Source organism: Bidens hawaiensis, unplaced genomic scaffold (assembly GCF_021521415.1).
Source record: "Bidens hawaiensis isolate Kalapana, Puna unplaced genomic scaffold, B.hawaiensis_p1.1 tig00020675_1, whole genome shotgun sequence".
NCBI lineage: Eukaryota > Viridiplantae > Streptophyta > Magnoliopsida > Asterales > Asteraceae > Bidens > Bidens hawaiensis.
The window spans coordinates 31,718-103,806 of NW_027493174.1; the positions used below are offsets into that span (position 1 = coordinate 31,718).

The window sequence follows — 72,089 nt, forward strand, 5'->3', positions numbered from 1 at the left end:
AAGATAGAATTTTGTTGTTAAAGAAAAATAAACATATCTTAATTGTTTACATGACTTAGTTTAAAAATGCCACAAAATGAAAGTTCAAGTCATATATCTATTTAAATTGTGAACACTTCTTACGTCTTAGATTAGTAATTTGAGAGAAATAAGTCATAAATAATATGAAAAGTATTTGGAAATAGTAGCCAATTTTATCTAATAAGAACAAAATACAAGCAATGCATTTAACTCGTGTTGAAACTTGGAAGTGACAAGACTTTTACCATGTAGACATTTAAGGTTGCGTGTCACGCAAAGAAACATGTGCGTAGTTTAGAAGGAAACTTACGGTAGGTATTTTGTAATAAAAATTACTAAATTCAAATGTCACGATACGAAAATTCAATGAGTTTATTATCACCTTGTGTAAAATCCCTTCAACTTTCATTTTTTTCGGTTTTAGACCTTCTCGGTATTTATAAAACAGTTTTATTATGTAACAAAAAGAAGAAGGTTTTCTAATGTAGTATGACAACTTGTTAATGCATTTGGAAGGCGAGAAACAACTTTCTTTATGAAGGAAAGAGGTTATTGTTGGTAAGGTGATTGAAGATGTTAACTCTTTGAAGTTTCTTCGAATAAAAAAATGTGTTTCCTTTAAATCTTTATAAGTTGGAAAGATTTGTGTATTTATTTTCTTTTTGATGTGTTTCCTTGTTTTGTTGGTGTGGCTTCTTGTTAATTTACCGTCTTTAATGAAAGTTGTCATTATAAAAAATAAAAATTGAAAGTTTTGTTAGAAATTGTAACACTAATAATTAGTATTGATATTATTTATTAATTTGTCCAAATGGAGTAAATATGAATGCGACATCGATTCTCTAATGTGTGTGTATGAGACTATGAAAATGGGTGTATAAGTAGGAGGGTTCACAATAATGTATATTTGAATGACAAGACACATTCAGTGGCAACTGCAAAAAGGTGTGGAGCACTCGACGCACCAAGGACCGGGTGAGGAGCGATGTGCATAATGTGGCGTTTTGAACTTATGATGACACACTTTGCACTCATTAGTATATTTTTTAGTCTTGGTTCACTCGTGTCAGTGACTTTTCTACTTCCATCAGTTGCAAAAGTTCATTGACTTATTCAAGAATTAATTAACTCAAGACCTTTGGTTGAGGTACGACTCTTCCATATAGGGGTGTTCTTCGGGTTCGTTTTTCGGGTTTCAGGTTTTTCGGGTCAGGTTCTTCAGGTTTTAAAGTTTTAAATCTTGACCCGAAACCCAACCCAAATCTCTCACGGGTTTTTCGGGTTCGGGTAATTCGGGTTCGGGTTTTTTCGGGTTGGGTTAATCGGGTTTCGGGTATCCTAGAAAAAAAACACAAAATCACAAAATTTTTAATAACTACAATGCTAAAATTAAACCATCATATTCTTCTTTGCTTATAACATAAATAATCAAATAATAAACTAATCTAACTTGATAGAACAATTCAAAAAAAGAGTAAAACTAACTCGAACCATAATCGTATTCAATCGGGCGTGTTTGGTTGTTCGATAAACGGAAAATATAAATTAATAATAAGCAATCGATCCATAATCGTTAGAATGACAACAACCAGTTATTGATAATTTTAGTGACCAAGACTTAACCTATTATACATAAAAATATATATAATTTTAAAACAAAAAAGTTTATTCGGGTTTTTCGGGTTGACCCAAACTTATAAATCAAACCCGAGAACCAACCCGAATTACTTCGGTTCCGGTTCGGGTTAGTCTTTTCTCGGGTTCGGGTGCTTCGAGTCGGGTTAGTTCGGGTTCGTGTACAAGTTTTTTCGGGTTGGGTTTCGGGTAAAAGTGACAGCCCTACTTCCATATATACTAGCACATGTTCTTGGAGAATAAACAATGAAATTCGTTCTTGCAAACAAACACACAACCAGAATAATTTTCAGGCTTTAGGATTTTACACGCTCTTGTTGCATGTATAGTTTGGGTGCTAGGCTAATCCCGGTAGTATTTTCTGTTGCGACTGTTGTACCGTGGGAGACAAACGAGTTCACCTTGATGGCCCGAAATCTGCTTTAAGGGACCTATGTTAAACAGAAATCCCCAACCATCTTCTTGCTTATGTTATGTTTTTGTTATTTGTTTACTATGTTTTGTAATGTAATTTCATTTTGTAAAGATTATGTTTTTATGTTAGACTAGCCGTTGTGGGTTATATAGGGGCTTTAAAAGGGGCGTTATAAGCAAGGAATGCCACCGCGGGGCTGTATATGGGACGGTAAGGGGGTGGGGTTGTATCTAGACGAAAAGATGGTATGTGGGAGGTGTGGTGGGGCCATGTGATGATTCTCTCTCTCTCTCTCTCTCATACACACACATATAATGTATGTATAAATAATGGGGTGGTAAGGAGGCTTGAAACCACAACGGAGATTTATGAATGAGAGGTTCAAAGCCTCGGTTGCTATGTGGTGATGACGTGGAGGGGCGGTTAAGGCCCTTCGCAACATATATTCTTACAAATGATGCATATATGAATGGGGTCACTAAATTCTAATCGTTTATAAGGATTTTAATTTTACCTTACGACCATCCAAGTTAGCGGCGTTGTTTGGTAGTCTTCAAATGATTCAATTAACATGCTATATGTGAATCGGTCATAAATAAAGTGTGTTTGGTTCATTAAAAAGACAACTCTTAACGGTTCATGAAGTCTCTTAATTGATAAGTTTTAAAAACATGTTGAATGATTTAGATGTTATTTTTTAATTGGTGATATCTCTTAATGACTCAGTACAAGGTTGGTCAAACTCCCCCGACATCTTTTTCAAATGGCTTTTGGAGATTTTGTAATTGAACTAAACAAGAATAACATCGATTTTATTATAGTTTGATAAAAAAAAAATAATAAAAGGCATTATTCTATAATTTTTCTTTGTATTAATTTTCTTAATGGTGTTTACTTCATATAAGTATACAACGACATTGTATTTTACTATGTGAAGTCATCGGATCCGAAAAGGACATCAACTTGATAAACAACCAGCATCGTAAAAACCAAAAAATGTCTTGTATATAAATACAATTCACGTTTTATACTATTCATAATCTTCTATTGCAATAAAGCATACAAAGAATTATTACATCACATGATATTAGATGAAAAAGCACTAAAGAACTTCTGAATATCATATGACGACTATTTAAGTTGTTTTCAAGACTTATTTTGTGTTTAAATAACCATACTTCATACTAAACTAATAAGTATTAAAAATCACTGTCATACCATTATTTTTGAAAACACGACCACTTTAAGCACATCACGCACATAAATTAACCGCTTAGATAATAAATTCCTTGACTATGTAGGATGCGACAGTAGGGTGGCTGATGTAATAATAGTGGGTTATCGGAGATTCTAATTTTTTTAGTTTAATTTCTTCATAATTTGAAAGGAATGTTGAATTTCTTAACATAAAAGAATTTAAGTAGATTAATCTCAATTTGTTTAGCGACTATATATGTAGATTGTATTAAAATTTGGATTTCAATTCTTCTTAACCTAACGCGCCATTTGTTTTTAGATTTATAAATCAACATGAGTTGCACATTGAAACTTATTCCTCAACTATTCTAGAGATATTATAATAAACTTGAGCCCACTTTGCCAACCTTTTGTTTCTTCACATGGACACTATTTAAATATACCATGTGGTTTTTCTAGCCCTGATTTTTCTTTTCTCTGTTTCTGTGTGCGAGAAAAAAAGTTCATTATATTATATGCACATATCATATACAAATATGTAATACAAGTTTGATCATCCCACGTTAAATTGATTTATTTAAGTTTTTGTTTTTAATCGTTTTGTTATTTGATGATGATTTGTTTTATTTTTTAACGTATTTTTTAATTTAATACATATATATTAATTTGTTATTAAACTTTTTAGCGTTTTGAGTTTTTCAATTGAGATGTGTAGGTTTTTTCGATTTTAACGAACAAACATAAACGATCATGAGCATGTTGATTTTTTTAATGAACAAATATGAACACAAATATATGTCTAATAAAAAAGGGGGCGTTGACGTAGTTGACGATGGTGGGTAGTATCCGAAGTTAACCGAAGATGAAGATGATAGACCAACAACAGAGAACATGTAAAGGAAATAAATTAAATTAGGATTTGATGATGAAAGTGTTTACCGATAAATGAAATCTTATAACCTATTTAAGAGCTATTAGGGTTTGGTAAGATCCATAACCCGTGGAAATTAGGAAATTAGTCTTTGATGATTAAGGAGTTGTTTCACAAAAAATGAGATGTTATAACCCGTTTAAGGGTTATGCAGGTTTGGTGAGACCCATGGCACGCGAATTCGGGTCAAATGTATGAGAAGCCTCAATTATGAAATCAAGCAATCTGGTGGCTCTAGAGAATGGGGGAACAACCTGCAGAGAGCGACACGTAGGATTTTATGATAGACAATTATTTAGATAGTTAGATATAAGCAACTTTTGAACTTAGAACTAAGTATTTTGTTGCAACTGTAAAAACAAATTTGAACTATTTGATTTTTATAAATTTAAAAGCATATCAGACAAACTATTATTAATATTTTGTTTTCTTTAAAACATATAATTTAGAATGATGCTTCTTTATTCAATTATATGCTTTTAAAATGCAGTATTTATACCGATATAGAAAGCAAGCGGACAACAAGATCTGTCGCCAATCCTTTGTAAAAATGCATGGAGCATTATGATGGACAACCGGTTATAAAATTTGGGATATTCAATTCATAGATTGAAAACAGGGACCTCTTGAGCATTGAAAAAACGAGAATACACTTCAAATTGATGTTTCAACTGTTTTCTTAAACATCATAATACCAAGTACAAATATATATATATATATATATATATATATATATATATATATTCTTTTAAAAAAAATAATAACATATGGAAATTATTTCCCTTACAGACGAATCTAATACCTTTTGTCATGTGAGATTCTTAAGCAACCTAATAGTACCATACTCACTATACGTGGTTCTTATTTATTTTAATAAACTAAATACGTCCTTAAAATATGTAACACGAAAATGTAATTACTATCACTAAATTTCATCTAAACAAGTTGTGAAGTTAACAATGGTACATTTTCTTATTCCTATACGTGTTAAAGTTATTTTATTATAAGTAAACCCTAATATAAGGTTGTTTAACTAACTTATGTTCGATAATTCTATTGCGACATTGCTACCTTTTACAGTGTCATAACTTTATATTGTTCTTACTATTTAAGGCTGACTTGTATAAAAACAAACAAGAAAAATTATGGAATAGTGAGATAGCTTATATATTAAGCCATGAGCTAACTTAATTTGAATACGAGTCACGTTTGAGCTCATTTTTCAGCTCCAACCCGAGTTAATGTTGGTTTAGCTCAATTTAACTATATTGTTGAAGGATACCAAAGAGTTGTATCCTTTGGTCATGCACACAAATCTTCCTGTAACTTACGTAATACGAATTTCTTTTGATAATTACACTCAACATATTTTACTAGAAACTAGCGTATATAAACATACATGTCATTGTCAACAAGAAGTAATCAAACAATGAAGTACGTTTATACTTTAGTGTCATGGATAATTTTTTTCCTCGAAACAACATATTATGTGACCACAACAATTATTAAAGTATGAACACTTAATTTATGTGTTTTTTGATGCAGTTTTAGCCACGTGCACTTGAAAGTACAACAACGTGAGAACATAGTGGCGGCGTTAATGTGTTAGGCTGAGGGGTGTGGAGCGTGAGAGGGGGCGCGTGAGCCCATCCGCTCGCGCCCCGGGGCGCGAGCACCACACCACCAAGGCGCGAGAGAGGCGCGAGAGGGGCGCGAGCACGCAGACCAAGGCAGGCGCAAGAGGGCTAGCTGGTGAAAGTGGGCGTAAAGTTGGCCTGGGAATGCGTGAAGAGCCGTTGGGGCTTGAAATAGAGCCGTTGGCCCTTTATAAAAAAAAAAATTTTTTTACTATAAAACCAATATCACATACCAATATCACATACCACACCCAAAACCCAAAATCACCCCATCTTCCAAACCTTTTTTTAAAAACATGGCTGGAAATTGGTACCCAAACCTAGATTCAGATTAAAAAAACCTTTACAAAATCCTATATAATACCCCTAAATCAACCCATTCAGATTAAAAATAATGTCGTCGTACTCGTCTGATTCCGACTCCTCCGAAGAGGATGATTTGCTTCTTCATGTAGGGGGAGTTTTGACCGCAACCGTGGTCAATCTCTTGCAAAATCAAGCCCATCAACCCCGACTCCCGAGGGTTAGAGCACCACCTCGTGATCGTGATCGATCGGGTGCTAACGATACTTTGATGAGGCATTATTTTAGCCTTCAACCGGTATACGCGGAGTCGGATTTTCGAACTCGTTTTCGAATGAGCAGGCAATTGTTCACGCGTATAGCGAGTGATTTAGAGGCACGATATCCCTTTTTTCAACAAAGGGAGGATGCTAGGGGTCTTCCCGGTTTTACCCCTCTTCAAAAATGCACGGCTGCTATCCGTCAATTAGCGTACGGCATCTCGTCGGACGCTTTGGATGAGTATTTACAGATGTCGAAAAGGGTTGCACGTGAATCCCTTCATTTTTTCTGCCAAAGTAAAAAACATTATTTTTACTTTTTATTAAATATTTATTACATTTTGTAATATATATTGTACGTAGGAGTCATATCGACTTACGCTCGGAGATATCTGCGTAAACCTACAACGTATGACATCCAACGCATATATGAGGTGCACGCAGAAAAACATGGTTTTCCTGGGATGCTAGGTATCATCGATTGTACGCATGTTGGATGGGCTATGTGTCCAACGGCCTGGCGAGGTCAGTTCCACCGTGGTGATCATGAAGGGCCGATCCTCATACTTGAGGCGGCGGTGTCACAGGATCTTTGGTTTTGGCATGCTTTTTTTGGTGTTGCTGGGTCAAATAACGACCTTAATGTTATCGATCAGTCACATTTGATCAACGACCTTATCGACGGGGTTGAACCACCTCAATCTTTTGTTGCAAATGGAGAACTCTTCAAGTACGGGTACTATCTGGTCGATGGTATTTACAACGAATGGGCTGTGTTAGTTCAAGCTTTTACAGATCCAATCGCCGACAAACGGAAGTATTTTACGAAGAAACAAGAGTCTGCTAGAAAAGATATTGAAAGAGCTTTTGGAGCTATAAAAAAACAATATTATGTTCTGGCGAACCCGATACGTTATTGGACTCGGGAGAGGATAATGGACGTCGTCTACACGTGTCTTATCCTACACAACATGACGTTAGAAGACGAGGGCAAAGCTATATGCCAAAACTACCAAGGTGACATTCCGCCACAACCGTCCACAATCAGTGATCAACAAAAACTTCATAACATAGCAAATATCAAGAGCCGTGAGATACACGGTGATCTTCGACATGAGTTGGTTGAACATTTGTGGGCGAGGCGACCAGATGATCTTGTATTAGATTAGTTTTATTATTAAATATTATTGTTTGTTTAATTTTTAGTATGTTTTTTTTTATTATGAATTTTCAAAAAAATGTGTGTTTTTTTAAATAATTTCTTGATTTTTTAATAATACGTTTTTTTAATACATTTATAAAAAAATAAAAAAATAAACCGCTCGCGCCCCCTCTCGCGCCCCTCCACACCAGGGCCCGGGGCGCGAGCACCACAACCAACACCCATCTTATCAAGTTTCTCTCTCTGCCACACGTCACAATATTATTGGCTGGAGCCCCCACTCGCGCCCCCTCTCGCGCCCCCCACACCCCTCAGCCTTAGTAGCAACTAGCAACCTAAATCATTTTAAACGTGTTTTGCTGTTTGTGAGTGTTGTTTTCCACTTTCTATTTTTGCATGTGTTTCGTATTAAATTATTATTTATAATATATATATCGTCTTATCCTTTGCTTCATATCCGATATATTGTTACGAAAATTACAATACACATCTCTCTTTCTCTCACACACACATACATACATCTTCTTTCTCTCTCTAAATATGAGAAGAAACTGTCATTTGGAACTCCGCCTTGTGCCGCCGCAGTCGCCGTTCATTTTTTCCGATCACCACCACCATCACCGTCAAGAGGAATCCAGGTAAAGATGTTTGCCGCCTTGTGCCGCCGCAGTCGCCGTTCATCTTTTTAAATATGAGTTTAGGAGTGTGTATAAAACCGAAAAAAAATAATTGAAAAACCGAAATAATTGAAACACCAAAAATAAGGTTGAATCGAAATAAAAACTGATGGTTTGGTTTTTTGAAGAGGTAGGTCCCAGCAGAGCCCAGTTGGACCCGCAAGACTCACCTTGAACAGGGACGTCTGCGCAGTTGGACCCGCAAGACTCACCTTAAACAGGGACGTCTACGCGGTTGAACCCGCAAGACTCCTCGAAGAGAGACGTCTGCGCAGTTGAACTCGCAAGACTCACCTTAGAGGGACGTCTGCGCAAAGACCAACTGGATCCGCAGGACCAACCATGCTCAGAGACGCGACGTCCTTACGCGCAGTACGCAAGCTGTTCCCGCAGGAAAAGCCTCCCAATGGTGACGTACTCCGCATATTCCCGCAGCTACGGATACTAGCCATCAGGGAAGGCTACCCGCACAGCAAGGCTACACGCACAAGGCACTAACTCTCAAATAATTCAGTAATGTCACCTGAAGAGGGAATGAGCAAGCCGGGAACACTCCCGCCCAAAGCCGGGAACACTCCCGCCCAAAGCCGGGAACACTCCCGCCCAAATGAGCCAGTCCGTACGATACTGGAGGATCTTTTGTACTGTACCTGCCAAGGTATGGACAAAAGATCTGACCAAAGCTGCGACAGCTCACTGACAACAGTACGACGGGCAGCACGCTCTAGTACTTAAAGTCACTATTAGCCGCTGCCTACTCACCAACCCCTGTCGGGGCACGTCCATAGCCTGCAGTTGGTGGAAAAGGAATAGTACACAGTCGGCCTGGTCACTATCAGTCGCTGCCTACCCACCACCCATCAGCATGGCACGTGCGTAGCCCACAGTTGGTAGAACAGGAATACTATTCAGCCGGCTGTACCTGCTTGGAAACCTACCTTCGGCTATAAATACTCTAACACCTTGGAACGGTATCATTATCTTATATCTGATCTTATGATCTTATATCTTCATATATTATCTGATATCTGCTCTAGTCATTTCTCTTAATATACACTTATATTCAAGAGCAATCTAGTCTGATTCTCACGCCGGAGGGTGGTCACAAGGAGGTACCCCCCCCCCCTTCTCAGTGACGAGCTCACGGTGTCTGTTTTGCAGGTCATCAGAAGAACAACCATCTTTGCCGAAACTAACCATCGTGGGAAACATCTATTTAACCCCCAGATTATCCGTAATCTGCCCGGGGTCGATTAGTGTTTCTTCATTGGCGCCATCCGTGCATAAAGGCTAGAACTAATTCTTTTTCAGTTTTTTCAAACTTCTGGAAAGATGGTTAAGGTTACTCCGTTGCCAAGGCCAACGAGTGACCAAGAAACTCCGGTAACCACAACCCCAGCTACTGGGGGGAACACCAGCGAGCACACAAATTTTACGAACACTAACCCGGTTACCCAAGCCAGGGCAAGTGCAGTAAATTTTACGAACACTACCCCGGTTACCCAAGTCGGGGCAAGTGCAGTAAACAATCATCCCCTGGGATTCATTAATACCCAGGCGGAAAGGCAACAGACGAGGCTCCCCCGCCAAACACTTGAACAAGTTAAAGCGTGGGCGGAAGCACGTCAGAAGAAATTCCAAGCTGAGTTGGCTGAACGCTTACGTTCCATCCAACAGGCTGACGAATTTGGAAGCACTCGACAACAGCTCGACATGAGCAGTGAGTGCGAGTACTCGGACGATGATCGGGAGGAATCCGACACCGACGCAAACCCTCGCCATAGGGCGAAAGGGAAGCGTAAGGAAACGGACTTCCAACTGAGAAGGAACTTCGAAGAAACCTTCAAACCAAGGAACGCGGGGGGAAACCCACGTGCCTTCTCCAAAACCTTTAGACCAACTGCTGCAAATGCGGGAACGTTCAAGTTTGCAAGGGACATTGCGGAAGCAATCGCCCCGAGAAGTGCCAAACAAATGTCCAACATCGGCACTTATGAAGGTATATCCGACCCAGACGATCATTTGAACAGATTCATAGCGGGGGCAACCGTCAGCAACTGGACGGAACCCACGTGGTGTTATATGTTCCAGATGACGCTGGTTGGAGCAGCCAGAGCGTGGTTTGACCGTCTACCGGTCCACCACATCTACGATTGGGCAGACTTCCAACAGAAGTTCAGCCAACACTTCAGTCAACAAAGAAAGTACACTGAAGAGCAATGGACGATCCTCAACTGCATCCGAGAGGAAGATGAATCTTTGGTAGACTTCATCACTCGCTTCAACTCAAAGAAGCTGAGTCTGGGCGCTATTAGCGAAGATCTTGTTCGCGCTGCTTTCATTCAGGGCGCGAAAGATCCAGAGCTCATCTGCACCTTAACGGGTAAAGACGGCATGCCATCCACATGGGATGTCATCATGACAGCAGCTAAACGCTTCGCGGAAACAGAAAAGCAACTGAGTAGAGATCTTCCCCAAAGCACAAACCTCTACACCCAGAAAACAAGAGAAAACAACGTCCTTACCGCCCGACTAAACAAAAAGAGGAAGCTAGGTATTTGGTAGTCAAGGGTAAACTTTGACACCTCATCCGGCTCGCACCCTCGGTTAGGCGGAAAGGACAACATGCAGTCGTCGAACCGGAACTCCAGATGGACGCCACTCACCAAAAGCGTCACCGATATATTCGTCACTGAGAGGCTCCCATGGCCAGAGGCTCCAATTATCCGACAGCGTCCAAACGCTGATCAAAGCAAATTCTGTGACTTCCACAGGACAAGAGGCCACACCACCGAGGAATGCTTAGACTTGAAGGACATCGTTGAAGCATTTGTCAGAGATGGGACGCTCACGCACCTCGTGGCGTAATGAACGCTGAGCAGGCTAATGCGTGTTGAACCCCGTTTGGGAAAAACACGAATGAAGCTGCAGCTTCAATGTTGGAGACTACATACTGCGTAAACCACGAGATTCCGAACCAAGTGCATATCGGCTCGAAAGGCTCGATGACACTCCCATCCCAAGAACATGGAAGGGTGCTCAATTACACAGGCTGCATGTAGATCAATTCCAAACTTGAAAAGAAAAGGCCCAGAGCCACTTCTAATGGAAATGATTCTCCTTATCACATCGACGCTGATGGTCTTACATTTATACTTATGAACTTTCCACACTGATATGCCGGTATTCACCGCATAAATAAGTGTGAAAGGAAGTCGTTGCGTGTGGACGGCGGCAAAACCCGCATAAGCACAAAAAACGATAAAAATTTAACAGATAGGGACAACCTTCACGCATGTCAGTTATAGGTGAAGTTCGGTCATCCCACTAAATGAAAGTGCCGGTCCTACCCGCACAATCATGATAGAGGAAACTGAACATTAACCTATTGACAACCGCGCGTCGAAAGGTTTAACTTATTCAAACACTGATATGCCGGTATTCACCGCATAAATAAGTGGAGACGTCGTTGCGTGTGGACGGCGGCAAAACCCGCATAAACACAAAAAATGGCAAACCTTCACGCAGGTCAGTTATAGGTGAAGACTGGTCACCCCACTAAATGAAAGTGACGGTCCTACCCGCACAATCATGATAGAGGAAACTGAACACTAACCTATTGACAACCGCGCGTCGAACGGTTAACTTATTCAAAACACTTGGAAAATTGCTGTTAAACTAAAGTATGCACAAGCGAATCATATATTGTTTATGCGGCAAAACAAGTGCCAAATTAAGCTATAATATGCATGAGCAAGTCATATAACGTTTATGAAGCAAGTCATCCGGTGAAATTGGCGGTCCTACCCGCACAAACATTTATATTTCATAAAAAATTCAAACATTACAAGAATGGCCGGGTATCTACCCGCCTACAGAAATATAAATCTATCCTAACGGTGGGAAGGGATCTCAAGGTTCAAACTTCAGGACCACTCCCTCCAAACCCACTTGTACCCGCACCATCAGTTGGCTGTGGCGGTTCAAGGAAAGTCTTGAGAATGGTTAGCCCATCATCAGCAGCAGCAATTTCGTTCACCTTCTCCACCACCGGATGCGGGAAGGCAGCATACTGGTTCACTGCTTGGTCATAGGCAGCTTCGGTGTCCACATCATAAAGAGGGAAGTTGGAAGGCGGGATGCCCTTGTCAACAAACCCCAGACCAAGCAGAAAACCAGCCTTTTCCCCATCCTCATGGGAAGCGTTGAGGGCTGCGCTCATGGCATCGTCATAAGATGTGTTCGTGAAGATCCGATGCACAACCTACAACAAGAAAAAATACAAAGTATCAAAACCTTTTCTAAGCACAAAGAAAAGCGTAAAGATATTATGAAGCTACGCATACCTGCGACAACGCTTCTCGTAGAAGCCATTCCTTGGTAATCAGAGCTTCTTGGAGGGCAGCCTGAGCTAGGTCACGGGCGCGTTCGGCTTCATTCTTGTTAAGGTTGGCAAGCAACACTTCCTTAGCAGCAGCCTCTTCAACGCCCTTCAGCTTACGCTCAGTATGGTCAAGCATACCCCTCTGATCCAAGATCTCTTGAAGCTTCTTGGCGTCTTCCATAGCCAAAGCATCATGAGCCTGCTGAAGCCTCTCTAGTTTGGCTTTAAGCTCCTCATTTTCGGCGCGCAGAGGTTCAGCAACGACTTCAGCCTTGGTGGCCCTCTCGGTCGCGTTCCGCGCAGTTTCCTTAGCCAACCGAAGCTGTTCGTTAACAGCTTGGGTAGCCTTGGAACGGGCCTCGAGCCGGGCCTGCACTTCAACCTCGAGGGCCTTGAAGGCCTTTTCCTTCTCCGCAGCAATTGCGGAAAGTCTCCTGTTCTCCTGCTCGCGCCTGAGCCACTTCTTGGATACGCGCAGCCTTTAACTTGTCGTTTTCACGACAAAGCAACTCGACGCGCGGCTGCATCCGGGCAAGGAGAATCCGAAGCTCATTTGTCAGCCTACCCTCCTGGTAGCTAGACATGGCTTCCCCCAACGCGCCACTTGGGGCCGCGTGACGCGCCCACTCGACGCAGTCCACAGCCGTCCGAAGGGTTGTTCCCCGGCGGATGTTCCACCGTGGAACATACACCTCATTCGAATCCGACACTGCAAAAACAAAAGGCAGTTAGGAAAAGATGATAAAAATATAAAAAGGACAAAATAACCCTACGCACCTGTAGGGTCGACAACAGGCCGGTAGCCGCCAAACCCATCACCCGAACCTAACGGATAACCATCCAAGAGGTCAGGCAGATGGGAAGGAGGCAGAGATTGGCTAGAAACCCCAAACATACCTGCTGAACCGGCCGGAGACGAGGTAGTCACCGGTGCCGGAGGCACGGTTGAAGCCGCCCCGGTAGAGACCATCGGAGGTGAACTCACAACCGTGGCCGCCGCTGCGGAGGAGCCCGCGGAAACAATCACCGCCGGCTCAGTGAAGGATTCCGTGAAGATCGCACTGACAGCCGGCGGGGATGATGTTACAGTTGGAACAGTTGCCTCAACAGAATGAGCAACTGAACCAACACTTGAAACAGGCGCGGCCGCCTGGGTCATCGCCTTGGGTATGTTGACCAAACCTACCGTCATGGGTCGAGAGACGCTCCTCCCCGCTCCACTCTGGAATGCGGTAGCATCCACGCCTGCATGAAGACGAGATATTAAAAACAATGGCGGAAAGAATTGCGGGTAAGATTAATTTACACTTACGAGTTTTTTTGAGCTTGAAGGTTCTGACAGGCGGGGACGAACCCGATGGAGCCGGCCTCTTCACGCCTGTCACCGTCGTCGCACTGGGCTGCCCCGGAGGTGATAGCTGTCTCAACCTCCGGAACAGTGGTCTTACCACCACCAGGGTTCCCCGCCGCCTCCTCACTCTCGGTCTCCGAGTCAGACCGGTTGCCCTGATCGGCGGAGGCAACCTTCGCCTTGCCTTTCCCGCCAGCAGCCTTCTTCTTCCTCGCGAAGAAAGGACTATCTGCGGATTCCTCATCAGAAGATGACAAAATTAGAGGAATTTCAGCAGAGGTTTGAGCATTGAGTGGGCGAGGGTTAAATAATACCTTACCTGGCCGCGTGGCGCTTAGAATCTCGTGGCCTGGCGGGTAGACCTCCACGAACCTATCCGCCGTTTGCTCAAGGATGGGCAACTCATTCTCTTCAAGAGCACGAGTACCCAACCGAGCGGGACCACCGCTCTCACGCGGTTGCAGAAGCGACTGCAAATTGTTCCCCTCTGAAAATAAACAGAAAAGCAATTAGAAGAAAAACCCTAAATCAGCAAAAAGATATGAAGCATACCGTAGGGGATAGAGTTCAAACCGTATTCGAGGACGATGGGAATCTGTGGCGCCTCTGCCCCAGCATCCTTCCATACCCGGCTCATCCCAAGCATCACCTTCCCAGACTCCGCAAAGCGGTAAACCGGAGTCTGGATCTGGGAGATCTTGGCGAACCATTCCGCCTCTTGGTAATTGGAGGCGTGAAGGCTAGAGAGCGCCCTCCCCGTTCTTAAACGTCATCGCAATGGGGACGACGCGAGCGGAGACATAGAAAAACTCCCGCTTCCAAGAACGAAGACTGCGCTCGGTAGCGCAGATCTTCAAACCCTTGATCCAATTGACCAAGGTATACCAGCCATGGATGCACCTCCAGGAGTAGAAGGTCATCAGGCGGTCGACGCGGGGCTCAACGCCCAGAATATGGCACACCTATTCAAAATGGCGAACCTTTGCGATCGCCATCGGGTGCACCTCCGTTAGGTGTACACCGTGTCTCTCTAAAACACGGTACACAAACTTCGTCAATGGGAACCTCAGATTCCCATAGACGAAGAATGCAGCATATACCCCTATCTTGCCCTTGGGGGCATCATACACCGTTTGGTGAGACTCGGGAAACTCAGGCTCGGAAGGCTCGAGCATGAACTTCCTGACGATGTACTGGTACAGGTCGACGGAAAAAGCACACTGACACTCGCTAGCAGTACTCTTATCATCCTTATCAGACGCGGACATTGGATTCTCGGTGTATACTTCAGACTCCTCGGCAATAGTCTCAGGATCACGAATGGAAGACATGTTTTGGAAGATGGAAAGAACGATTTCAGGAGAATGCTCGACAAAAGTAGAGTATTCGCCGGAAATCGCTTAGAAGAAGAAGTGAAACTGTGAGTTGAGATGCATCCTCTCCTCCCTTTATATACTCATCGCAATGAATGCGATGAATTTAATGCGGGAGAGACGGAAAAGCGCAGGTGCAATGAAACTATGACACGTGGAATATGCAAGCTGGCAACAACTGTCGACAGGACGCGCGCCGTAAACTTCGCGGCCACGCGCCCGAAAACTCGCGCCCACGCGCCTGAAAAAGCGTCTGTAATGACCATATACTGTCACGTCGCCATAACTTCATGCACGTCCTGAAACTGTCAGAAGAAACCGTCAGAACACGCTGACGTCCCTTCAACAGTTGGACTGTTCTTATCCTTTCACCAACTCTTCGAATTTCAAAAAGATTCAAAAGTAAGCGGGACTTTACCCCCTTACCTTGGCAACCAAGTAACTATAAGACAGGTGCGGGTACAGTGTCAAGGCAAAACCCTTCACATACCTAGCACCTGCAGGGAATTGAAGCCAAGAATACCTCGGCAACCAAGTAACTATAAGACGGGTGCGGGTACAGTGTCAAGGCAAAACCCTTCACATACTTAGCACCTGCAGGGAATTGACGCCAGGAATACCTTGGAAGTAAAGTAACTATAAGACGAGTGCGGGTACAGTGTCAAGGCAAAACCCTTCACATACTTAGCACTCCGCAGGGTATTGAAACCAAGAAGGATCTTCTGGGCAATGCTTGCGGAAACGGAAATAACATCCCCGCATAGCGGGAACGTTGAGAACTAGATTAAAGCTCCAAGATAGAATCGGTTGTTTAACATAATTGATCACTATGTTTAAAACTACCAAAACCTCATGGAGAATCTACACAAGTGGAACTCATCGCTCCTGACTTGCGAGGAGGCTACAGACCTACCCGCATCATACCCAAAGATCAAGCAGAAAAGTCGGGAATTTCTGCACGTGACATTAGGACTTCCGCGGGAAGAATCCCCATGGAAAACCTTAAAACTAAACCATTTTCAAAACCCCTTGCTTAAGTCCAAAAGTTCACCTCACTTATTAACAATTCATGAGAAGAACATTGGACTGGGGGGACTTGAAGAGGTAGGTCCCAGCAGAGCCCAGTTGGACCCGTAAGACTCACCTTCAACAGGGACGTCTGCGCGGTTGGACCCGCAAGACTCACTTTAAACAGGGACGTCTGCGCGGTTGGACCCGCAAGACTCCTCGAAGAGAGACGTCTGCGCAGTTGAACTCGCAAGACTCACCTTAGAGGGACGTCTGCGCAAAGACCAACTGGATCCGCAGGACCAACCATGCTCAGAGACGCGACGTCCTTACGCGCAGTACGCAAGCTGTTCCCGCAGGAAAAGCCTCCCAATGGTGACGTACTCCGCATATTCCCGCAGCTACGGATACTAGCCATCAGGGAAGGCTACCCGCACAGCAAGGCTACACGCACAAGGCACTAACTCTCAAATAATTCAGTAATGTCACCTGAAGAGGGAATGAGCAAGCCGGGAACACTCCCGCCCAAAGCCGGGAATACTCCCGCCCAAATGAGCCAGTCCGTACGATACTGGAGGATCTTTTGTACTGTACCTGTCAAGGTATGGACAAAAGATCTGACCAAAGCTGCGACAGCTCACTGACAACAGTACGATGGGCAGCACGCTCTAGTACTTAAAGTCACTATTAGCCGCTGCCTACTCACCATATCCTGTCGGGGCACGTCCATAGCCTGCAGTTGGTGGAAAAGGAATAGTACACAGCCGGCCTGGTCACTATCAGCCGCTGCCTACCCACCAACCATCAGCATGGCACGTGCGTAGCCCACAGTTGGTAGAACAGGAATACTATTCAGCCGGCTGTACCTGCTTGGAAACCTACCTTCGGCTATAAATACTCCAACACCTTGGAACGGTATCATTATCTTATATCTGATCTTATGATCTTATATATTCATATATTATCTGATATCTGTTCTAGTCATTTCTCTTAATATACACTTATATTCAAGAGCAATCTAGTCTGATTCTCACGCCGGAAGGTGGTCACAAGGAGGTACCCCCCTTCTCAGTGACGAGCTCACGGTGTCTGTTTTGCAGGTCATCAGAAGAACAACCATCTTTGCCGGAACTAACCCTCGTGGGAAACATCTATTTAACCCCCAGATTATCCGTAATCTGCCCGGGGTCGATTAGTGTTTCTTCATTTTTGTTTTTGTAAAAACCAGACTTATGGTTCGGTTTTGGTTTTGTATGTAATAAGAACGGAAAAAACACATAATCGAATTTATTGATTTTTATTTTTTTAATTTTAAGTATTTTATATTATTAGAGTTTTATAAATATGTAACTCAACTATTTTAGTCCTTGCCATCTCCTCTTTGGTGAGGTGGCGGTGTTCGAGTTCGAGTCTCGAGGCGAAAATTAGTTCTTTTGAGCATTTTTCTTTTTGGTCTAAAATTTTGAAGTTTAAATGGCAAAACCAAAATAACCAAACCGAACCAAAGCCGAAAAAACTGAAACCGAAAAGTTTTTAAAATTTCAAAAACCAAATATTCGGTTTTGGTACGGTTTTAGCCCCAAACCGAACCGTACGCACTCATACCTTAGTTTGGTTTAAAAACCAGTTTGTGAAACTTAATTTTATAAGGTGAGTAATATTAATAATAACAAGCTAAAAATAAATTAGATATAAGTGTGAATATTCGAATAACATGTTATTTTGTGACTTATTAGTATTAATGAAGTGTCATATTTTAACCTAACTATTGAGTTACTGATTTTTTTAGTTTTTTGTTTATTTTTAGTGAGGAAGTAAATAAGGAGGGTGGAGATCTAAAGAAGCAAAACCAGCAGATGACTATAATTTATGACGGAAAAGTTAGCATATGCGATGTTACGGAGCTTCAGGTAATTTTAATAGAACTTGTGGATTTGAGTTAATACAATATGTATTAAAATGTACTAAGTTTGGTGTAGATATGACAATATTAAACTTTAAACTAAATATATTTTGATGACGTTTTACATTTATTTTTTATTAATAAAAAGTTAATTATGTAGATTGTGTTTTAGTAAAAAATAATTTTCAAATAAATACATTAAATAACTGTTTATAAACTGTAACAGGCTATAATTTTGTATATTCACAAAGGCCACTAACAAAAGATTAGTCACCAAAATTACCTAGATATATATTTACATGTTTAAAATGTCAGTTAAATCATTTAACCCAATCTACCCGATCTAATGGTACTTGATCTAGCGATCACCCATAAAAAGTTAGAATCTTTATTTCCTCCACGATTTTATTTGAGCTTGTATTAAATTAATGATTCCGTTGTGAAATTAGTATTTTTTTTATATAAATTTTAATAATATTAATACAAACCAAGCTACATCTAGATATATAATGGGTAAGCGAGCAACAAGCTGCGCCGCTATCTCTTTTGCATCGCAAAGTCTACTCTACTAAATATCAACCATTGGTTCCTCGGGCTCTGCGAACTGTGGACCACCTTCTGCACCCGCTTCAAAAAACGAACCGCCTCGAGAGCTAGGGATCCAACAATTTTAATAATATCCAAGTATCCAACTTAGTATTGTTTCTTATAGTTGTTAATATACACACAACAATTGATAAAATATTGTAAATTTGTATATTAGATTTTAAGATCTTTAAGTTAAACATAATTTTATTGGGACACACAATAATATATCATCATTAAGCAATATGTGTATTTTGTTGCAGGCCATGAGAATAATAAAGGTAGCAAGTGAAGAGATAGGTGATAATTGTGGAAGAACATCACCATGTTCACCATTAACATCGCCTTTAATAGGTAGCCAAGGTGGGCTTTGTATGAAGAGATCTTTACAAATGTTCCTTCAAAAGAGAGCATAGAATTCAATCGACATCTCCTTACTAGCTTTGTACGTGCTACTCCAATGAATGATTTTCGTGCCCATGTGTTAGCTCATGAGTCATGTGACATATATATCATGTATTAGTTGGTTTGGTTTTATTACTATGTGATAAATAAAATGTGTTTAATTAGATTTAGAAAAAGAAGAGGCGTAATTATTTACGATGAAGGAGTGCAAATGATTAAACACATGGTAGATCGACTAAATTTGATTGAAACTATAAATTCACATAAAATAAATAAGTTGTAAAAAAACCTGAGTCGTATTTGACATTTTTTAAAATTTAAAAGATTTTGTATTTTGTTTCTGAAGGTACAATGGTCAAAACAATTGGACTACCGGATTCTGACAAAACACATACACAAATTAAAAGTTTATAGAAAAAGACTTGTGTTTTCACGGTCGTTTGGAGTTGGACATATGTCGATACGAAAACTTTGTTTATGACATAGTTAACCCATAAAGGACACAAAAGCCTCAACAAAATCTAAATGATTGTGTCACGCTTTAGAAAAAGCGGTGGTTACCTTTTCAAGTTTCAACATTCTCCTTTGAAATATGCTTAGTATTCTAGTTGTCATTGGACCTAGCGTCTTTGAATATGACAACGATACACTTCAAACAAAACTCCCATTTACAAACCCAAATCGCCGGCCATGAACATAATCATGGTCCTACGTTTCATTATCTTAGATGGAGAAAATAGAATGAGCAAATGAAATTCCAGACGAGGAAAAAGTTTGGAATTTGAGGGGAAGAGAAGAGCGAGAAAGGAGAAAATAGAAGGGAGGAAAATGGTGGCTTGACATTGGTTAGGCATCTAAATGATGTCAACCACTGTGTCTGATCTTATTCCCTTTTAAATGACACAAATTTTGTTTCAATCAAGTAGACCTTTGGAAAAAATATTAAAAGTTGTAACTAGGGGTGTTTGTCGGGTCAACCCGATGGGGTTTTAGGTTAATCGGGTCAGGTTAGTCAGGTTTTTCTTAAAAAATATCTAACTCGAAACCCGACCCTATCAAGGTTTAGGTTAGTCGGGTTTCGGGTTAGTCAGGTTAATCGGGTTGACCATGTTACTTCATAATGTTGAGTTGTTTTTTATGTTTATAACTTGTGGGCTGCAAAATTTCGCATTCCACTCAATTTTCAATTTCTTTCATAAGTAATTATCTTATAACTACATATATGCTTCTAAACGAACATGATCACGAACACTTAATCAAACAAATATTTGTGTTCATGTTCGTTATTTAAAAAATGAACATGTCCATGTTCATTTATGTTCGTTTATTTAAAATCTAAACGAACAGTTCACGAACATAAAATGAGCATAACTAAACAAAGATAAACGAACATGAGGGAACATATATGTACATGCATTTGTGAATACAGACATACATAAACAAACATAAATGAACACAAACAAACAAATATAAAACATATTAAGGTATTATAATTTCTAAATGCAAATAATATTTAATAATTTCCGTTAATATGTAAACGAACATGAACGAACCTAAACAAACTTAAATGAATGATGTTCACGAACACAACATAAATGAACTTTCCGTCAAACGGTTCATGAACAAGCAGAACAATAAAACTTTCAGTATTTATTTCTTAGTGCTTATTTCACATTTTCATTATTGTATATGAAGTAAAGTATAACCACTTATCAGGTTATTCGGGTTAACCCGAAACCTGATTTTTATTTGCAAAAGTTAACCCGAAACCCGACCCTATTAACAATTCGGATTATTCGGGTTAACCCAAATAACTTGATTAATACCTTTTGACCATATTTAACCCGGCCCTATTAGCTTGTTCAGGTTGAGTTAATCGGGTTCGGGTATTGTGGACACCCCTAGTTGTAACTTTGCTTCGTATAGTTGTTATCAGCGTTTAAGTGAACCTAGCCAACTTGTAACCTACTTGAGATTGGTTTATTAGAAACTTGAATCCGGTCAAACTTAAACTATCTCAAGAAGGTAAGCTTGTATGGTAAATATGTTAGAGCTCAGATGTACTTTCGAGTTTCGAGCCTAAAGAAAAATCTATTTATAAAAGTAAAACTATTTTTATTAATATAAATAAACAAAATGCATAATACAAATAATTTTATATATAAATAGTAATAATATACCTAAATGGAATACTCGCACATGATCGAGTTAATTAGTGTAAGAAGTATACAAAGTGATATTTGACATTGATCGATACTGATCAATGGTTCATAGGATAAGGGGTGTGACAAGTGTGCACAATAAACGAATAAAATGGCTGGAAAGCAGGATAAAGCCCAAAATTGATGACTTTGGTTTAGCACTCTAGCTCTATCATTGATAACATAAATATTTTTATATGCTTTATTAATTTAGAAAAAAATAGCATAAAGTTTAGAAATTGGTTATCTTTAGCTGGAATATAGCATCGCTCACAAAGTTTCGGGAAAAGAATAAATTTAAAAAAATGTCTATTTATTGTGCGATAACTTGTGTAATTATGTAATTTAATTGTGTGTAATTATGAACACATGTTGCGTAATTTTTTGCCCCAAACACGTGTTGTATATTACGATAGCTTCAGACACTCAACACGCTAAAAACTTCGTGCAATAACCTAGATCTATATATGATTATGAATATATGTGTATAGATGAATACAAATATGATAAGTGGATAATTTATAAATAATAAAGAGTTAAGTTTGCAAATTCCCCTCTGGTTATAGTTTATGAAAATATTTAATCCATTTGAATCTAGTACTAAGTTGGGTTAAGTTCTATTCATACTTCACATAAACGTTGTCATTGAAGATTTTTATTTCCTACCCTTACCCCTTTTTGACAATATATAACTTCACTCTCCATTCGAGTTTTTTTTTTTTTTTTGTTTTGTGACGTGACATAACTTTTCCGAAGCTTATGTCCAGGCCCGTCTCAACGTCCTCGGAGGCCTAAAACTAACTAAAATGTTGAGGCTTTTTTTATTTCTTTTCTTTATGCGTATAGCGCTAGAGAAGCTTATATGAATGAATCATCTTTAGCTTGTGGTTCATCATTGAGTTACATCTTGAAACCGGTTGTGCTAAGGCGTATATGAAGGAATCATCCTTAGTTTGTGGTTCATCATTGAGTTACTAATTTTAAAAGAACTCTACTTTCAAAATCTCATAATACATAACTCTTATTTAAGTTGGAGGCCTATAAATCTTGATGCCTAAAGCCATTGTCTCATTTAGCTTACCCACGAGACGGCCCTGCTTATGTCATGTCAATAAGACATACCGTAACTTACTCTTATTAAATTTTCCAATTTTTAATTTACTATGTCTATATCACATACTATCCTCATGGTGGACACCAATATATGCCCTCTTTAAGTGACTTCTAATAAGAAGACAAATTTCTAGGGCTTGTGTAGAAATTTAGATTTTATATAGTTTATTCCCGTTTATTTACCACAATTTAATTTCTTGGTATTTTTTTTATAAAGGTTAATGACGTAACATAAAGATTGAAGAGACAACTTACAGAGTTAGTCAGTTACACATATGTAACAGGTAGGAATTAATATAGGAGGTGTAAGCGGTTTTCTGTTTGATAAATAAGAAAATGTGTTACACGTGTTTTTTCTTTTAATTTATTATTTTAAATTCATCTTTTTAAATGTTCTTTTATTTGTATGCTCCTTCACAACAAGCATCAATTTAAGGCTCCACCGTGTCACGAGCACCATGACCCCACCATCACCATCTAGAAGAACCACCATTTCTAGAAACTTACATTTAGCTTCTATGAAGTTCATTATAAAAGTGTAAAACTTCATTTAGTTTTTTTAGTAATAACCAATTTTGTAATGAGTTCCTTAAAATATATTAAACTAAATTACATAGGTATTCATTCTTACGTATCAGGAAGTACACCATAGTGTATTGAACATTTGTTTTGTCTTTTTTTATTTGAAATTTAAATCTTCAAATCTTGTTATAAAACATGCATAAAATCTTAAGCCAAGATATTTAAAAGTCATATTCGTATTTCTAAAATCTCATTTTCAGTTAAACTTAAGTTTCTTTAATTTAGATGTAATCTCTCTTAATTCCACAAGATACTTATGTTGTAGGCTTGTAGCTTTCAAGACTTTGATCAATCTTTGGAAATTTTTGCATCCTTTGATCATGAATCTCATACATAGTTGGTCTAACGAACATGTTGAATTGTTGTTGTGACTTAAAATGGTTGATCAAGTGTTTAACGACATATTATTATTATTATTATTATTATTATTATTATTATTATTATTATTATTAAAGAACAAGATTACAAGACATTACAAACTTTTGATCATTATTAAAACCAATAGATTAATTAAAGGTTAATCAATATTATTTCAACAATCTTTTTTAACATTATTAAAAAAGTATATAAACACAATTTGTTTAATTTGGAACATACACACATGTATAGTTTATATGCAAACATACATGTATAGGTAAACGTTTAAAAAAAATTAAGAACAATATACTTTAATGGTTTCTTGTATATAGTGTAGACATTTGTATATAAGAACTACAACGTTTAAAAAATACGAACCATCGTAAAAAAAACGAAAAAAAACAATTTAGGTTTATTGGTTTTGTGCTCCCAACAATGTAGTTTTTTATAATAAACCTTTCCAATTATATGTATATATAAAAAGTTATATATGCATATAAATAAAATACTTCACGGTTAATAAAAAGTAGACATGTTATATTCAAACTCAACACGTTTACACCATCGCCATGACTATTACAAGTGTTATAGATGGACCACAAAGTTCACCAATACACTCATTGTGAAATCCCTTAATTTATACAGATAGGCCGTGCTATTGAATCCACTCATCCAAATATTAGATTCTCTAGTAAGTTTGTTCATACTTCATTCATATAAAGGCCATCATTCAAGACTTTTATTTTTATCCTTTTGACAATATTTAACTTAGCTCTCTGTTCAATCGTTTTGTGAACAAATATGTACTATTGTGATTTAACTCCGGAGCATATCGTGTTACTTCTAGTCAATGAGACGTGTCGTGACTTACCATTACACTTTATGACATGACAGTTTCCAATATTTAATTTACCATATACTATTCACATGGTGATGGTGGACACCTAAATATGTCCTCCTTAAGCTGACTTTTAACAAGAAAACAAATTTCAAGAGCTTGTTTAGAAAATTAAATATTAGTTTTTCTTTACCATAATGTAATTATGTTTTTATATTAAAATAAAAGGTTACATAAAGATTTGAAGTGGCTTGTCAATTCAGCCGACAGCATATACATGTGAAAATGGAAATGGAAATAGGAAGGAGTTACATATATAACAAAATGTGTTTATTTTATTATTTTATCTTCTCCTTTTGATATTTTATTACTTTATCTTCACCTCTTGAAATGTTTATTTAGAGTAAACTGCGATTTTCGTACTTAAGGTTTTGTCCAAATTTGAGATTATATTCAATAGTTTCAAATTTGTGATTTTTGTCTATGTGGTTTCATTTCACCTGCAATGAAACCTGAATTTATTAACCTCGTTAAATTTGATTATTAAATCCATCAGCGTACCCTTCACGTGAGGGGCAATGTTGTCCTACCCCCCCCCCTCCCAAAAAAAAAATACACCCCAGCCCCTCACGTGAGAGGGGCTTGTGAATTATGACTGGGTTTATTTGGGGAGGAAAAAGACAAAAATGCCCCTCACGTGTGGGCACGCTGATGGATTTAACGACCAGACTTAACGAGATTAATAAATTCAGGTTTAATTACAAGTGAAATGAAACCACGAGGACGGAAATCGCGAATTTGAAACTTTTTGACTAAAACCGCAAATTTGGACAAAGCACAGGGACGAAAACCGCAATTCACTCGTTCTTATATTTGTAAATAAAATACAATAATCCTTAACGTACCTTAACATACAAAGATATATATATATATATATATATATATATATATATATATATTCACGAACGTTTTATGATTTTCATGAACGTTTTATTGTATTTATGGCTTTAAGCGTTTTTGTATTTTTGGCTTTGAGTGCTTGTTTTTGCCTTAAACGTAATTCACGTACGTTTTTGTATGTTAAGAATTATTATACGTTAACCTAACTCTTTAGAGTTATTTGTTTTCCCCTTCACAACAATTTCAATTTTCTTATTTGTTCTGAAAATTTCATTTGTTTTCTTGGTAAAAACTAATTTTGTATTGAATTTGGATTTCTATTCGTTATCATCTTAAAAGCACACCATTAGGTCCGAAAGGCTTGACACTTTACTGCGACTTTAGTCACTAACACAGCCGGAAACGTTAAGACGAGACAGAAAGGCGATGCCAATATTGAACTAAACGATTGTATTAACGATCTTCAACATTACATGCATCCACCTCAATCTAAAATACCTAAACGAGTGTGACTTGATCGATCTAAAGAGGTTCGGACCATGGACAAGGTTGAGATCTGTTGTATCAAAATCCTTGATGCGAGTATTTTACAGAAATGGTGTCGAGTCCACTTGCATTCGAGCTCTATATGCTATCTTCTAATTCATCAGGTACATGTAATTTCTCCATGGCAGCCTGTAGAAAATAAAACATATAATAAAACCTCCTAAACCAATTTATCTTAAATACTACTCCCTCCGTCCCATTTTAAATGTCATGGGACCCAAAACACACAAATTAAGAAATGTTTGATCATTTTATTTTATGAGCTGTAAAATGACAATAATGTCCTTTTAAGTTATTATGGCTAAAAACCATTTTTCTTCCTTAGTGTATGTGATAGTAAGGGCACAATTGGAAATTTGGAAATTGAATTTATATGTATAGAAATGACATTTAAATTGGGACAACCAAAAATGGAAAAATAGACATTTAAAATGGGACGGAGGGAGTATATTCATAGTTTAATATAAATCAAACAAATTTGCCACGTCAGCAATTAAATGCGAAAGAGAAGTTTTGACCTTGATGGTAGCTACATCAGTTGCAGAAGGCTTCAAATCCAAAGCTAGATCGAAATGAAGCATAGCCTTGTCATACATAAGTCGGCGTTTATATATTTTTCCCATTAACGCGTAAACACTGCTTTCACGAGGAGCATATTCTTTAAGTTCTTCCAGAACAGCCAAAGCACCATCAAAATCCTCCAAACTCACAAGAATATTAGCTTTCTGATACATCGGTAATGGGTTCTTCTTATCTGCTATTATAGCCTTCTCCATCACTGCTAATGCTTCTTCATTTCTCTGAAAATTTATTTCAATATTAGTTTCTTGTCAAATAATTATTAATTAGTTAATTGGTGGGTATAATAATCTAACCTTTAATGCATGCAAAGAAGTCCCAAGATAAGACATTATAACAGACGAGCACGGGTTTATATTTAAGGCCTTTCGAAAATGATGCTCCGAAAACTCATACTTCTCTTGCCGAAGATATATCATTGCAAGACCATACCATGCATTATAATGTCTTGTATCAATCTGAAGGGCATTTTGGTAACTTTTGATTCCATTTTCATAATCCTCCAACGCCACATATCTGTAATAAAAGAAAAACCCATATACGGATTATCAAACTAGAAATATTATACATGTATGCCCAAGTTTAAGAAATTATAATGAAATTCATACTCGTGACCACAAAGGGTGTGAGCATAGGTGAATCTTGAATTTAGCTGCACTGCCCGTTGAAAGTTTTTTAGAGCGGTTTCATGGTCTTTCTGCATGCTATAGCAATTTCCCATCGCACACCTGTAACATTTGTTTGAAAAAATGTAAATTGCAGCAAAAATAATAATTCTAGAGGTTGGTTAAAAAACTTAAAAGTAGCAACCATGACTGTGGGGCTAAGCGATCGGTTGATATTAGCTCCTGTGCCAAATAACTCAACTTCATATCCTCCTTCAGGTGCTACAACATATAAGCCCAAATGTTAATTAAACGACCGGTGTAAAGTTTAGTTAAGTAAAGAAAAACTTACATATAGAACGGTGGAATATATATCCATTCCTTCTAAGCTATAAGGAGAAGCTAACCGAGCACCTCTAAAGGCGCGCTCGGCTTCTATATAATCAACCAGTTCAAAATGAGCTTTTCCAACCTGCATAAATCAATATTCGATTAATATCAACTTAAATCGAGTTTAAGGTAAGTTGAAAACATATATATACCTGAGAGAGTACCCAGCTTGTGTTGTAATGCTTAAGAGGAAGTTGCAGAAATACATCAAGGGCGTCCTGTTTTTTTATAATGGAATAATTAGCAAGTAAACACGAGAGAATTACTAAAAGTCAGTTTACAAATTACTATACCTTACACCTGTACAGGCAAGAAAGTCTGTAACCTTCACCGAGGATTTTCAAAAGGGACAGTACTTCTAAAGCACCATTAGCAACTTTTGACACACTCGTGGACGCTCGGCTCATTGATCCATCATGCTCACAAGATCTAGTATCGAATGATTGGGATGAACCAGAAGTGGTAGCTACAGTATTTAAACGTGAGTCGTCAACCACTGAAAAACCAAGATTGTGGTTTAGACAAGTGAAGAAACAAATAATATGATTAACAAGGAAGAAACAAAACTGACCTTCATTAACAGTTTCAGTAGGCAAAGATTGTCCTTTTTTAACTGTAACAGAACGCGACGTTGACGAGCCCAACTTAGAAGAAGTAGGATATTTAGAAGAGTGAGTTGTTCCATTTCCAACATTTACAGGGACCCCACTTGTATTTGTCGCGGGCCCACCTTCTCCAGCAAGTCTTGTGCTTCTTCTAGGACCAGAATCAGAGAATAACCTTCCAGATATCTGGGGGGAAAAAACTAAAGCACGTTAAACAGATAGCATAAACAAAAATCCACAGATTTAATACATTATGCAAGTTAACAACCTTTCTTAGCTTGCCCTCATCGACAAACTTTCTTCTAGGAGGTTGAAGGGTGGATTTGACAGTTGATCTCGGGGACACGTCAGCACTAACAGAACTTGACAGTTGGCCATTTGGGATCACGTTTCTACATAATGGTGGTGGGGCCACACCTGACAACTACAAAAATACAACAAAACTGTAATATTAATAGAAAATGATATATTAGCATGAACATCATTAATGGTGAGTTGAGTAGGTATACCTGGGTAGCCATTGGGGAAGGAGTATTATAAAATGATATATTAGAATGAACACTGTTGCTGGGTTGGCTCGCAGCTGTACTACCAGAAAAAACTGCTCCATTATGATTTAAGGAATTATCCTTAATGTTATTGGCATTCAGATGCCTTAACTGCCTTGTACTGACATTGTCAGCCATTTGTTGTCTACCAGAAACTGCATTATGATCATCACTGGATGCCTGCAACTGAGGTCCCGCATCATGATGACTCATGTATTGTTTCTGAATGCATTCAGAAGCGGATTCCCCAAACACTGTTGTTGCTTCCCCAGCAGCTCCTGAAACATAACACAAAAGATGAAACTTTATACTGTAACAGTAGAACTGATTATAATACAAATTAAACATAGTGTCTATAAAAAAGCGCTTTAGAAAGATGTGGTATACCTAATCTGCACAATTCCTCATATGCAGCCCATAACAAGGGATCTAATGATAAAGCTTGGTTAAACTGATGAGCTGCAATTTTCAATCTATCTGTGTATCTGAAAGACATTACGGGCCCATTAGTTTAAAAATCTTAATAAATGTGAAGCTGAAATGCACTACACATAATATATCACAAGAGAACATATGAGTTAAAACATATAAAGGATCAGGAAAATTAATAATTTAATATAGGTGGTCAGGCGGGCAGGGTTCCAGCAACAACTTTTCTGTCCATTCTTTTGAAGTTTATAAATAGCTATTGTACAATATATAATTATAAAAACTGCCTTATTGAAGAAAAATCAACTTTGTTTCAAAATAGCAATTTAGGAGGTTAAGCATTTGAAGACAATATATGTGACAACCAACCCATTTGACAAGCTCGACCTCTTTCCTTTATAGCTAGGTATCGAGTATCCAAATACAACCCATATTAGTTATTGACCATCTTAAGTATAAACAAACTAAAGTTGCTACACTTTCATATCAACTTACAACACCCGTCTATCTTCAAATTCAGTAATAAATGCAAGATAGATCATAAATAACCTGCTTGATATCCCTAAATAACCATGCTTATCAAAGAGAGAACCAAAAATAAAAGGACAATTAAAAAAAAATTATGGACATGTACCTGTATATGAGGCCAAGAAGATAATGACCAGCTGCACCATTTGGGACCTGGAAAGAATAAAGAACTACAGTAAGCAAGTGCTACTTTTATCTGTGACTACTTGTGTTTTCATTTAACGTCATCATCTTTATATAATCTTAGTGAAAAACTGCAAATGAAAACATTCGCATGCATTGTACCATGTGTTACGCAAATACAAAAAATCACTGCACTACCTCTGCCATAGGCTCATTAGAAGGACATAATGCCATTTCGGCTTCATTAAGAAGATCCATTTGATAGCATGATATTGCAAACAAGTATCTGGACTGAGGCAATTGCGTTCCTGCATATATAAATTGTGAAAAACAAATTTAACAATATTAAGATCCCTTCCCTGGATGGCTGTTAATAACCCAATAAATTAATAGAAAATGCAGATCATCCAAATTAGAGTAAAGTAACATAACTTGGCCCATAACTTGTAAAATGATAATTGAACCTATGAAATTTAATAGGTCAACCATTAAATTTAAATCTGGTTAAATTTTACTGTTTTGGAAAGTCCTGCACCACTATTGTATCGCTAAAAGAAAATCATAAACCCATCATCAAAAGCAAGCCCTCTATTCTATCATTATCAAAAACAAAACACGCATTCGAAACAACTTTCCAGTTTCAATTAAACCTTGAAATAGTCTAGATTTGACAACTTTTAGATGAGGTATAAGCTGATTATTGTTTAATTGAATTGATGATTGTAACTTATATGAATAAAATCACATGAGTGAAAAGGACAGCATAATCAACTATTTTGATTCTTTTTAATCTGGATGATCCAAATTTGAACACACGTATATAACCTAATACCAGAAAACTTAAGTAATTACAACTGACAATTCAGTGTTTGACTTTGGTTTCTATTTTATGTTAGATGTCAATTAAATCACTTAAGTTTTCTGGTATTAGGTTATAATTGAGTCTTCATATTTTGGATCAGTAGTTTAAAACATTCAAAAGAATTGGATTTGTTGTTTTCTATCGAGCCGGGGATCTCACCGGAAGCAGCCTCTCTATCCCTATGGAGTAGAGGTAAGGCTGTCTACATCTTACCCTCCTCAGACCCTACCATAGCTTTGCTATTGGTGGGATATACTGAGTACGATGATGATGATGATGATTCAACTGAAGTGATTTTCTTCATATAAGTTGCAATCAACATATAAGAATCAAATTCAACTTTAATTAACCACCCTCATTTTTCAGGTATCAACATCCGGACTATTTCTAAGTCTAATTGAAACTATGAAGTTGTTATTGTGCTTTTGGATTTCGATGATGATAGAACAGTGGGATTTCTTTTCGATAATGATAGAACAGTGGGCTTGCTTTTCAACAATGATAGAACAGTGGGTTGTTATTGTAATTTTGCAATTAGTGATTTCCTAAAAAAGAGGAACGCCTTTCCAACAATTAGAGTTTATTCTCCTGTTTAGAGTAATTCTAAGGATTTTTAGTTTGTATTTGAAAGGTTGCTTTAAAACTACACACGGAATAGTATAAGAAAGAATTTTAAATTTGCCCTTCGGTTTAATGCACAAGTGTGCACCAAATTGCTTCCTAAATTACAATAAAGTTTTTCATAGTTCATAGGGAGTATAAAATAGCTCTGTTCAATTACCAAGTCTTTAGAATGAAAGAAAAAAAAGGTGACCATCTCAAAAAGAATAAATCAAACGAATGTAGCCCCATAGTTAGCATTTTGAATTTTCAAAGGCCCAACTGAAAATCTCATTATTCATGAAACCTTCAAACATTTCATCTACATGTATACAAACTGACCTAATATTTTAATCTAATTTATAATAATATGACATTTTGGCACTGACAAGATATTACTATAGACAGGCAAAAAATCCAGGTTGCACATACCTTTCAAAATATGGTAAGCTGAGTAAGCTTGATTGCTTTGTAAGTAACATGCAGCTAATAATTGCAAGTTTGTCTGCATTTAACAAAATTACCAAGAAACCAATAACTTAAAAGAAACTGAGATACTACAATTGGTGCATTGCGAAATGAAGCTATGAAAAAATATAGTTGACTACTCAAATAAGAGTGGTTAATCAGAATCTACTTGCTTTGACAAAGTCTTCGGTTTCACTTATGCATATAATATCTTTCAGGAAACAAACACTTAAAAGATTTGTGCGAATTATTTCTATCAGCCATTCTCCATTATAAACTTTAAATGAAGTAATAAGTGGATCATCTAATAACAATGTCTACTTACACAAGTTTAAGAAAATATGAAGGCATAAAAATCAGCAATATACTTCAACAATCAGAAAATACCAATTCTCTAAAGACAATGTGTATTTAAGTACTTCAACAATAAGAAAAAACATACCTCAGAGGGGAATTCAGAACACAGCCGCTCACACATGAAAATAGCATTGCGGTATAGTAGATGCCGCAAACTGTTCTGCACGCACTCAATTAACACAGCCTCCATAATATCCACAAACCTATATCGCAGAACTTGTCACTGAATTTCTAAAAAAATCATATATGTAATACGTGTTATTCACAAAAACACGAAGCGCTTGAAAACTCAAAACTATTCAAATGCATAAAACAAACATAATCTCATATAAACAAATTATGAATTTATCAAACAAATTAGCACTTAAATACACAGCTATGAATTTATCAAAGATACAACACAACTTTCCATACAGAAAATAAGAATTCTAGATGTTCAAACTAAAATCAAGTGCTCATAACAATTACAGAACATTGAACAAATCACCAATCCAAAGAGCAAAACAACTAATTCAACAAACAAGGCGAATCAAAACCTAGAAACAACTTCTACATCCAGCTACCAAGAAGATCACATTGTAGTATAGTAGATGCCGCAAAGCAATCTGCACACACTCGATTAACACACCCTGCATAATAACCACAAACCTATATTGCAGAACTCGTCAGTTGATTTCTAGAAAAAATATATACGTAATACGTAATAATATCATATTTAAATATATCATACAAAGTTACAGACTATCACTTAAATTCACAACTACAAACTTGCCAAATATTTCTATACGATCAAATCAAAACCAAGTGCTTATAAGTTATAACAATGATAACAAAACACGGTGAATCAAAACCCTAGCAACTTTTTTCTAATTTCTTCCCTAGCCGAGTGTGAACGATTACCTTATGATTTACCAAAAGCAGAAGAACACCTGCATCTAGCTACCAAATTCACCGCAACAATCAATTAAACTACGCGTCTACGCTATACATAATTCAAACATTTGACTACAAATTAAACCTAACAGAATACCTGCACACGCGATTCAAAACTGATCACGTAGGTAGCAACCTGTAAAGCTCAGATTTCCGGACTAACTTCCGATTAAAGAGGTTGTAACTATCAGCGAAGGCATTCAAAGAGCAAAACTACTAATTTAACAAGCATGGCGAATCAAAATCCTAGAAACAAGTCCTACATCCAGCTACCAGATTCACATTAACAATTTTTTTTTAGGGCTTTGAATCGATGAATTTACTATAAAACGATTACAATAAAGTGGCGTGCAAACGGGCAACAAGCTGCGCCGCAACCCCCTTTTGAATAGCAAAGCCAATCCTGCTAAAAACGAAGCTTTGACAATCAAACAATCAAACAATCATTCAATTAAACTACACTACATAATCAAAACACTTACCAAAAAACTTAACAGAAACCTAATTATTAGCCAATAACCTATATACGTATAATTCAAAACATTTAATTACAAATTAAACCACAAGTCAATACCTATACGCGCAATTTAGCGGCCTGTGAAGCTGAGATTTGCGGACTAACAACTTCCGATTGAAGTAAAGAGGTTGTTGCTGTTATTATTATTAATATTATTATTATTATCAGCGGAATCGAAGGCATTCAAAGTGTAACGGAACGGAGTGAGGATTTGAATTTGCGATTGAATTTGGGGATTTTGAATTACGTGGAGTAAATATTTAACCTAATAACGGTAAATCGTTTTAAGAAGGGCTATTATAAACATATGTGGAAAAGGAGGGGTGTTTTGTTTGTTTTTGAAGATGATTGAGGGCTAGTTGTGTAAAGTTTGAATTTTAAGTTTGTTTGATACGAGGATCGAGTTTATTTGGCAACAAGATTTCTTTTACTTGTTTAGCAAAAGTTTGTTTTTTAAGTTAATTTCGTTGTCGAAGTTTGGAAGACGCGGCAGGCGGTGACGATGGTGGAGAACAGCAGGGACAAGAGGTAGTGAAGCAGGGTATAATATGTTTATACCTCGAGTATTGTAATTTTTTTAAAAAAATATATATTAACGTATTAAAAAGTTATTAATATATAAAAATCATGTGAAAAGTTGGGTTAAAAATGAATAAAAACGAAAGATCAATGATCATAGTTGCAACTATTTTTTAAATTTACAAAAGTTAGGCAAAGTGAAAGTGGCAATGTTGTAACTATTATTTAATAACCGTATTTGCATTTTTTGTTGGACAAATTTGTCCTTATTCTATATTCATTGAACTTTATATCATGAGTTGATTGATTTGTAAAACCCTTAAAAAATGATGTCTGGTGTTGTTTGTTTTTTAAAACAAAAACTGTCTGTAATATGATTTCATCTGATTTTATGTCTGCAATTGTAGATGTGGTCTGAAGGTCTATAATTTGAAAATATAATAATGTTTGTTTTATAAATTTAATATCGTCTGCATAAGCTGAAAACTAGTTAAATATCACATATATCACAATAGATATAAGTCATTTAACGTTTTTAGAGTGCTAAAATAATTGGTGGTGGTGTACAGACTATAGAAGTGGGTGGTGGTGTACGAACTATGGTGGGCGATTGGTGGTAGACAATTGTGGTAGGCGGTGAACGGTGGCGGTAGACGGTGGGTGGTGGTGATTGACGGTTGTGGTGGGTGGTGGACGGTGGTATAGGACGGTGATGGTGGCCGACGGTGGGTACTGGTGGTGATGGTGGCCGACGGTGGTGGCGGGCGACGGTGGGTGGTGGACGATGGTGGTGGTGGGTGGTGGTGGTTGCAGACGGTATGTGGTGGTAGTGGGTTGTGGTCGACGGTGGGGTGGTGGTGGTGGATAGTGGTGGTGGGTGGCGGTGGTGGTTGCAGACAGTAGGTGGTGGTAGTGGATTGTGGTCGACGATGGGTGGTGGTGGTGGTGGTGGTGGTGGGTTGAGGTCGACGGTGGGTGGTGGTGGTTGCAGACAATAACATCATTATTGAGTTTCTTTAAGCACATTCTGGTTAATGATGGTTGCCTCACATAATTTGATGCTTCTTTAAGCACATGTATTTATTTTTTGGTATATAGTTTGGTAGAAGGCATTGTCTTAAAAAATCGTGGAAACCATAACATCATTATTGAGTTTTTTAATCAAGGAAAGGAGAGGAAATGATAAGAAATGGAAAGAAAGGGAAGAAATTTTTTTTAATTTGGTGTGTTCTCGAGTTGGAAGAAAATTAGATGAGAGAAAATGATAACTATGTTAAAAAATAGTTATATTTAGTAATCATCCCATTGTTTAGAGGATAACTTATTGGGAAAATACATTAATTTAATCTTTCATAACTCCTCATACTCTTTTCCTTTCCATCATAAAAAAACTCAAGAACACCTATTTTTTAACTATCGTTGGTTTTCCTTTCCTTTCTATCCTTTAAAAAAACTCAAGAACATCGCGTCAAAGTTTAACACCTTGTTCTTGAGTTTTTTAACTAAAGAAAAAAAAGGAAATGAGAGGGAAGGATAAGAAAGGGAAGGGAAATTTTTTTTTTTAATAGGTGTGTTCTTTAGTTGGAAGGAAATTGGAGGAAAGAAAAGGATAACTTTTTGGGAAAAAACTTATCATTAGTAATCATCCCATTTTTGGGAGGATAATTTATTTTAATTCCTCCTAACTCCTACTCATTTCCTTTTCATCCTAAAAAAACTCAAGAACACTCATTTATTAATTATTCCTTAGTTTTCCTTTCCTTTCCCTGACTATTAAAACTTGTTTATTTGATTGTTGAAAAGCAAAATGTATTTGACAAAGCCTCTTAAAAAACTTCAAATTGAAACTTTTCAAAAATTATTTTTACTTTTCAAAAATCAAATAATCAAAAAACAATTTTAAAACTCATTCAAACACCACCTTATAATACTATGTTTACTTTATGCGTACATATATTCTCTAGAGAGATTTATATCATAGAGATAATTTTTTTGTAAAGCTTTTCAATTTTACTGTTTAATCTTAAAGTTATATTGTTTTTTAAAAACTAACTTTTTATTTTTTCAATTTTTTGATTTAATCTTTAAATAATACTGTTTCTTAATTTATTTTTATATAACTAATTATACCGATGACTTTGTGGATTACCTATTTTACAGATAAAATTACGGATTCAGCGCGACACATAGGTTCTTGATAATACGTTTAATTTAATTAAAAACTAAAGTGAAAGAATATAAATTAAAAAAAAAAGAATCAAAAGACAACGTTTTTATAGATGTAAATATAATTTATTTTTAGTAGTATTTTTTCATGCTAAAAGCATTTTTACTCTACTTCAACCATCTTTGCTTGAAGAAGTAGATTTTTCAATAAACTCTAAAATGGTGTTAATTTGTAAAAGCATCTAATTAAAAGGCGATCTAAGTTGTCACATCCCAACCCGAATGTCACATAAGTTGTTACTTTTCTTTTAACGACTTTTGAGTTGTAATATACTTATTGATAAATCATTTATACTTGTATCTTGAAGGATTTCTCTTAGATAGATGAAAGTCACCTTACCATGCATCACGGCCACGACACCTCTAAATTATAATTTAAAAATAATATTATTTGTATCAAAAGCACATCTTAATTAATTAAGACTGAATATTAAATAAAAAGCAGATAATCTAAAAGATAATGAATAGTTGGCTAATCTAGAAGATTTACTTGAAAGTTTCAAATTTCATTCAGCAAGTGATGACCAGGATTCAAAGAGAGATACTTTAAGTCAATTTAGTTTTTTTTGTGAATTGTGATTAAGATATGCATGTCAAAAGCGTTGTTGTATGTAGCAAAACCTTCTTTTAGTTTGGTTTGATCGAAACAGACTTCATCAAAGGCATGCCCATGTGTTGCTTTGTAATTGGTTCCATCAAATAACAAATGTTATTTAAAAAAACCATTCCTTTTAATTTTTAAATCTCCTATGGAAAATTCCAACAACCCAACTTCTTTCATTAGTTTATGTCCATTGTTCTTTACTATTAGAAATTGAAGGAATTTTTTTGAGAAATATGAATAAATCCATATAGTTGGTCTATTTAGTTATCAATGGGTCAAACATTCATGCAATATTGTCACTGATGGGCCCAATCAAATATCTAAAAAGAGGACATGAACGTACAAATCATTTTATTTCAGACAGAATTACAAATTTTGTCCTTTAAAAAAAGCCAAATTACGGTTCGTGTCCTTTGTTAAGTTTCTTTGCAGGCGGTGTACTTTAAACATTTTTTTCCTACACGTTATGTCCCTTACGTTAACTGGGTTAGAAAAACTCAGTTAAGTATGACATGTGCCAGACATGTGATGGGCATAATTGTAATTTTAGTGTATCTTTAAATTAAAAAAAAAAAGAAAATATATATAATCCCCTCCTTTCTCTCTTCTTTCTCTCTAAGCCACCACCATCACCATAAACTCCGGCCACCATAAATTCCGGCCACCGCAAACGATCCCTATCACCCGAACCCGACCCATCCTTTTCCAAAACCCGTATCCCTATCACCCGAACCCGACCCATCCTTTTCCAAAACTCCGGCCACCATCCTTTTATATTATAGATAATATAAAAATATAAATACGTTAAAAAAATAATAATTCACAACCAATACCACAAGATCATGTGTTATCAGCTGCTTTGCTTAGGTGGTGTTTGTTTTTCCTCAAAAGCTCTTCCAGACCACTTCTGTCTGCGCCGCGCAGACCAAGCGCAGACGTTGTGGTCTGCAGTGTGTTTGTTTTTCCGAAGACATTTCATTAAAAAACCTCTGCCCGTCCTCTTCTTCCAGAAGTGTTGTTCATGCTACTTCTAACCTCTTATCAACTTTTATTTCCCTTAGCTCTCTCAAACCTAAAACCTATACATCTTCTTCTTCAACCCTCAAATCCCGTCAGCCCCTTCCCACCTTTGATTCAGCCGCCACCACCTTGCTCCACCTCGCCGCCGCTCCTCCGCCACCTTCCTCCTGCACTTCCATCCATCCACCGCTGCTACGCCCTGTCTACACAACCCCGCCTCCCACGCTGTTCCTTGCCTCATATTATTCGGCGGCGCCACTGCCTCATATTATTTGGCGGCGACACTGCTGTTGGCGGTGGACCTTCGTCTCCGGTCCCTGGAATCCGTAACCATCCATCCATCCTTCATTGATTGATTGTTTACTTGAGTTTGTATAATTGTCCCCAAATTGATTGATTAGGTTAAATGTTTCAATTTTAGGGTTAGATGGTGTCACAAACTCTGTTCATGTGTGTGATGTTCTCACCAGAAAATGGACCACAAATTTGTTTATATATTTGGTTTTTTTAAGCATTTTTAGTAGGTTTGATTTGTTTATGTTAAGGTTTTGTTGTTGATTAATATTAATTTAGGTTTTGGTTGTTGATTAATGTCAATTGTGGTTTTATTTGATTTGTTAAGAATTTTAATAGGTTTGATTACCATTAGTTTGTTTGGTTCGGTTTGTTTATGAATTATTTGTTTATATCATTCAGAAATAATTTTTAACAGTCTGCAGACGTTAAAAAACAAACAGTCTTTTTCTTGCATGTTGCAGAGGTTTGGTCCACCTCTTCTGCCACAGATCCCTGCAGATGTGGTTTGCAGACTGCAGACATTTTACCACTTAAAAAACAAACACCACCTTAGTGTGTGTATATGTATATCTTATCATATCATATATGCAACAACCGTGGACACGTACTTATAGGGATAGTGAGAGACGACAAAAATGGCCGCTCGAAGAATCTCCGGCGTTATTTCTCGTTCACTTTCTCTCCGCCCACTTTCGTCTTCAGTCGTTACTCGAAACCAGATCACTCACAGCGGTTTGTTCATCAATAATAATATTATTATTATTATTATTATCTGCATGTTTGTTGCTTTGTTTTTTACCATCTTTTTAAGTATGCAGACCATGTGTTCGATGAAATTCCTCAAAGAAAACATAACCCTGTATGCATGTTGCTGAATACCAAGTTGTAGGCAGAGTGATGACCATGTCCATATTAGAGAGAAAGAAGAGAGAAACCCTCCACTGACCACCATCGCCTGTTACCGTCTCCACCCGACCCCTACCATCGCCTATTACAGTCACCTAACCCGATTTTCCGGCGAGCCCACTTAACCTAACAAATCTGAGATCCGGGTTAACCTAACAGATCTGGTTATATTAGCCCACTTAACCTAACTCCAGCCACCATAAATTCCGGCCGGAGTTATGATTAGCCCGATTTTCCAGTAAGATGTTATGATTAGCCCGATTTTCCGGTAAGATGTTATGATTAGCCCGATTTTCCGGTAAGATGTTATGATTATCCCACTTAACCTAACAGATGTGGTTATATCTGATCATGTTAACGGTGGTGGTGGTTGTTTCCGGCGAGATTCGGGAAGATCTCGAACCACCAATGATTTTCCGGCGAGATTCGGGCAGATCTCAGTAGAGGGTTTTGGAAAAGGATGGGTCGGGTTCGGGTGATAGGGATACGGGTTTTGGAAAAGGATGGGTCGGGTTCGGGTGATAGGGATACGGGTTTTGGAAAAGGATGGGTCAGGTTCGGGTGATAGGGATCGTTTGCGGTGGCCGGAGTTTATGGTGGCCGGAGTTTATGGTGATGGTGGTGGCTTAGAGAGAAAGAAGAGAGAAAGGAGGGGATTATATATATTTTCTTTTTTTTTTAATTTAAAGATACACTAAAATTACAATTATGCCCATCACATGTCTGGCACATGTCATACTTAACTGAGTTTTTCTAACCCAGTTAGCGTAAAGGACATAACGTGTAGGAAAAAAATGTTTAAAGTACACCGCCTGCAAGAAAACTTAACAAAGGACACGAACCGTAATTTGGCTTTTTTTAAAGGACAAAATTTATAATTCTGTCTTTTATTTTAAAGAAACATGATTGTCATTGAAATTGATTAAATCATGAAAGCACTCTAAAAATACCGCTAAGGGCATTATAGTAACTTAGATTATGCTCCGTGGGCTGCAGGAGCATTACCACACAACCACATAAGCACAAAACATTGTGCCAAAACTTTAAAGTAGACATTATGAAAGAGAGGATGATAACACAACAACAAGAGTTAAAAGAGAGTTAGAAAAAGAGATGGGACCACCCTCCCATCTAATTATCTCTTTCCTTTTTTTTCCTCTTTTTTTATTATTTATTTTATTTAATTTAACTTAATTCACAACGTGATAATTAAATGATGAGCTAACTAAAGTTCATTGTTTATGTGACAATGACGTGACGATGCATTATGAACTTTTTAGTTAACCCAAAACACATAACCTTAAATATGTTTTTTTGATATATATCAATTTCAGCTTGTTAAGTATAATAACCACATCGTATGAAACAAATTAATAATAGAAACTATATAATCAAACTTAAATGAACTAATAACTATAAAATCAAACTAAACAATATGAAATCAGTTTGGTATTTCCACTCAAATTACTAGAACTAATAAGTTACATAATTTTTATTTGGTATTATAACAGTTCAAAAATTGATATTATAACCGTTCGAAACAACACTATCACCAAATATATTAATGGTGGTCACACCAATAATTTTGTGTTGTGTAAATATTTACACATTCCTTTTTATAATTCTGTTAGTACTTGGTACCATAGTTGAGAGTGATGCTTTGGTTTGTTCCATTAGCTGCAACTGCTGTACCTTATGTACTCATCCAATACTACCTTCTGCATGGCATGCCCCTTATGTCTCCCATAAGGTTATCACTTATTAATCTGATTAATATCATGCAATTCTCACCTTGCCAATTTAAAATGTAGTTTCTACTAAAATCTATTAAACCAAACATATACATTGATTAACAAATTCTCATAATTATAAAAACTTAAACTTGTAAGCAGTAAGTATTTTCATAACATAACTTAAAACTAACAAATTACATACGATAATTAGCTTGAACTACAAGTAATTAGATATTAATGGTAACCTTTAACTTCTATATCATGTTATATATGTTATTGAAAATTAAATAACACTACTAGTAAGTTAAACGGTACGTGTTCAGCTTAAAGCCAAAGAGCGCCCGCCTCCTTGAGAAGAGGGACAAGGGTACCGTTGATATGACATGCAATAAGCGTTTCAATCCCTCCAAGAAACTTGCCGCCAATAAAGACGGCGGGGACAGGCTGATGCTGCTCTTTCCCCGCCGCCAAACGGGACAGTAAAGCATGAATCTCCATACCCGCCGCCTCTTTATCCAATTCGACAACCGTAGGCCCCACACCGAGCCCAAAGAGAAGTTGCTTGGCCACATGGCCCATACAACAACCACTAACCGAAAACACCACCACCGCGTTCCCATTAGCCAAGTGGTGAACCCGCTCGTAAACCGCCTCCAGTTTAGCCTCCATTTTCGCAACCCCGGTGGTTCGGTCCACTACAACACTTGTTGATTCATTTGTTGTCATATTTTCAAGAGAGAAATAAATGTGAGTTATAAGCAAGTTGCAATTGAATTGGAAGTGAACAAAGAATGAATTTATAGGGGTTTTGGAACTAAGTGAAATGGGATATGATTGTGACTATTGGAAGATACATATTGTGTTTATTATACAGCTTTAAAAGCATGCTTATAGCCCAGGAGAACTTGTACACATCATACCCTAACTAATTATGTAACAGTATTTATGTGTCATTGGTTTACCATCATGGAAGACTTGAGAGTTTTTGGAGGTACAACTTCTGATGCAGGTTGTACAAGTACACATCAGCATGCAGGTGGTACAACTATCTGTTTGATAAAAAGTTAAAAACCACAAATTTGTGTCACTGCATGAAACTTGTGTTGGGGTAATAGTAGTCTCCTCTTTGGTCAAAGACTCAAAAGGATCACTTTTTGTTTGTGACAAGGTTCTATAACTTCTTAGCTAGTCTGTTCAAGTATTACATGACTAAATTTCAAATTGATTTAAAAAAAATTAATGATAAAAGAAAGAAAGAAAGCCGTGAATTAAAAATTAGATCAACTCCTAGAGTGTTGCAAATGTTGGATATGCAAACTAACAAAAATAGTGTGGCATTTCATGTTCACAAGAAATGTAACTTGCATCCATACAATTCCAATTGCCATGAACATTGTAGTGGGTTCCTACCAACGTAAATTGTTTATTTGAAGATTGCTTAGACCCTACGTAGTTAAAACACTCCACATATAGGTATTGTAAGACACGTGGAATCCTCATCAGTAATGGAAAGTTTTGCAAAAAGTGATGTAGTGAGAAAAAGCTCACAACTCTCCTAAAAAAATTACATATATTCCCCTCTCTCCCCTCCTCATACACAATTTTTTTAAAACTCGAGCCGAACTTGCGTTTCGTACACAACACCTAAGGAAAATGCCGGGGGGGGGGATGGCGTTTTGTGTCCAAAATGGCACAACTTTGACAACTTTGCATGCCACAACTTTCTGTACTCCCCATGCGATAAATGGAGCGATATGGGGGGGGGGGTATTATTTGTCGTCGGTCGTGTTTTGTTTTTTATTACTATTATATTGTGTGATACATATATATATATATATATATATATATATATATATATATATATGGCTACATGTAACATCCTAAATATTATAATGTTAAATAAAGAAAGTTACGTTTAGTGATTTCGCGTTATTAATTAATTAATATCGAGTAAAGAACGGATCATGGACTTAGATTAATTAAGGTGGGTTAAATGGGAATGAGCCTTAGGTCCATGGGCTTTAAGGGATATAAATATCCCCTAAACCAACCTAAAACCCTAAACCCTCATTCATTTCCATCTTAATCTCTACACACTCAAAAACACACACACCACACACCACCATATACAGCCGGCGGCCGAGAGAGAAACGAGCAATATCCGAGAGAGATTAAACGTTAGTTGGTATTAGATCTTTATTACACGAGATCTAGAGTGCATAAACAAGTTAAACGAGATCCAAACGAGCACTAAAGGTATGTTCTTGACTCTTTTAAAGTTTACATTTTTATACACGTTTAATCTTGAAACTTGAACCTAGAATAGATCAAGTATAAACGAAAGATAAAGTTGTAAACTTGATAGTAAATATGAGTGTAATGAACCCGGAAATGGAAACGGCTCGATTAAATGAACCCTTAAACTAGTATTGAACGTTTCGAGCTTAAAGGTCCAACTTTACGTGTTTTCGGGTCAAACCATATCCAAAAACGACCATAGGATTGATCGCGAGTTGGTTAAATATCATATCCAAGAGTTTCACATTAAAACAGATATGATTGTGGGGGATTAAGATTGAACAAAGACGGCAGCTGGGCAACTTCGCTTGCAAGGTTAACTTCGCCTAAAGCCAAGTTCGCCAAACTGATAACTTCGCCTAAGGCCAAGTTTGCCCATGATAACTTCGCCTAAGGCTAAGTTCGCTAATACTCAACTTCGCCTGGCATATGTTCGCCTAGGGTTAACTTCGCCGATCATTAACTTCGCCTATGCTTAAGTTCGCTGATGATAGTTCGCTTATTGTTAAGTACGCTTAATGATAAGTTTGCTGGAGTTAGCAAATTAGAAAATAAATTAAAAACCTAATGAAATATGTGTTAAGACAGTTAATGGAAATAAAATTTTTCCAAGCTGACCTGGCAGCTCGACCCCAGCCAAGGGCTCTGCCCCTTGGACCCTGCTAGGGGCTGCCGCCCCTAGACCCCGCTGCCAGGGGCGCTGCCCCCGGACCCCCGTTCGTTGTGGGTTATATAAAGATAGAAATACAACATGAGTAGTAGTAGTTAATTGATACATGTAAATATTATACAGTTAGCAGTGCACAACTCAAGAAGGGAATAACGATTAACGGAGAGCGTAACAGGATTCAGGTGAGTTTCTAGCCCCATTTATGTGTTATGTTTTCGGGGCTCTGTGCATACTCAATATGTTTGTTAATACACTTATCCTAAGAGATAAGTGTATGCCTTATGTGAATAATGTGAAATGTATGAATGATTGTTTGATGGTACGTGAACGATCTTCGGATATTGCACGTACTGTCAGGTTGTAACGCTATGTATAAGGTAAGTATGATATGTATGCTTATGTGTATGAACGTGATAAAGTTAATAAAAGAAGGAAATGATGGTTGTATGGTTGTATGGTTACGAAAAGGGTACCGAGCCCTAATAATACTCGAGGTATGATGTATGGTTGTATGGTAACGAAGAGGGAATCGAACCCTACTAATATTCGAGAACTAGGGAACCGAACCCTACTAATATTCGAGGAAAGAGGGTACCGAGCCCTAATAATACTCGAGGAAAGAGGGTACCGAGCCCTAATAATACTCGAGGAAGGAGGGTACCGAGCCTAATAATACTCGAGGAATGTAAGGCGTAATGCTCTTTATAACGTAAGATATGAAAGCAAGTTAGTACAAAAGAAAGTATGAAAGTATGAATGAAAGAATATAAGTTTGTGTGTATTGTATAATGTATAATTAACTAGAACTCACTCAGCGTAGCTGACTTTTAGTATGCACGCAGGTGAGTAGGATGAGGCAGCTCGCTTGAGGGGACACGTGGCGTTGAATAAGAGACTGGCATCGGAAGGCTCAGGGCGTGTTATGTTTTAATTACTTAGTTTTCGAAAGACAAGTTGGTTGTTTAAGACAAGTTTTGAATTGTTATGAAATGTTTTATTAAAGTTTTTATATTCCGCGAATGTTTTTAATTAACTCTGATATTTAGAACCGCGTTTATGAGTAAATCCAACACGAAAGTAGGGCTACCGGTAACGGGGCCTTACACTACAACACCATTACACCCCTAAAACAAAAACTCATCCTTTGCTGATTGGGCGTCACATAGCACAAAACGCCCCATTTTGTAGCTCATCCACTACACGTAGACTAACAGTAACATTGTCAACAAGAGGCATTTTATTGGGAGACATTGTGTTATGTGGCATTAATGCATAAACTTTACAACATCTAATTGTGCATTGAAAAGTTGTCAAGTGGGTATGATCGATTATTCATGATTAAGCTATTAAACTATCAAAATTAGTCTATCTTGGTGAAAGATATTTTTGATTGCCCAACAAACATAAAAACAATAAAGAGGAATGCCAAGCAATACAAGCTATCTCAGTACTCACGTGTTGGATGATTTGAAAATCATTGAATATTATTTTGATGATTGTCTATTTTCGGTGTCCAAAGTGTGAAAGTGGTGCTTGATATCATATCGAGCTCATATTATTGGAAGCATAGGAGCAAAAGATGCTTTGAGTAGAAGAAATTGTTAAGTTGAATTTTGTGAATTTAATTCCATTTTCCGATTGGTAACATGTTTTTGAGTTTTTGTTTTGTAGTTTTATACTCTTTTTCTTTGTACGTTTGGGCTACCTGCTTTTTGTAAGTCGTCCCTTTTCTCGTTCTTTTAGTAATTTGGTCCCTTAAAAAATAAGACATAAAATTTGCCATGTATCTAATTTGATTCTACACTCTTACAAATTTATTTTATATTACTCAAAATAGCTATTTACTTGTGTTCCTAGTTTATCCTAGATGGCTAAATTATACATTTCTATACCTGTGTTCCTATTTGATTCTATACACTTAGGGTTAACTTCTGGTTGATTAGTTATATACATTTCATACTTTATAGTGACATAATAAAAGTTGTACGTAATGATTATAATATCTTACACTCTATTATATTTAGAGACACATGTAATAACAGAAAAAAAAATATCAGGGGCCCCGTCCAACGCCCTTGGTTGCGTGTGGCGAACCATTCTCACTGATCAATTCCTCTCATGGACTCATAAGGGGGAGTGACCGTAATTCTTGAGTCTTGACATGTTGTATATGGTAAGTGAAAGCACTTATGATGCAAAACATTTATGGTTCCTGAGCTTGTTTTGAGGAAGGAAAGGGTTATGATGGAATTGAAAAAATTTTGTGTTCCTAAGTTTCTTTTTAAGAAGAGAAAGAATGAGAAAAGAAATGAAGGTGAGAGAGTATTAGTGTATATTTTTCTTTTCAATTGGAAAGATTTGACGAAAAAGAATAAACAAATAAATTACTCAGTGGTAAAAGTTCATATGTTTGAGTGAAACGTTTGACAATCTCAGGGTATACTTATTTTCATTGGATAATAATTCTATATGTTAATTATGTGTTCAATTAAAGGTGTGTTTGGTATTCCTTATTTGTTGTGAAGAGGCATTTTTGTGATAAGTTGAAAAGGTGTTATAACTTTTTAATAAGGAGTTTCCAAAAAAGTGTTTGGATTAACATAAGTTAATATGTTGTTTATTAAAAATTGTTTCGTTTAACTTATTGATGTAAAATGACCAAAAGAGACATATTGTATAAGTGAATAAGTTGTTTTTAAAAAGTGTTTGGGTGGAATGGAATGGTGGAATGGGTATACTAAACCTATAAGGAGATAAGTTATCATATCCTAACTTATGCAAAACCCATTTTTTAGCCTTATGGATAAGGAGAAAGTTAAAAGGACTTATTGGTTCCCAAACACTATTTAAACATAAAAAAAACTTATTCATCCTTCTTAAGTTATAAGAAGGGGAAAATAAAGAATCCCAAACACCCCCTAAATTAAAAATTGTTTTGAATTTACACAAGCATATTAATCAAATGAAAATCAACGTTTGTTTTGATGTGTACCATCTCAAAAAAAAACATTTGATGAATATCAATATGCAGCAACTTATTAGCCTATTACATTCTTATTTTATTTACAACTCGAGAACAGATAAAATGTTTAATATTCTTCTTTTCCATTCATTTTTGTTAAACTCGGGAAGACCAAATGAAATCACAAATTTTCATTTCATTTCCTTTCTTTAATCCCGTAAATCCTTTTATATATAACACAAACCGAACTACATCTGGATAATGGGTAAGCGAGCAACAAGCTGCGCGACTATCCCCTTTTGAATCGCAAAGCCTATTCTACTAAATATAAATCCTTGGTTCCTCGGGCTCTGCGAGTCACTGTGGACCACCTTCTGCATCCGCTCCAAGAAGCGAACCGCCTCGGGAGCTAGGGATCCAAAAGTGTCGAAGGCAAATGGAATGAACACGTGCTGATTCTCCAAACATGATGTCTCATGCTTAGCAACCTTCCTAGACTCTGCTCTCAAAACCGCCTGTCCCGGTACGAAGCCACTGTCTCTCAACCCCACCAACGGGGACACCCCAGTGAAGTCAACACACGCATGCTTACCCCCTACCCAGCCAAACACAAGAACATCCGCAGGACGCAGGGTAGAACTCAGGAACATAGGAACATAGGAATATAATGATAATGATGAAGTTGTCCTAGATGAGATGCTAAGAGTAACCAATAAACCCTAACAACTCGGTACACTTTTAAGTAGATGTCATTTTCAAATATTTGGCAAGACAAATTAAACTCCATAGGTGAATAGTTTGGTTTGTTTAGGATATAGTTCAGTTTGTTTGATATATATGTTAAAATTAATTAGTGGATCCTTTGCCAATACCCTACATGCAAAGATTGACAACCCCAGTATATCGGATTATCGCCTTTTGACGTGGTGGTATCAATGTGTGTAATATGTCGCCCATATCCTCTTTAGGTTGAAGATTCGAGTTTCATGGCAGACAATGGTGTAGACATATTTACTATAATAATATTAGAGATAATATTAGAGAGTCGTGTTTCACTTTAGTTGGAAATTCTATATTTATTTGTAACACCTTGCCAATCAAACTATCCGGTGTTTTGTTATAAAAACAACATTTCAATAGGCAAATTTCAAAAATAAATTATACAACATATTTGAAGTTAAATTCAGTATACTAACTTATTAGTATACATTTAAAGTTTTATATCAATTCGCGGTGGAGAAAATAACAAAAGTGACTTTAAGTTTAAGTTTGCCCTAAAGAATGTTATAAACAAAAGAAACAAGCATTACAAGACAGTTCACAAGTAGAACTTAATAAAATGAAATCGGAAAAAAGCATATCACAAGATTTTTCTAAATGATTTGGTGAAAAAGTAGATATACATGATAGGGATGTGTTTTTAACCGTACTTGAATACTGAACTCAACCTGAAGCCACCTGAACATGAATTAGAGAATACCCAAAACCCGGACCTTAAATGGGGTTAATTTTCTCAACAAAAGCCCAAACAACTCGAAACAAGAAATCAGATCGAAAACAACCCGAACACTTCATTTCTTTTCTTTATATATGTGTTTTAGTTAATTTCTAGTCTTTTGACATTTGAAATATTATGTTTTATAGTTAGATTTGTGACTTTTGAATATTATCATATGATGTTTGAATTCTTATGTTCTTTATTTAGTAACATAATAATATTTTGTAAATTTAAAAAATTTTCTTTCATTACATATTTAAAACTGCAAACCGAACAACCTGACCCAAACTCAAATAACCCGAACTCGACCAGCCGAATTTATATAGGTTGGTGGTTGGGTCATTTTTTCTTGACCAATAACCAGAACAACACGAAAAACACACCTAAATTACATGCCCCTCTTTATGTTATAAAATTTTCCTAGGTCTTGTATTAATTTTACATAGGCTCTAATTAAACTCGATATAACTTACACAACATTGGGATAAAAATTTCCACTAGAATTATTATTGCATAGTATAGCATATATATATTGTTAATCTATAATGTCACTCCTGGGAACCAAGCCCGACAGTTCCAGACCACGCGCCGCCCAGGCAGAAGACCATGACACTGAACTGAACTGCAATAATCCTAAGACTAAGGGGTGTGGGGGCTTTAGTGGGGGCTCCAACCAATAATATTATGATGTGTGGCAGAGAGAGAAACTGGATAAGGGGGGTGTTGGAGCCCCCGTTGGAGCCGCTGGCCCCTGGTGTGGAGGGGCTCCAGCAGGGGCTCCAGCGAATTTTTTTTTATTTTTTTATAAATATATTCAAATAACATATTATTAAAAAAAACACATAAAATATTAAAAAAACACACATTAATAAAAAAACACATTAATATCTAAAATTCAAATTACAAAAAAAAAACATACTAAAAATTAAACAAACAATAATACTTAATAATAACACTAATCTAATACAAGATCATCGGGTCGCCTCGCCCACAAATGTTCAACCAACTCATGTCGAAGATTCCCGTGTATCTCACGGCTCTTGATATTTGCTATGTTATGAAGTCTTTGTTGATCACTGATTGTGGACGGTTATGGCGGAATGTCACCTTGGTAGTTTTGGCAGATAGCTTTGCCCTCGTCTTCTAACGTCATGTTGTGTAGGATCAGACACGTGTAGACGACGTCCATTATCCTCTCCCGAGTCCAATAACGTATCGGGTTCGCCAGCACATAATATTGTTTTTTCAGAACTCCAAAAGCTCTTTCAATATCTTTTCTAGCAGACTCTTGCTTCTTCGTAAAATACTTCCGTTTATCAGCGATTGGATCTGTAAAAGCTTGAACTAACAAAGCCCATTCGTTGTAAATACCATCGACCAGACAGTACCCGTACTTGAAGAGTTCTCCATTTGCAACAAAAGATTGAGGTGGTTCAACCCCGTCGATAAGGTCATTAATCAAATGTGACTGATCGATAACATTAAGGTCGTTATTTGACCCAGCAACACCAAAAAAAGCATGCCAAAACCAAAGATCCTGTGACACCGCCGCCTCAAGTATAAGGGTCGGCCCTTCATGATCACCATGGTGGAACTGATCTCGCCAGGCCGTTGGACACATAGCCCATCCAACATGCGTACAATCGAGGCTACCTAGCATCCCAGGAAAACCATGTTTTTCTGCGTGCACCTCATATATGCGTTGGATGTCATACATTGTAGGTTTACGCAGATATCTCCGAGAGTAAATCGATATGACTCCTACGTATATAAATACGATATAAGTATATATATATCTATAGTTATAGGCATTAAAATAATCTATAAACATATAATATATATTAAAAAATGTAATAAATATTTAATAAAAACTAAAATTAATGTTTTTTACCTTGGCAGAAAAAACGAAGGGATTCACGTGCAACCCTTTTCGACATCTGTAAATACTCATCCAAAGCGTCCGACGAAATGTCGTACGCTAATTGACGGATAGCAGCCGTGCATTTTTTAAGAGAGGTAAAACCGGGGAGACCCCTAGCATCCTCCCTTTGTTGAAAAAAGGGATACCGTGATTCTAAATCACTTGCTATACGCGTGAACAATTGTCTGCTCATTCGGAAACGAGTTCGAAAATCCGACTCTTCGTATATCGGTTGAGGGCTAAAATAATGCCTAATCAAAGTATCGTTAGCACCCGATCGATCACGATCACGAGGTGGTGCTCTAACTCTCGGGACTCGAGGTTGCTGGGCTTGATTTTGCAAAAGATCCACCACGGTTGCGGTCAAAACTCCCCCTACATGAAGAAGCAAATCATCATCTTCGGAGGAGTCGGAATCAGACGAGTACCACTGACATTTTTTTGTGTTAATTTTGAGAGGATTTTAGGAGGAAAGGTGTATAATTGTGAAATGGAGTATATTTTATAAAGGTATATATTAAAAGTTTAAGAAAATATTTTTTTTTTAATTTAATAAGAGCCCAACGGCTCTTTTTCTAAAACCAAGACGACTTTATCTCTCTCTTCTCCAGCTAACCGGCTCACGCCTGCATTGTTTTTCGCGTTAGCGCCCCGTTAGCGCCCCGCTAGTGTGGTGTTAGCGCCTGGGGGCGTGAGCGGAGGGGCTCTAGCGCCCCCGTTGAAGCCCCACACCCCTCAGTCTAACAGAAAAGAGTAATCGGATCCGTTGAATACGACTGACCCTGCATATGCATGTGTACGACATGGTGAAAGGACCAAGAGGCGTGATCCCGTACGGTCTGTTTTTCTACGCCATAATATATCGGAATCACAAAGAAACAACTACGTACGTACGGTACCTTCTTCTTGTTTTAATAATATAGTTGTTTGTTTGTTTGTTTTTGACCGTTGATTATTTGGTGGTGAAGACCGACCAACCGACAGATCACCGGTTTCAACGCCGCCGATATACAGTTGCACCAGTCTGGTTAATGTTCGCCTCTCCTTTTGAGGTTGTTTCAACGAAAGTGTTTCATTGTTTAATAACATATATATCTATTATCTAGTCTGGTTAGGGACTTAGGGTAAAAGTAATGATTAAATCATAATTTTATTGCTCAATGATTAAACCATATTCAACACATATATTACAAACATGCTTTTGTAAACAAATAAAAGTGAAAGAAAAAAGAACAAAGAAAAAAAGTTGATTTGTGTTTATATCATTGTTTGAATGTTCGTAGACCATAAAGTGTTAACTCGACTTGTAATCCTATATAAATGACTAGTAGGGTGTGGGTTTCTGACATGTCATTAAAATTAATTGAAATTCCCCGGTTTTAAGTTTAATATATACAAGTTTGGGTCAATTTTGAGTCGTGTTCGGACTAATCTCATGAGTTTAAAGTGTCGATTTATTTCACACTTTATGACTTTAACCCATTTAGTTTTGTTTATTTATTTATTTATGAATCTAACTACTCTAAAAAAGTAAAATAACTGTAGATACGTGTCGGTTTGTGATTAATTCTTATAAATTTTTTCCTTCAAAACTAATATATGTCATATATCAATAATTATTCACTTTCCTTTTCCAATTCATATATATTATATCTATAAGTAAATTATGCACTTTTTTTTAAACTCTATTTATATTATATCTATATACATTTTAAAAAATAAATATTTATATATTATACTACTATACATTGTTGAAATATATTTCACAACATACTTAGTGAAATCTAAATATCAACAAAAAACCTTGTTTGTTAAATATTGAAAAGAATATAGCTTTAAAATTTATCATTAACATATTATACTATGTATATTGTTGAAGATTGTAAATAAAAAAAAACCCCTAATATGTTTTCAATTTACGAAATAATTTTTTTAATCATTAAATTATAAATATATGATTAAAAGTTGATCAATTTTTTTAAAAAATAAATTCATTTATCTATTGGTTTTTTTGTACATTATCATAGAAATTTATAAATTATAAACATATGATTTAAATCTATCTATTTAATTTTTGGGTTCATTTAGTAACTATACATATATGTGTTAAATTGTAAGGATGGTATATACCAATCACTTTTAAATATTATAAAGTTTATCATATTTATTTTCTTGGGATTTTATTATCAAGGATTGTTTCGGGTTTTTGTGTAACTTAAATTTAATTGTTACGGGTTAAAAGTTGGTAAATAGGTCGTTTGGTACAAATTAACTACATTTGGCTCAAATTTGTCACTGGTAAAAAATGTAATCAGAATATTTTTAAAATTTTGAGAATGCAAATGGATTTATCGCCAAACTTGTTACAGGTTCAAAGTTTTGACTTAAGATGTAAAACAAATAAAAGTTAGAATTTTATATGTGACTGGGTTTCGAAAGTATTTTTAAGGACATTTTTTGAAATAGTCAAAAGATTCGGGATTTTGCACATTGAGTATTTTTCTCATGACTATTAAAATTTAAGAAAACATGACAAACACTTCCGATATGCCACATCCAAGCCTATCAATGCTTCTAACTTTTATTAAATTGGAAACATTTGTGTCAGCGTTAATTTTCCTTGATCGAATAGTGATCAAAATGTTGTATGTGAAACATGTCGTACAAAATTATACTCAAGTGAAGCAAAACATTCACAAAATACGAATTAATCTTTTTTTGTCAATTGGTAAAGTCGAGAAACCCCTCAAACTTATCAAAATCTTTTTCATGGTGTAGCTTTAAAACTATTATTATATGAAAATTATTCCCCGAAATTGGTTTATAACCAAATTTCTTCCAATTATACATATATGATATTGAGAATAACTTTTAAATAGAATGAGTGTTCTTTGGTATGTTTTTACACGTGTATTATTTATTTTATTAATTCATTTTATTTTGAAAAAAACATTTGTGATATAAATAAAATCAATTATATGTATAATGTTACAAGCACATATGTAATATATTTTCTATATACATTATTTATTGTTTTATTTATAACTTAATTATTTAGATTATCTCGTGTGTTATAGAGCTCTAAAGCTAGTTATGTTCTATGCCATGATTAGTTATTTTATCCGAAAAGTTAAAAGGAAAAGAGAAATAAACATCAACTTTTACAAACTAAACATAATTATTTTATGCACATCTATATATTTAGTTATAATTTAATAAGAATTCTAGTATGTTAAACGGATCGTATTTTTGTCTAGCGAATATTCATGTCGTGTTTGAGTTCATGTATCTAACACAATATTCTGATTAGAACCATGAACTTGTGAACACGACCCATTTAACATCCTAATTAGTTAAACATGTTATTCGTGGCATAAGCGGTTGAGCTTATCTAGACATATTTTTAATTTGTCATTACCATGTTGACCCCGTTTAACTCAAACCCTAGAAAGTTTAATTCCATGTCAAGTCAAGCCAGGCTATGTTAACATTTGCATATTATGGGGTTAACTTAAAAGTGCCATAAACTGCATACTTTATCTCTATATATCCATGTGCATGATCAAGTTCTTTTAACATGTTGTATGTTTTATTTCTCTTCATGGTTAATATTTGCATATATTATTGTTGTAATGGTATTGTGCCAACACAAAGAATGATAGGATATAATGAACAAAATATAAATGTCATATGTACAAAGTTAGAGATGTTAACGACTCTCATGTAACAAATCGATAAAACCGCAACTCATCGAGAGCTAAACCGAGCACACGAATTAATTGATCCTTCGGCTAGCTCATCACGATATAGTGATCCGATCTCTCCTAAATCTCACAATTCCATCAAATAAATAACGAAAAAACTGAAAAACTACATGAAAACAAGCATTCAATGGTTTGGTAACATAAGTGTACCAAACGGATCCACACGAGGTCGGATCTCGTTGTGCAAGAAAAGCTGACTGGACATATGCGGATGCCGCATGCTTTACTAGCACGTTTTTAATCGAAATGTTTGATGAATTTATAAACTGGTGGTCCTCGTTATTCGTCACAACATAACTTGATGACGAACGTCTTAATACATCTTTTAAGCTTGTATACCCTCCGCGATAATCAATATCTGGATCGTCTTTGCTTATGCTTGAACCGGCTCGTATTAACCTTCGGATTTCTGTATCCATACCAACAAATATGAAAATTGAAAGGGTTGTTAGGTTTTGAGATTCATTGGTTTACAAGAGAGATTGTTGCATGTTTGATTGTTTTTTGTACGGCCTGACTAAAATTATGTGTGATACTCCCTCAATGTCGGATCCTTAAGGAATCAAGTAACTTATTATGATTTGTACAATATTTGTGGTATTTAAAAGATGTAATGTACTTATACTCCTGGGATGTTATGAAATAAATTGGTTTAAAGGGCATCTATTTTATATAAATTTGATAATATAAAATTTATTACTTGTGATGCTAAAATTTGAGTAAAAGAAAAAAAAACAATAATGCACATTTAAGCTTGTGACAACATGTCAACATGTGATTAATTAGCGTCTCGTGTTATAATATGAATTTGTTTGGGTCAATAGCTCTAATCAAAATGGGTTTGCATTCTAATGGATCGTTTTAGAAAAAAAAAATCGCTATATTTTCATTTATGACAGCTAGTGGTGATGAACGGGAGGCGTTACGCGACACTAACAGTGATGGTGGAGGGTACGTAGTTGTGGTGATGGCCCTTCGAAAAATGTTCATGGGATATAAATATATAATACAGTAAATTTATTAATTTTCAAACACAATACATTTTGCCTACCACTGTATCAAAATATTTGTTAAGAAATGGCAAGTTTATTATTTAATGAGTTATACTAAATTAACTGGCTTATAAAAAAATATGTCAATAAGAGGCTACCAAATATAAAAAAAATACTATTAGAAAACATAACAAAACAACAGAATATAGATTAAAAATTATCAGGCTGTTATCAACTTATCATAAAAACAAAACATTAATTTGTTTGTATTTGTAGTTTTAGATTTTATTATATTTATTTAATTTAAATTATATATTTTGTTATCCGGTTTTTAAATCTGGTCCACCGGTCCAACTTGTCTAACTAGTGAAACAGTAAAGCGGCCTGTTGTTAGTAAATGTAAGTTGATTCAGTTGTACAGTTTTAATATACCACAAACAATTTTTTTCCACAATTGAACCCATTTTTATGAATGAATCTCTATATTTATAATCAAATTTACAGCGAGAAGGTGAGAACTGAAATGTCTTTAGGCTTGCTTCACCGGCTAAGAAGGCCCAATACTAAAGTGTGTTCAAGTTTAACTAATATGATCCAGCTAAAAAGTCCAATCAAACCTATTTGTGCCCAATTGACAAACCGGTTGGCTTATGACGAACTGAAAGTCATTAAGTCAATATTGGTTATTGCCCAAACCGGTCGGTTTTGAAACCGGAACTCAAGTGAAAAAGAATCGGTTCATTATGAAACTGGTTTTTATCCGGATTGGTTTGATTTTAACCGGTTCCAAACAAGTTCTAAGTGAAGAGTTCTCAATCCGATATTAAACAACGGTTCAGTTCGGTTTAAAAGTGGTTTCTCTCAAACTTGTTTCTAGAACGGTTCGGTTTCGGTATAACAAACGGGTTCTCACATGTCTAATACGACAAATGCCATAAGGTTAATTTTGGAGCCTTTCAAAAAAAGTCATCAATAAAAACAAGAGAATATGTCATAGAATAATAACTAAGTTTCAAAAGACACGTAAAAAAACTTTTCTTTCTTAGTTCTTTTAAGTTTACATATGTATATTTTAAATGATTACATAGAAGCGATATTTAAAAATTTTGAGTGAACCATAAGTGAACCCCTTCAAAAAGTTCAAGTGGTGGTGAACCCAACCTTTTACCTTGGTAAGATTTTGAATTTGATTCTAGCTAGACCCGTTTTTTGGTAATTTCTGTGTTTTAGAACTAACGTTAATTCGTTAGGATTTTAAAAATAATGCTTCGTAGTTTTTTTTCCTTGAAGTTAGTCTATGTTATTTGAACATATCAAGTCGGGAAACTATTTGATGAGATCAAGAGATTAAGAGTTAGACCCTTTTGAAGATAATGTTAGTAATAACCGTACACGTTTAGGATACTAATTAGAGGTCATGAAGACACCATGGTTAAGTTTGTTGTTCTTTGATTACAAATTCTTTCTGTACAAACACAAGAATACAAGGCACATGGTGCAGCTAAGAAACGTTTGTTAAAGCTAGCTATGAAGTTGGTTTTTGTTAGTTTGTTGTAACCATTTTCTGTTATGTAGTTAGCAACATTTATCTTTTCATTATATGCTTTATGATGGTGTATTTTGCCATGTTCTCCGATCTGTCCGTCTTGACCCGATTGAAATTCTAGTGTTTGATTGTAAGAAATCTGACTATCGAAGAAAGGTGAACTCATAGATAAAAAAATCTTGGGTTCACCATGGTATAAATAGAAAACTTAAATACTAAAAAAATTTAGATAAAACCGTCTAAATATTGAATAACTTTCGAACCTACCAAATTTTGAACATTACTACCCGTTTTTAAGGTCAGTGTCCAAGGAGGAAATATCAATAAAGTAAAAAATTAGATCTTTATATCTTAAAACTCTAACAATATACTTTCTATTTTATATTTATTAAGTAAATTGCAGTTTGCGTCATTGTGATTTACAGCCAAGATCAGTTTACGTCTATCCCTCTAATGGTCTAAGTATATTCCATTAATAATTTAACAAAATGAAGGCATTTCTGTCTTATTATCCTTCCCATAAAAACTCACACTTTAGGCCTCCGACTCTTCACCCAAACCATTTGTGTCCCTGTGCTTCACCCCACCTCTATCTCCGCCATCTCACCTCCGCTATCGCTCTATCTTGAACTCGAGTTTTGAAAACATTTCAATCTATCTTTTTTTTTCTTTATTAGATAACTAGTCCTGACAAGCTATGCCCACCATCATTATCATATCATCTCCATCACCACCCCATGTCGCCCTTATTAAATCATAGTTCAGTTTTGTTATAACAAATTATGAACTATTTTGTCAAAGCTATCATAGTTTAAAACTATTTTAAGATATTACCCTACAAGTATATTAAACTTTACACTTTCACAAATTATAACTACAATCTTATAATTCTGATTATTATAAAAACGCCAAATACCCAGGTCTAAAGTTTAAACAACAAAATTTAGATGCAAATTCAAGAACTTCATAAAAGAATATCGTATATTATAAAAGTTGTGACATATATAGAAAAAAGTTTGTATATCATTTGGATTCTTTCATTTATATAGAAAAAGTTTATTATACGCCATTGCCATTTATATCTCTTTTCGGCCCAAACCAATCTAAAGATGCTAATTTCATATCATTGGATAAGGGAAGCTTTCTTTTTGCCCCACCACTTTGGGGAAGGCCTGATTATAATTATTAAAATGGGTCCATGGGCAATATATTCGAACCAGCGTGACCCGTTTTCTAACCCGATTCATCTGGGCCCTATATAACTTTAAAAAGATCTAACCGAATATTTCAGGACACATATATTGTAATGTAATTAATCTTTTTAGAATAAGACACATACAGACAAAATAATTTTTATACTTTAGGTTTATATTATTTAATATAATGCAATATAGGTGAAAAAAATAAGATAGCATGATATTCTTTGTTAAAATAAAGCTTGTACATTGTGTTCCCGAGTATCATTTAAGGGGGGAGAAGGAACAATTTGGAAGAATGCCAGCAAAATCGTGTTCTAAATTAGTTTTTACGAAAAGAAATAGAGAAAATGAGAAAATTCATAGAAAATTTAGCCTTATTTCCTTCATTTAAAATCCTTTCAAGTTGGAAGGATTTGGAAATAACTAACTTTTTGACATATAACTTTTTTTTTCCTTTTCATTTTCTCCGTTCCAAATCTTTTAACTCATTACCTTTTCTTGTTAATTCTTTTTTTCTATTTTTTCTTTCGTTTATTTAACTTGGGAACAACGGAATGAAAGTTTAGATGAGCATAAGTGAGGAAGGCTCATAAGGGCTATTTATATCTAGAGGTGTAAATGGCTTGAGCTTATTAACAACGAGCATTGGCCGTTTAAATAGAAAGGTTGATTTCAAATTAGATTGGTTTCGAGGCTTATATTTAAAGTTTGAGTTTGACTAGTGAACAAATTTACAAGCTTATAAAAACTAATTTGTTTTACAGAAATTGAATTTATGTTACCAATACTTACAAAAAATACTGTATATAAAAAATATAAAAAGAAAAGCATGGGTGTATATGCTTTGTACACTTGAAATGGGATCTAGATTAAATCATGATTAGCATTTTGAAAAAAAGAATAGAGAAAGAGTGATGAAGAATCTTTGAAGGTATTTAGTGCTTGAAGAAGTTAAGATTTTTTTCTTTCTTGTTCTTATTTTAATATTGTATGATTCTTCTTTTATTGGTAGGCTAACTTTCATGGCAATAATAATATCTTTTATACAAAAAAACCCTTTTAAACCAAAGGTTTTTAGACACAATATCATCTCTTTTATAATGGTTAAGAATATAGAATAAGAGTTTTTTATTATTAATAACTTTTCCTATAAAAGTTTTTATATGTTCACAAGAGATTGGTTCAAAAAACTTGTTAAGACTGTTAATCATAAGATGAGTTTCTATGTAATATAAAAGTACCAAATTACGTTTAAGCACATGCCTATCCTGTCCTCTTTCATGTTAACGACATCTTTACAAAAAGAAAGTGTGGATTGCATCAAGTTCGTTAGTTATACATATCTAACACCAAGATAATTATTATACGCTAAGCTTAATTTTAGATTTTGGTCATCAAATGCTCATGAGCAACTTTGTAATTAATATTGCTAACATATACTATTTTATTAAATGAAAATTCAATGTTATAATTTTTTCTTATATCAAAATCAACACCAAGAGAAAGGAGAGAATGAAAAAAGATTTATATCGTCTTTTTTAAAGTGGGGATGAAAGTTAAAATTAAAAAAAATAGAGTAAAGTGTCATTTTCGTCATTGTGGTTTGGCAAATACTGCGAATTTAGTCCAAAAAGTTTATTTTTTGCATATGGATCCTCCACGTTTCCCAGTTCTTGCCAATTACATCCAAATCACTAACCCTGTTAAATTTTATCGTTATGTTAGGGCAAACATGTTTTTTCACAATTTCTTTATTATAATACTTATTTAAGTGAACTGCGGTTTTCGTCCCTCTAGTTTGTCCAAATCTGCAGTTGTATTCCAGTGGTTTTAAATTTGCAATTTTTTTCCCTATGGCTTTATTTCACTTGCAATTAAACCTGAATTCTCTAATCTCGTTAAGTTCGGTTGTTAACCCATTTGTGTGCCCATCATGTGACGATCATTTTTGTCATGTTTCTTCCCAAATAAACCTTAGTCCTAATTCTCGACCCCTCTCGCGTGAGGGGTGGGTGTATTTGGGAAAAGGAAAAAAGAAGGAACAAAACTGCCCCTCAGGTAAAGGGCACGCTGATGAGTTTAACGACCATACTTAACGAGATTAGGGAATTCAGGTTTAATTGCAAGTGAAATGAAATCATAGGAAAAAAAAATTGCAAATTTAAAATTACTGGACTAAAATTGCAGATTTTGACAAACCAGAGGGAAGAAAATCGCAGTTCACTTAAATAAGTATTATAATAAAGAAAGAGTGAAAATACACGTTTGCCCATGACTTAACGATAAAATTTAACGGAGCTAGTGATTTGGATGTAATTGGCAGTAACTGGGAAACGTGGAGGGTCCATATGTAAAAAATAAACTTTTTGGACTAAATTCGCATTATTTCACAAGTCATAAGGACGAAAATAGCACTTACTCAAAAAAATAATAATAAAAAGGTATTCATATTTTTCTTTTATCTAATTATTATGAAGTCACATGTTAGAAAGGAACAAATGATGAAAGCACTCATTTATTGGAACGTATACAAAATTTCTGTTGGGCCATGTGGGCTTTCTAGCTTTCACAAATTTGGTGAATCTCTTTGTATAAAAATATTATCTTTACTAAACGTGACATATTTATCCGGAAATAATTCCACATGTTACAGGGAAAGATTATAAAAATGCAAGTAAATACTTTAGTGGTAATATTTTTGTTAGTACGTGTAGTTGTTTTAATGGATGAGTATGATTTACATTTGAACTAACAATAGATGGTATTTTACAAAATTTTAAGCTGTTAAGTTTTTTTTTTAACAACGAACAAAGAAAAGTTTATTAAACCATCAAACGGTATAGCAAAAAACTAACCGGGGCAGGTACACTCTACCACCTGAATGAAGAAAAACACCAAGAAAAAAAAACAAACACCACAAAAACACCTCCTTACAAGTTAAAAGACCTCCATGTTATATCCGCCATTTTCGATCTATTCTGCACTCATAAAAAGCCCAAGCTTTTATATTTTCCACTACAATACCTAAATGAGCCGATTTTAAGCTGTTAATACCATCGAGTACCAACCAGCAACCTAATAATTTGAATGCTACAAAAAAATGCAGTTTTAAATGGAGACTCATCGAAATTGGTTGGGAAAGGAAGCATGTAAAATTTAAGCAATTCTCTTATGTTTATAAAAAAATAAAATAAATGTGGAACAAATTTGTGTTAAAGGAGGTTAACATCTTGAGTTGATGTCTGATTTTGGATCGATTATCTACTAGATACAATCGTTCAGCTAAAGGAATAGACATTCCTTCCATCCTATGTCCGATGCGTTGAATTCGCTGAAATTTTTGGATCACGTGTTTATTGATGCAACGTTGCGTCTAAGATTCGGAATTATATAAATTAACGGCTAGAGGTGGATTTCCCCCCTAATACGGACAGAAAAACATTGTGGATCGATTGGACTCGGCTAATTGGGTGAAGAAGAAAAGGTGGTTGCAGTGATTGTGGTGAATTATTTGGAATTAATGTTGTAATTGAACCGAACGTTCGGTGAAATATTCGTGAACTGTTCGGTTGGAAGTTCGTTTATTGCGGTGGCCTTTTTCCATTAAATCATCTCGTACAGAGTACTTAGGCAATTATCTGTTTGTTGGTCTTTAAAAAAAGAAAGACACGTAGCCTAATTTGAGAGAAAGTATGCATTAACCACTTATACTATTGTGTGCTTCAAATACTTGTACGACTTTAACCTATGTTATTGTTCATAAGAACTAGCAAATTGCAAATATTATTAACTCCTTTGTTATGTTTAGGATGATGGGTTAAAAGTAATCGAGTATGATGAGTCCATGATCAATATTGGGTCATAAGAAAAGGTGTGACCCCAAATGTCGTTAATGCTGTCTAGACATCTTAATTGTGAATGATTGAAAGATTAAATAACTAAGTGTGTTTGAGTGGAAGAATTTACAAGGTGAGTGGCGTACTTAGAAATAATCGCCCCAAGTATTGTTACATCAGTCGTAAGCTCATAGTTGCAAGGCAATCGCAGAGAAAAACTAAATTATTGGTTGGTATTAGTGGAAGATGTTACAACAACATCTTAAACATGTTGGTAAATACACAACACTTGGTGTGGTAGATACAGCTTAAGCGACTATGATAACTTAATGGCACATAGTCATCCACTGAAATAAACGATTTCATTTTTAATCTATAACGAGTGGCATAAACGCATATGATGTGTTTGTGGATCGTGATCAACTCAAAACACTAATGACATAAAGCTAAAATAGAAAGTAAGACTTTTAACACAGTGAGATCATCTATATCCACAAACAAGTCGTCTGGATTGATCGTGATAGCATTGGCTACAATAAAGGTAAAACAAAATATGACAAGTAGAAATTTCCTTAACCACAAACCTGAATGAGGATATCCAATGGTGAAATCCAATTACAAAATGATTGTTGCAATATCAGTTTTTATGGAAAAAAAAAATTATAATCCTGTTTTAGTTAAAATCTCTTTCTTAATATGTTTCGTTTTCTTATTTTTTTTATCGTTCGTTATTACGATTGAAATCTTTCTTAAATCTACATGTTTAGTTGTTTCGTTTCGAAGTCACAAAGATGACAGATCTGATTAAATCCTTGAACCTTTCTTTTCTCAAGAGCTTCCCACGTTGTTGATAATTTAGAAAAAAATGAGGAACAAAATAAACTAATAATGCTCTTAGTTATTTTTTATTTTTTTTACTATTTGATTTTTATACTATAAAGTTAAGGGAAAATTCTCAAAATAAGCATTTATGAAAACAAATTTCAGGTTTAGGTATCATTTGCAAGAAAATCCATAAATAAGTATTATAAACTAGTCGTGACGAAATGAAGTGGACCCCGCATTTTTTATATTTAACGCTTGTTACTGTGTTAATTAACACCCCATAATGCCAACCCTACCATGGAGCGACATAGCCAACGTTAAGGGCCGACCACCTCGTCATAACGCCTTGCATTTAACTTCCACAACGTGCAGCCTAAAAGTCAAAATCCAAGTAAAGTTGTCAACAACAGTTCTAGTAGAAAAACTGGATACGTTATGATCGTTATCATCTTAAGATCCGGTCAAAGAATCTTGCAAGCCCATTCTTCTTTACAACTTTCTTTCTTTCAATTTTCATTAAAAAGTATTTATGGTTATTCAATTATGGTCGAAAGTTTTGAAATTACCATCTTAACACTACTGCATTTCACTAGTTTAAAGTTTGAACACCACCAGTTCGACAAAATGTAAAAAAAAAAAGAATATTTGCATGCCATTTTATTGGACGGATAAAACGACGTGATTTTTTTTAACGACCAACAATCATAAAATGCCTAGGTACTCTGTACAGGGTAACCCAATGACAAAAAGCCACCGCCAGATGGCCTAACCCAGCCGTACGAAGCTCTTAAGTGCCTCCAAGTTATCTCCAGTTCCGGAGAAAATTCACTCGCCCGAAGGCCCACTGGTGGTAAAACACGGTCGCTCTCAGAATCGAACTGGAGATCACAAAGATCTCAGTCTTACTTCATTGAGCCAACAATATCCCTCCAAAATGTTATAAGTGGGGTTTGAATTAAACTTGGGTCTCCATTAAGAAACTCATGCTCTCTACCACTACACTACGTTAGGAAAGACTATAAAACGACGAGGTTGTCCCCATTAATGATACTTTGAAATAATAATTTTAATTTCTTTCACTATTTAACAAAAGTTAATTTCTACTTGAAAATATATATTCAACCAAAAAACAACTTCTGGAATCAAAAGACAAAAATACGTATTAAGTTCCTTCTATAATACTAGTTAAAAATTTAATATAGTATATGAAGAAACGTGGATCGACTCACTGGTAGACGATCTACTTTTCTCGGGTGTGATTATACTATTTCACCAATGGTTTTCTTGGATTTGTGTTCTTCCACCTACAAAATGAACAGCACCGTCAACTTACCTCTCAGAAAGGGACAGAGGGGTCCTCTTTGGGGTAACCCTCCGGTGTGAGAATAAGTATTTGTGGGAGAAGATAATAATATCAGAGTAAGGAAATCTGGGGAGTATTGCTTAATAGCTGAATACTCTGTAATTTGCTGTGATTATGTGTGTTACTGACTGTAACTGCCTGTGAGTGAATGTGATTGAATATGATTGAATATGTTACTGGCTGTAACTGTGTGTTGTTGGATGATCTTTTCCTTGTGGAGTTGATGCTGTATTTATAGTGCTAGGGTTTCCACTGATTGGGCTCAGCCTTGTTGGCCTCCTCCAATTGCTCTGCGCCACGTGTCCTCTGGGACACCTGGTGCTTTCTCATTGGTTGTAATCACGTGGTAGCACATAGGTTATGCTGAGTTGTCCGTCCTTCATTTGGCAGCTGTCAACATCAGCATATTCTTATTCCTTAAAAAGATACCTTCTGGAAGGTTGTCTGACGTGCACAATCAAGGTTGCCCTAATCCTGATTTGGATAAGGACGAGATTGATTATGTGCATGTGTGATATGCGCCTATCCTGAGGATGCGCGAGGTCTTCTCTTTATTCTCACGCGCAGATGTTTCATGCGCAGATGTGATATGCACAAGCATGTGATATGCGCCACGCGCGGATGCGCCACGCGCAGATGTGATGCGTGAGCATATGTGATGCCTGAGCATCTGTGGTGCCTGGGCATATGATGCCTGAGCATGTGTGGTGCCTGGGCATATGATGCCTGAGCATATGTGATATGCGCCATGCGCATAGGTTTTGGCTTTGTGCCTTCGTAATGTCTTGATTTCAAGCCTCTTGCCTATATCTTGTGGATTGACCCGCCTTGCTCGGTGTTGAGGCGGGTACATACCTCTTCAAGCCCCCCCAGTCTAATGTGTGTCTTGTCTCGTGCGAGCGAGGTAAGATAGATGTTAGACTAAATAGTTTGCTCTTTTAGTAGGGGTTTTGTCTTTTTCTTCTTATTATTCATGGTTGCGCGAAATTCTATCCTTTTAGTTGAAAACGAATCGTCCCTATACGTGATGGAGACGTGTCAGACCTTTCGTGTGCTCGAGGTGCTACAGTTGCCTTTCGTGTCCCCTCACAGAGTGTCAGGAACACGTGTCGCGCTCGCATTGGCCCGTTCCTGCGAGTGGTGGCGCGTGAACTCTGGCAACAGCTGTATTATTTCTTTTCGTGTCCCCTCACACAGTGTGATTGACACGTGTCGCGCTTCCGTTGGCTTACACCTGCGAGTGGGGGCGCGTGAAGTCCGATCAGCACCCATTTTTCTCTCTCCTGGGCCTATAAAAGCCAGCCCTTAGAGTTTTTTATCCTTCATCTTCTTGTTTATTATTCAGAGCTTTTCTTTCTTTGTCTTCTGATTACCTTTGTTCTGCTTCCCAAATATCTGTTATTCAGAAACAACCTTCGTTCGTTGTCACAGTTGTATGTCTGATAGCTCAGACAACACAATCTCCCCCATCCATTGCCGTAGAAAATCGTTAGTAATGTCTACATTGAAGAAGACCGGCAAGGGGAAGAAGGCTGCTGAGGTCTCATCGGAGGAGGTAGGGAGGACCAAGGCCGTGAAGAGGTGGAATGAAATCCCCTGCAAACTGAGGCAGGCTGATCTTGACAGCCTTATCGCCTCTCAGGGTTTCCTCCCCGTGTTTGGCTGCATGTTGCCTGGGGCCGGGCAAACGGCGGCGGACCCGCCTACCGGCTATATATCCCTTTATAGCCATTTTTTCACCCACTGCAACCTTCGTCTCCCGATGACAAGGTTTGTGGGTGCACTGCTGAAGTTTTATGGGATTCATATATCCCAAGTCCATCCGTTTGGACTTGTGCGCATGACTCACTTTGAGTTCATGTGCAAATCCCAGCGCGAGGAGCCCACCCCTCGGCGCTTTCAATTTTTTTATAAGCCCAAGATCCAAGATTCTTGGTTCTCCTTCATTCCTCGTAGTCAGAAGGTGAAGTGCTCCACTGTTTCATTCAAGAGCCTTCATGACTGGTCTGAGAGGTTTTTTTACATCAGGGCTGGTGTGATCCCCATCCGTATGACCATGCGCGCGATATCTTCTGCGCCTGCGGATGTGGGTGTCCTCAAGAACCCAACTGGCGCCTGGGTTAATAAGTTGTCCGCTGAACCATCCCCCGCCAAGAACATTTGTGAGGAGGCGCTGGTGGGGGTTGGTATGAGCAGAAGGTGGGCGGACATCGCGCTTGAGCCTGTTATCCAAGTCGACGGATTGTGTAAGTTAATGTCATTGCTTTACTTCTGCGCGAATTAATTCGTTTTGTTGATATCATTTGACTTGTTTTTGTGCAGTCACCAAGGATTATATCCACGCCGCCTATGATGAACATATAGAGGGTGGCTCCGTCGCGCTCGGCGCTGGGGAGGTTGGTTTCCCCGATCGCTTCGATGACATGTTCATCCCTGTTGATCTGGGATTTGTCTTCGACAGCGATGCGCCTGGTAAGCCTTTGTACTTATGCATTTTCCTTTATAATATCAAATTTTGCTAACACTTCTGTTGTGTGTATTGTAGATGCGCTCGAAAACTACGAACTGGAGCTCGGGGAAGAGGAGGAGGAGGAGGATGAGCCACCCCAACTAAAGCGTAAAGCTAAGGGGAAAACTGGCGCAGGGGCCAGTAAGAAACAGAAGAAGGATGATGCCCCTGTTGTTCAGGATCCTCCTACTCAGGCGGGGGGATTTGGGAAAACCCAGGGGTTTACTACCAAGGTTTCCTTGGCTTCCCTGCCTCAAAAAGTGGGCAGACCTCCTGTCCACTTGAGGTATGGTGGCGCTACCTCCTCCCTTCGCGCGGCGGAAAAGGGAAGCGGTGTTGCGCCTTCGACAGGTATACATTGCTTATCCTTTGGTTATCTTTTATGGTTCTATGAGCGCGATTCTAATAGAATTACTAATGAATCTTTGCTCACTCAAATATTTGTAGAGCCGGCGACAGCGCAACAAGATGCCGAGGCTGCGCCGGAGGTCGCTTCGAAGTCCCCTGTTTTGCCCTCAAAGAAGGGTAGAATGGACTTCATGGCGATGTTTGCTTCGCGAACGGAGTTGCGCCAAGGTACGTATTGCGCTCTTTTTTTTTTCTGACTTTCTTTTAGATCAAGTCATGAACCGTTTCTTGTTGTTGATTTTTTCATAGAAGCCGTAGCTGGCGTACAAGCTTCTGGAGGCACTCCTGGCGCCGGCGCCAGCGCCGTTGGCTCTGCTCCTGCAAGCGATGAATCTCCCCTCATTGGGATTACTAAGGAGCAGGAGGCCGTTTTGCGTGCCGACCTGGCGGCGTCGAGACCTCCCTCACCTCCTCCTGCGCACAGTCCTCCTCGCGAGACTGATTTTGACTCTAGGTCGCAGGAAAAGAGGCCTATTTCAGAGGAGGATGAGGAGGTTCATGCTGAAGACTCCTACGGCGCCCGCGCCAGCCTTGCAGCGCCACGAGGTTTCGCGGCGGAGCCTTCTCGTGGGGCTGGCGCTGACTTTTCTGCTTCATCCCCGCAGGTATAGGTTCTTTTTTTGCTCCGCTGCGCGGACTTCCATCTTAATGTTTTGATGACTTAGATAATTTCTTTGCTTTTTGCAGGAAGCCGATCACATTTACCGCCCGAGATGGAATATTACTGAAGGCAGCACATTTCAGTCCATGGGTGTGTGTGCGGAATTCTGGGCTCATGCTGTGCCTCCATCTGAAAGGAGGTTCCAGGAGGACCGCGCTCGCGACGACCTGCTCAATGATCATATGTTTGCTGGGTCGGCCTTCTTTGCTGCCTCCCAAGAGCTTCGCTCTGATTACGTAAAAGTACGTGATGCTCTTGCGGAAGCCAAGCAAGAGGCTAAGGTGTCTGCTTGGCATCTTTCTGATGCTCGCGAAAGAGCTGAGAAGCTCCAAGCATAGCTCAGTGAGAACAGAGCAAGCGCCAACAGCGCCTTCGTGAAGCGCGGCCATGAGCTTCAGGCTGCGCGGGAGAAGTTGCAGGCGGCGGAGGCGGACGCGGCCAAGTACGCGCGCAGAGCGCGCGACTTGGAGCTGGAGGCGGAGGCGCGCGACCAAGCTCTTGTCCAGTCTATCACTGAAAAATCATCACTGGAGAGTGAGGTTGCGCGCCTGAAGAGGGAGCTGGCGGCCGCGCAGGCCGATAAAGATGAAGCCCTGGCGACGGCAGCGTCTAGCCAGGAACCACTTGATGCTGCGCGGGCGGAAAAAGAAGAAATCTTGGCGGCAGCAGCGTCCGACAAAGAGGAGCTGAAAAAGACTAAGGAAACTGTTGAGTTATTAAACTCTCAGGTTCCTGCCCTCGAGACGTCTGTTGCTGGCCTCGCGCAGGATCGCCACTGGCTCATCTCACAGGGCATGACTCGTTGCGCTTTCGCGGTGAATACTCAGACGAGTTTCAGGCCCTTGTGATGGACTGCAACGCTGCCGCGCGCTTGGTGGGTCGAGCTGAAGGGTTTACGGATGGCTATGAATATGACATGTTAAAGAAGAACCCATCCGAGTACCCTTATCAGAGCAACGCTGCCTGCGCGGAGATGGCCGCGATGGGGGAGAAGTATATGAATACTCCCATTCCCATCCTTGCGCAGGTATTTTAACCTTAATGAGATTACCTTGACTTATTTTCTAAGTCTTTTTGTACTCATATTTTTGCTTATGATTTGCAGATATCCGCGCTTGCTGACCAGCCCGACCTCGTCGCGCTAAAGAAATTACTTGACGAGTGCGAAGGGGCTGGCGGCGGCGATGATGGCGCGGGGAATGCTGGCGTTGCTAGCGGCTCTGGCGTGGCCAAAGGATCCGCTCCTGACACTGTTGTGATAGAAGACTCCATTCAAGATGAAGAACTTGACTATGGTCAGTTTGGAGATGACGAGGAGCAGGCTGCGCCAGATGCCGAGGGCGATGATGAGGATGATGAAGAGGCTGATGTCAACGTGGAGACTTGAGAAGCCCTTCATGTTTTTTTTTTTTTTATTTGTAGTTTGTATCTCATCTTGTAAACTTGTAAATTTCAATGCTTTTGAATGAAATTCTGTTTTTCCCTTTTTCGCATCTTGCGCATTCCCCATTCATCTCTTTATATTGAATGTTTGCTTGTTGAATATAAGATATGCTTGCACGTTGGAATAAGAACAAGGTTGTAAGGAATTTATTATACTTAACCCTTGCCATATTGTAAGTGATTTTGCCATATCTTGATTATGTTGACACGTGTCTTGGCGCTTTCATTATTCCTCTTTTGCGCGACGTTATCGCGCGTTTATGGAATTATGAGTTTTTTAGCCTTTACGCGTCAATGCGTTACTCAGATATCCATTACAATTTCATGCGCGACCCCAACCTGAGACCTTAACAACTATGTTTTGGCGTTTGCTTTGCCTTAGTTGTGTTTAGGTGTTTTATGGTCAGGCTGCGCAGCATGTAAGATGGATGTTGTGAGTGATTTGAGCTAAGGCTCACATTATTGGGCTAAGGCCCTGGCGTTTTAGAGTTAAGACTCATTAACGCGTTTGAGCTTGAAGCTCGCTCATGTATGTTTTACTTCGTTTTATTTTCCATTAGTTTTGCCCAAGTGGTGGGCATGCCATCTCTGCTTACGAGAGCTCGGCGGAGTTGATCACTGCGCGCGCCTTGTATAAAGGCCACGCGCAATAGTTGCTCAGTGATACCTCCGATTGCCAGAGACTCCTGATTGAAACGAGTGATGTAGTCTTCAATCGTTTCATCATTCCTGCGCACGCAGTGCATGATGTCATCTGGGTCGCGCGTGTGTCTGCGCTGCTGCACGAAGTGGGCTTGGAACTTTTCCAATAGTTCCTCGAACCCATCGATTTGCCCAGTTGGCAAGCTCTCGAACCAGACACGCGCCGCGCCCGTTAGGCAGCGAGCAAACATGTGACACCATGTTGGCATCGTCCAGCTCTCTAGGTTTCCCGTGTTGTAAAAACCTTGCAAGAAATCGTCTGGATCTGTTGTGCCGTCATATTTGCCCAAACCACTTGGCATCTTGGTTTTGAGCTGGATGGGGGCCTTAGCGATGCGCTCAGTGAACTTTGAATGTTTCACCAAGATGGCTGGTCTGTACGGTGTGGTTACGTCCACTTGCCCTCTAACTGGTGGGCTGTACGGTATGTGCAGATCCAGATCGGCTCTGGCTCCAGGCGCCATGTTCACAGGCGCGCGGAGCTGTGAGCCTCCTGCATGAGTATCTCGCGTCTTCCTCATGCTGTGCACTTCTTCATCACTGAACTCAGTGTGTGCAGTGTGAACAGAATGTCCTTCTTCCGGCGCGCGCGGCCTTTTTGTTCCATGAACAGTTTGCTTATCAAACGCTTGCCTTTGTGTTAAGTCGGCTAGCTTTTTCTGTTTGACCATCTCATTGTACTTGTCCATTAGACGCCGCTGCTCGTTTATGAGCCATTCTTTAGGATCATTTGTTTCATCTTCTGGACCCATTGGTCCTTTTTGTTTCGCGCCGGCAAGATTTTGTAACGTGAGATCGTCTGGAGGAGTTTCAGTCTGGCCGTGAGGAGTTGTGATGAAGGGACGGTTACTGGTGGTGCGCGTAGAATCACGCGGCCCCCTCAGAAACTGTTGTCCCTCATTAACATCCTCACGTTCAATATCCTCCAGAACTTAATCAACGTTATGAACGCCAGAAACCATGGTGATTTTTTTTTTATATATAGATCTGATGAGATCTGATTGCCGTTGTAACAGTGGATGGCGCCAATGAAGAAACATGGATCGACTCACTGGTAGACGATCTACTTTCCTCGGGTGTGATTATACTATTTCACCAATGGTTTTCTTGGATCTGTGTTCTTCCACCTACAAAATGAACAGCACCGTCAACTTACCCCTCAGAAAGGGACAGAGGGGTCCTCTTTGGGGTAATCCTCCGGTGTGAGAATAAGTATTTGTGGGAGAAGATAATAATATCAGAGTAAGGAAATCTGGGGAGTATTGCTTAATAGCTGAATACTCTGTAATTTGCTGTGATTGTGTGTGTTACTGACTGTAACTGCCTGTGAGTGAATGTGATTGAATATGATTGAATATGTTACTGGCTGTAACTGTGTGTTGTTGGATGATCTTTTCCTTGTGGAGTTGATGCTGTATTTATAGTGCTAGGGTTTCCACTGATTGGGCTCAGCCTTGTTGGCCTCCTCCAATTGCTCTGCGCCACGTGTCCTCTGGGACACCTGGTGCTTTCTCATTGGTTGTAATCACGTGGTAGCACATAGGTTATGCTGAGTTGTCCGTCCTTCATTTGGCAGCTGTCAACATCAGCATATTCTTATTCCTTAAAAAGATACCTTCTGGAAGGTTGTCTGACGTGCACAATCAAGGTTGCCCTAATCCTGATTTGGATAAGGACGAGGTTGATTATGTGCATGTGTGATATGCGCCTATCCTGAGGATGCGCGAGGTCTTCTCTTTATTCTCACGCGCAGATGTTTCATGCGCAGATGTGATATGCACAAGCATGTGATATGCGCCACGCGCGGATGCGCCACGCGCAGATGTGATGCGTGAGCATATGTGATGCCTGAGCATCTGTGGTGCCTGGGCATATGATGCCTGAGCATATGTGATATGCGCCATGCGCATAGGTTTTGGCTTTGTGCCTTCGTAATGTCTTGATTTCAAGCCTCTTGCCTATATCTTGTGGATTGACCCGCCTTGCTCGATGTTGAGGCGGGTACATACCTCTTCAGTATATAATATTAGTTGGAAATTGTTATATGGATAATGAAATGTTAGATAGAATATATGCTACCTAGTTTTCGACGTAACAAACAACTAATAACTCACAAGTATGATTTAGAGTGTCTTTTCTAATGAAAGTCAAATGTATTAGAAATTGCCGATTTTTATGTACCAAGAACATAATATTTGGTGGTTGAGAAGGACGTGTGAGATCACTTTAAAGATTCTCACATTCAATTATATCAACACATTGCAATTTGCATTATCGATTTATAGGGTTTACCATTTTTGTGTAGACAAAATCTAGCTTGTTGCGATGAAAGTCTATCTGAAGGGTATTTCAAACGGGTCTTTGATTGTAAATGTATCTATTCATGGCTAAAAAAATTATATACAATTTTAAGGCCGTGATGTTCAAAGTAAATTTTCAAAAGGTTTTTGACTTGATAAATTACAGTTTTCTCAACTCGGTACTATACCAATGAATTTACATACCAAATGGGGTATATGATGAATTAAAGGGTTTTTTTTTTCCTCTCGGGGCTTTACCTTATTAACGGGTTCTAGACAAGGGAATTTTAATGTTATAGAGGTCTTCGACAAGGGGATTCGACCTCTATCTTCTATTTTCTATTTATTATTTGAATGAAAGCTCTTCATTGTACACTCAAGAAGGTCTGCTCGATGGGCATTTACAAAAGCATATACGCCAAACCTTGGTTCGGAGCTTTCAAATCTTTTCTACGCAGGTGACGTAACCTTTTTTTGGACTACCACAAATGTCAAAAATCTTGTTTGGAAGATTCTAGTCTAAACTCACGGTTTAGATGGCTAAATCTTTGTCTATGAG

At 37.4% G+C, this 72,089-nt stretch overlaps 3 protein-coding genes across 3 annotated transcripts; 1 reads left to right on the plus strand and 2 right to left on the minus strand.

The window, feature by feature from the left end:
- Positions 1–8,056: 8,056 nt before the first annotated feature.
- On the plus strand, positions 8,057–19,531 carry LOC143561410 (protein TIFY 5A-like). Its single transcript, XM_077049504.1, has 3 exons — positions 8,057–8,199; positions 18,162–18,264; positions 19,106–19,531. The coding sequence occupies exons 1-3, from the start codon at positions 8,102–8,104 to the stop codon at positions 19,256–19,258; spliced, it is 354 nt and encodes a 117-aa protein (XP_076905619.1). The 5' UTR covers positions 8,057–8,101; the 3' UTR covers positions 19,259–19,531.
- A 6,206-nt stretch (positions 19,532–25,737) lies between these two features.
- On the minus strand, positions 25,738–33,699 carry LOC143561421 (cell division cycle protein 27 homolog B-like). The gene is made up of 17 exons (XM_077049514.1): positions 33,386–33,699; positions 31,964–32,109; positions 31,486–31,558; positions 29,790–29,899; positions 29,575–29,621; positions 28,899–28,996; positions 28,473–28,789; positions 28,232–28,387; positions 27,930–28,149; positions 27,652–27,854; positions 27,511–27,576; positions 27,321–27,440; positions 27,174–27,250; positions 26,972–27,091; positions 26,660–26,879; positions 26,303–26,584; positions 25,738–25,913 (listed from the first exon to the last, which is right to left on the minus strand). The coding sequence occupies exons 2-17, from the start codon at positions 32,066–32,068 to the stop codon at positions 25,863–25,865; spliced, it is 2,265 nt and encodes a 754-aa protein (XP_076905629.1). The 5' UTR covers positions 32,069–32,109; positions 33,386–33,699; the 3' UTR covers positions 25,738–25,862.
- Positions 33,700–40,957: 7,258 nt separating this feature from the next.
- LOC143561419 (glutaredoxin-C9-like) lies at positions 40,958–41,359 on the minus strand. The gene has a single exon (XM_077049512.1). The coding sequence runs from the start codon at positions 41,357–41,359 to the stop codon at positions 40,958–40,960; it is 402 nt and encodes a 133-aa protein (XP_076905627.1).
- Positions 41,360–72,089: the final 30,730 nt, after the last annotated feature.

Bases quoted from the DNA above. Each gene is read 5' to 3' on its own strand.
- LOC143561410 (XM_077049504.1), top strand. From the start codon at position 8,102: ATGAGAAGAAACTGTCATTTGGAACTCCGCCTTGTGCCGCCGCAGTCG. The intron at 8,200-18,161 runs GTAAAGATGTTT...GTTTATTTTTAG, and splicing joins CACCGTCAAGAGGAATCCAG to TGAGGAAGTAAATAAGGAGG. The intron at 18,265-19,105 runs GTAATTTTAATA...ATTTTGTTGCAG, and splicing joins GCGATGTTACGGAGCTTCAG to GCCATGAGAATAATAAAGGT.
- LOC143561419 (XM_077049512.1), bottom strand. From the start codon at position 41,359: ATGACAACAAATGAATCAACAAGTGTTGTAGTGGACCGAACCACCGGG.
- LOC143561421 (XM_077049514.1), bottom strand. From the start codon at position 32,068: ATGGAGGCTGTGTTAATTGAGTGCGTGCAGAACAGTTTGCGGCATCTA. The intron at 29,900-31,485 runs GTATGTGCAACC...TTATATATGCAG, and splicing joins AGCTTACCATATTTTGAAAG to GAACGCAATTGCCTCAGTCC. The intron at 26,880-26,971 runs GTATGAATTTCA...CTTTTATTACAG, and splicing joins CACACCCTTTGTGGTCACGA to ATATGTGGCGTTGGAGGATT.